We start from the raw sequence: 71,188 nt of genomic DNA, 5'->3' as shown, positions 1-71,188 counted from the left end.
CTCTTCATTGTAATCTTATAGTATTCTGTCTCCCCTTGTTTTATACTTCCCTCTATTTACATAAAAGAAAAGATATTTTTAAATATAAATGTACATTTAAGTACTTAACATAGCGAAAAACAGAACAATGAAAAAATGATTTTAGACAATAAGAACATGGTTCATTAAACAAAAATATATCTATGAACAGAATTTCAAATAATTTTGAATCAATACATGTATTTAGTATCACTTGATGAAACTCTACCATGTTTGACTGAAAGGTGACTAAAAAGTAGTTAACAGGCAACTGAATTCAAGTGGATTGCATAGATTATCTGTCACCTTTCCAGGCCCTTCAGTTAACATCTGTTGACTGAATGGCAAACTATTTACATGTACCGGTACACTGCATACTGAAAAGCTGTATGTGTACCGATAAGCAACAACTGGGTCTTGGGGATCTGATGTGGATCAAAGATGTGTTATAACACTTAGTGAAATATCAGGTGTTAAAATTTAAACTTAAATTTAAGATTATGATTATGGTCTGTCTGTCTATAACACCTGTTTTAAACAGTAAGACCTACCATTACCCTGTCCCCTGGACCTCGCCCTCACAGCACTTGACCTCTCCTTGGACAAGTTCCCAATCAGTGCTTTCTGGTCTGCCACATCCTCTGTCAATCTGTCTATCTCCTCTGTCAATCTGTCTATCACAGCCTGCTGCTCCTTGATCCTGGTCTGAGCTTCATCCAGCTCCATCTACAGAGAAAATGACAGACCTCAAAGCTATTTGTAACCACAGGGTCAATAAAGGAAGATAAAGGAATGGAAATGCAATACAGAAGATAGGCACTCTAACAAATAATCAAAAGTGCGTATCTTATGTACAAACTGTAGGATTAAAGTCCTATGCTTACCCTTAATGCTGCCTGTTCTTTACACTTTTGGACCTCAACTTTAGGAATGTCTTTCAACATTTGTTCAATGTTCACCTCCTGTTCTTTAAAATCCACCAAAAAATCACGAAACTTCTGCCATTTAACATCAGATGTATGTTTCTCTCTAGGGCCAACTTCTTGTGACCTATTTTTAATTTATAAAGGGTTCAACATAATTGTGTACAACATTAGAGACAAAAACTTAAATCCATATTTCAGTTTTTGGATTAGGTACACAAGATAAACTCTCACCTATAATCTGATAGTTTACATGTCACTATTTGTATAACATCACTGGATTTCATTATGTCTGCTATAGATGATGCTTTGGTGGACAAGCAACAACAACCATTTATTTCCAGTACCCTAAAATATATCATCTGATGCAATTCAGTTCCCTACCATCTTAAACAGTTTTCAGGCCATAAAAAAGGCAAAAACTATTCTGCCTTTAACCATTTATTAAACAGTTACTGATTACAAGAAAGATGGAGCTGATGATAAAAAACATTAAAATAAGAAAGGGATGACAGTTAACATGTTTATGATGATGATGATGATGACCTAGTTTGGATTACCCTCACCTGTCACTGACCCTGACACCTGCCTGTAGGTCGGGGCTCACATTACTGACCACCAACTGCCCATCCGGTCGTGGCTCTATGGTAATGCCAAAATGGCCGCCCTTTTTCTGTAGTGTGAAGCATGACACACAGGAGTTATAATTTCCTTCCAATGCTTCGAACCAGGTACAAGCTGCTGTTTTCTGCCAAATATTAAGTTATATTGTATTTGGACCAGAGAGAGAAATATTAAGATATATAAACCATAAAAATAAGATAAGCATGCATGCGTCATTTATAAATTGAACTTTTTCATACCACTAAAAAAAATGATATTCATGTACCTGTAATTAGGTGTAAAAATTCAAAACATAAAATTTTACAATTGGTGATATTCATTTAAGAAATAAACAACGTTATTTAGTGAACATGGCGTTATGAATAGCAATTGCTCTGTTGGCATATGCGCGCTAGCGCATCATGGAAAATATACCAGCAGAGCAGTTGCTATTCATAACGCCATATTCACTTTGCTCTGTTGGCATATTCCATGATGCACGCTAGCGCATCATGGAAAATATGCCAACAGAGCAGTTGCTATTCATAACGCCATGTTCACTAAATAATCGTTGTTTATTACTTATATTTGATTTTTAACAACTCGCAAATACCCTGTATTAGCCTAGACCTTGACATTTAGCTATTGCATCAAAAATAAACATTCAGACTGTAATGAATCTTTTTAATTCACATTTGTTAACAGAATCAATGATATGTTATAACACTAACTCCTTTAAAATGTTATTACATGTATAAGACATGTTTTAATTAAATACATCAATTTTATGGAGTTGGAGAAAAACACTTGATGTATCGTATATAGTGGTTTAAATCTATAACATTATGGAAAAGTATATGACGTCTCACCTTTATGACGTCATAGTGTACAGACAGAGCAATTGCCATTATAGAAAAATAATTGCAGTTCCTCCGTATGGACTTACAGTGGGAAAGAACAATGGATATGCAAATATAAAAATATATACACATTGAATATTTCTTTAAAAGTATGGTAAGTTCCAAAACTCTTATTTAAGATTTGCTACCACCTCATTACCTGGGCTAATGTTCTAAATAAGAATAGACTGAAATTTGAACATCAGAACACACTAAAGCTGAAACTGTCATACCTTTAATTTTTTCTTGTCATGAAATCCTTTTGGTAATTCTATATGTTGTCTGCTATTTAATGAAAGAAGAAACATTCTAATTTACAAACTAAATTTTACTAAATGAAAAATCATGCACTATAAAATATACCAAAGCTAACAAATATAAGAAAGTTTCAAATTTAGTGTAAGGTTTTAATAACCGTTCAGAATCTTTATTAAAAAAAATCAAATAGAGCAATCAAACTTTCCGATAATTATCATATGATAAACAAACCTGGGCTCAGATCCTTTGCTAGTTGCAGGCGCAATTTTTGGTTTCAAGGAACTTAAGACACTGGGTCCATCAGTCGGTGCAGACTGCTTCCTCTGTTTGGGTGTGGGTGAGGATGTATTGGAGGACTGCGATGAGGAAGAGGAAGAGGAATGCTGGGAAGGAATGAAGCAGACAGGTGAACTCTGTGACCTCTTGAAGGTGTGGTCGTGAGCTATCTGCTTGGCCAGTCGGAGTTTTTCCCTGTCTGTGGGGGATGAAATTCGTGTTGGGTCTTCATCATCTGCCTGCTCCAATCTCAACAGTTCGTAGATCTGTGACAAAAGTTCCTCTCGATCGGACACACAGATGTGTTCATAATTATCTATATCAGAAAAATACACATATTTTCTATTATGCATATCGAAAACAATATACTAGTATATGTATATATTCATAAGAACAAAAAGATTTACACACCTAAAAAGGATAGCTTTAGTTGAGCTAAGTCACTTCCTGTCACGTGATGTCCTGAAATCCCATAAAATACTGGTATATACATGTATAGCAGCCACGTAAAATAGAAAATATTAATCAAGATATAACAGATTTTTATATAAGCGTGATTCCACTAACTAATTTTTATGTCATACAATCATAATCTTACGTTGAAAAAGGAAAACAAATTTATTGAGCCTCTTTTGTTCCAGCCATTGAATGACATCAGAGGTGCTCCATGTCTTTAGCTACAGAAAATAAAAAATAAACAAATTATGAAAATGTTTAATTCAATTGATAAATATTTCACATATGAAAATCATTACTGGTATATAAATCACAGCAAAAACTTCTTCAACAATTGATTGACTATGCACATCTTCATAAATTTACAGATGTTGATTTCGAATAATTTACAGGTATGTTAGAGCCATTTTAACAAGACCTTAGACTTTTGGTATTTTCTTGCATCAAAACAAGATGAAAATTATGCTGGCCTCAAATGAAATACATGTATGTACAAATCAGGTAGCCAAAGCATTAGAGTCGGACAAATCTTGTTGATTTTAATGAGCCAAAACTGAATAATCAATGAAGACATAGACAAAAACTGAACAATCAATGAAGACATAGACAAAACTGAATAATCAATGAAGACATAGACAAAACTGAATAATCAATGAAGATATAGACAAAACTGAATAATCAATAGAACCATGCTGCATTTGCTGTTAAATAATACCACTACTCAAAGTCAAAGGTCTTGTTAAAATGGGGCTACCTCTTTTAAAAATAACAGCAGAAGAAAAGCAAGGAAGGTAGGACTACCTCACCTGTCGTAAAATTGACGGCTCTCTCTGCAGTGGCCGTGAGGAGGACATGGTACTTCTGCCTACAAATGACCAACATGCCATACAACAATTCATTTTCCTCCAACATTAAGGGATAATAAAAACCCATAGAATTCATTCATCTCAAAAATCAATAAAGATTCTTTTTTAAACTAATAAACAACTTCATTTCTCAAACACTGCAAAACAATTCAAAACAGGAAATCAGAAGGAAAAGAATTTTAAGAAGGAAATGTGTGTTAGTGTTAAACTGTTTGAGTAAGACAGGGAAGCATCAGTGGTAGGGACTATATTACTTTGGGAGTACCACATATTATACATATAATAGCTACTGTAAGTCTGAAATTAATATATGGTATGATGGTAACTATTTTAACTTTTAAATCTAAATGCCTCTTTACAGAAAAATTTAGTCTCTGAAATTACAGAGAGAATAAATTACATATAAGATTTCTGTACATGTATGTTTACTGTTGATTCACAGATAAATGTCTGCTGCTTGAATACATTATTATCACTTGAGTTCAGAATGTTACAGTTTACAATTATCACTATCATTCTGCACAACTTGGAGAAGCTCAAATTCAATAAATTAATTGACATTTATCATTATTCATTAAAAGGAGTAATGAATGAATTTTTAAAAAAAAAAAAAGGCCCATTTAAGGGAAGCTTTAGGACTAAACATTGACTCCCAGAATAATGATAATGAGTATGTGTCCTCATTTCGCAATAGCCACCAGTCACATCAGTGCTGAAGCAGATGACAATTATGTATAGATGACATTTACCAGGCCGCTTTAATGAAGTGATGGCCGGTTCTCTGTATCACTGCGATTATATTCATTACTTGGTCCTGTTATATATATGTGTCAATATTTTATGGTATCTTTGCAGGTAACATGTGAATCCTAACAAACATGCAAAACGACACAGTGCAGATCCAGAATATTTCATGGCAATGTTAAGTTTGTTTATAGGAAAAATAAAACACAGAAGGAAAGGAGACAATATGACACAGTTACACACAAGTAACAAATGTTCAAAAAAAGTAAAGAGACACAAACAAGTGTTGAATTCTTACCCAGATATAATTATCAAATCAATTAAAATCCACCTAAAACAAGAAAATATTTGTCAAAGAAACACATCTGTTGGAGCAATAGACACGGGATTACCACTGGGAAATTCTGACACCGTCTGTTTTATTTAACGTTATGCCTGGGGGTCAGGTTTACAGCTTGTGCTTGCTCTCTGTCGGTCGCTCTCTTAAAAACATTGGTCGTCGCATGTAAACATAACTGTCCTTGCACTTAAACATTTCCTATCTCTGTCTACATCCAATGGTGGGGAACTCAATATTTTATCCATCTAAGTTTGTGATAATTCTCGAAATATGCTTGAGCTGTGCTAATATTGATGCAGGAAAAAATTGGAGTCAGACTTATGAAAGAATGATAATTTTTATCATTAGTAATGCAAATGTAAATATTAACATCCACCTAATTAAAATATCATTGAATCCATCTACCAGGTAATTGAAAAGTTAACTTTAACGCATAATATAAAGCAAGACATTTTACACGATGTTTATTGAAAGGACAAAAATAAGAGAATATTTATCAATATCAAACAGGTATTGATACTTTTTATAAGTACATGTATTAGGCTCATGACAGGCAAGACTATGTTTTCAGCCATTTAGAACTAATTAACTGAAAATATATGTAGTTCATAATCTTGTATAAATTGAAATTTTTAGACTAGGTAAAGCCATCCTTTATAAAATGTTTGTTTAGAATTGCTGCATGGAGGTTTCTAGACCTAGGAGGGAGGGAGGGAATTTTTTTTGAACTTTTCAAACATGAAGTTAAATTAATTAAAAATTGGTAAAAAATAAAATTCTCAAAATAAAGAAAGTTCTTTATTGTTAGCTAATAAAATTTTATCAGTTGGGGATATTTCAATGAGGCGGGAAGCAATTTAAAACACTTAACAATAATTTTATTTTGGCCTAGTACATCTACTTGTTGTAAAGACTAAGGTCCTCTTTTAAGTAAATATTGACAGAATACAAATTAAACCATTAATGCAGCTATTTCTATTTTACATAATAATTGCCTTTGTTAGCTCGCTGTATAATCATTCAGTTTTGCTCCATGGGATATTCTATTGGTCAAAGTATTGATCTAGAGTCATTTACATACAACACACTTCAACTTGACTGATCCTCAGCAATGACTTTGAACACTTTACAAGGAAAATTTTGTATATTCAAAGTAAAAATGACAAACATAAACTCAAATATCTAATATACAACAAACCAATACCAATATATATCTACAATATCTACAGATCTAAATAGAGAAAGCTCCACCATGAATATATTACAGACCCAGTCCCCAATATACCGTAGCATTAGCTTTCATATCTTTCCTATTTATGTCAAAAATTACACTCCCTGTAGCTCCTCACATGATTTATATGTGAAAAGAGCAGATCTATATTTCGTGAATATCACTTTAAATGAGATTTCATATGATGGTTTTTTGTTTGTTTTCTTTTTGGTTTTGCTATATTCATTTTCCACATAGAATTCATATGAAGTACAATTGCCTGTGTAATTCCACTCTCTTTTTTATCTGTTCTAAATGTACACATCAATTTGTTAAGTCCACCAACTAAGTCTTACCTCTGTCCTGGCAGTCCATTTCTTGAGCTGTCCAGTTCCCAGAATTCAACAATTTGTGGGTGACTTCCTGCTCCCTCCTGAGCGCCTGTAGAGAGCTAGAGATCTGGTCACCCTGTTCACTGCTGACCTGCTGCAGGTGCTCCAAGTCCAACCTCAGTTTGTCCGATGATCTCTCAAGGTCATGTCTTCTCAAGGACATTTGCTAGCTCACATGAAACAATTTTGAATACTTTTGATACCAATGAAGAAATGTCCATATATGTAACTGTCGGAGCTTAAGTCGTAAGCATTACATGTTATTATCACTTTGTCCTATAAAAGAGGATGATAATTGTTGATGTTTTTGTATCAGTTCATTCAGTATGTGATAATTGATATATAAATTACAATGCCAGTATGGATATGTCAATGACATTAGATCTTAAGCTGCATGTAAATTTTCAAACGAGCACTTCATAACCTTTGTTTATAGCTCTGTTAAGATTTTAATTGCACATTTGACGTGATTATCTCCGAAGCAGGTGTTACCTTTAAGACCTTGAATGGCTCTTGTTTTGAAGTACTTTTCTCCATGTTGGGTCCTCACACATGCAGGTTCACAGAGAGTACTCTCTAATCTGTCTTCTTCTCCAGGCATTCATATCTACCCAAATATCTGTTATTAAGAAATTCCAGTAGAGCGGCACATGAAATGAACATGGGGACAAGTTCATTAAGCTGATAACCTGCTACCACTGTGTCCCCTACAAGAGTGTCTAAACTCTCCCTGTCCACATATCAGGGGGCTTTATCATGGTTTGTCCCTCACTTATCACTTACAGCGTGTACCCAGATGTCAACATCAAGATAACATTCACTTTCTAATGCTCTCAATCAACAATACATGTATGAAGTCAATGGAACAATGTACATGCAGTATGTGTACTGAATTTCTGCGATATGGCGATAAAAACTACGTCCCTAGCTTCCTCGAGCTTCTGCTGGTATATTAATACTGTCATTCAACAAATTATAGCCTTAAATTCATTCCTAGTATATTTTTATCTTTGCCTATATACAACAGTATATCAATGTATGTTAACCTCTGACAGTCACAGCTGGGGGTCAAGATGTGAACAAACTTGATTAGTACATCGAAAAAATCTGGATAATACTACAGTAGTCATATGAATTTCAGAGGACAATATATATATATATTCCAACACATCCTATTTTCTCTTCGAAATCAGTAGTGGTACTTTTTGCTTTCTTTAAAATTCTAAAAATTAATTTACAATCTTAATTTGTCTAAAAAATGCATTTTAAACCATAAGAATCCAAGCTGGTTCTTAGTCCACCACCTTCAGATCACTAAGGCAATACTTTACACAAGAGAGCTAACCGATTACAGATAATGAAAGTATATCAATGATGAAAATTTAAAATTATAATTCTGCAGTTTGTTTCTGAAGAAAGTACATCACAAAATTGAAAAACTCCATACCCCCGGCCTTCATCTCTTCCTTGGTATAAAACTGTATATTGTTTTAAGTTAGCTATAATATCGCTAATTTTTAAATTCAAGATACATTGTAATTGTTATGATTCTAACGGTAACCAAATCAAGTTTGATGAACATTACTCCATTGATATACCTTGAGATACTGCAGTCACCAGGGATTAACAGAGCAGCCATGCATGCTGAGTACTACAAGTATATAAATCAATGCCTGCCTCAAACTAGTATAAACAGAGAGCTCTGTGGTCAATACTGATATTATCCTTTGATGAAAGCCAGTCTAGAGACACACAGTATGTACTACACAATAAGAATCTGCATCAAATCATCAGTTAATTAAACTGTGAGATGATGCCCGACACACTCTGATGTTTGTTGACTATATATCTAAATGATGACAAAATATAAGGGAGAAATCATTGAGGTCAATGGTTAAATCAAAATCCGACATAAAAGACCTATAAAGAAATTGATTTTTTACGAAAGCCTCTTTTTGTAACAGGTTTTGAACAAATGACTCATTGATGTAATAGCCAATGGGTCTAATTTCCATCAATATATATCTAATTTCAAGGCCATCACTGCACTTCTAGTTATAGCAAATACATGTACTCTCTGAAATAATTTTTAGTTTTCTTCATTTCGATAACTAGCTAAATTACCGGTACTTAAAAAGATTTAATGACTATAAGTTATACTTCCCTTTCAAATTTGTAGCATATAGAGTCCAAGGGGCCCATGAAACTTTTAGAATGTTTACCTATTAGTTGAATACAGCTCTATGAAGGATCCACACATCGATGTATTTTAGTTACGATTTTACAATATTCTCTCTTTTTTTATTACAATGCAAGGAAAGGAAAGTACACATTTTGTTGGTGCATATATATTTTATCCAAAACGGAGGTACATTGGGACCAAGATTCATCAATTTCAAAATTTTATTCCCCAATTGTACGTTCATACAAGTTACTGTTAGTATATATACGTCTCTGAGAAAAATGTAAATATATTTTGAGTCCTATGAAATCCATTTTTAAGTTCCAATGTTTACGTATAATTCTAATTAGCCAGATGAGTATAAAAATTGGAATTGTTTGTTTTATTCAGTGTTCATTACTTTCTTTTTGTGAAAGGACCCATGATTACCAGACAAAAACCAGGAGATTGGAGGTCCTAACTCACTGATAGAATATCTATCATCTCCAGATTAGCAACTGATGAATATATTCATAATTACATGCTACTGATCACTTCAATCAATACTCGGTGTCTAGTTGTCTACTCTAGAAATCTCAGCGAGATTAGTCGAGACTCAAAATTTTGAGAGACTGCCGTCAAATTTTTTCAGTCTCGACCACAGGGCCTCGTCACGAAGTTTTTTAAACCTCTTTTATCTACCACCACTATACAATAAAATACACAAGAGTGTTTTATTGTATAGAGGTGTTAGATGTAAAAGGTTGAAAAAAAACTTCGCGACGAGACCCTGTGGTCTCGACAATCTCGTTGAGACACGCACGGATGAAGCATGAGTTTATCAATTAGATAATAAGATATTCAAAAAAAAAATAATTATGAGTTAACAAAAAGGAATGTTTATAAATGGCCTATAATCATCATATCATTACCTCAAATTCAGTGAATATTGAATATTGTCAACAAATTCGGATTCCTGTTGGTCACATACCACTATTTTTACCCCGTGCTCATTGACCACGCAAGTAGTTCCATTCTAAAAGTGTATGTATTATTTCAAAAATTCCTAGGGGTACTAAATTGTCGAATTTGGTTCCTTTTATGGCATGGATGGAAAGAAGAAGGTTTGAAAAAAAATACAGACAGGAAAAAATTTAGAAAAATTATCTTTACAGGCGCAATAGAAAGGGTGTAAAGAGGCCAATGTTTACACAAATTCCAAAGTGGAAGTGAATTTTTCATGGTAGGGGTTATTTTAGGGGCCATATCTCAGTCCCCTCTCGATTGATTTTCCTGTAGTTTGGATATGTTGTTGGACTAGTGTCATTCTATAGGTATGCTGAATTTGAACTCATTTGAGCCGGTGGAATTTTTTATATGATTTATTTTTGTATAAAGGAATAAGAGGGAAAAATAATTGTGGTCTGTGTCCTATCAGGTCAAAGGTCAAAATCCACGTTTATCAACTTAAGTCTAATTTTTCGTTATTTTTCAAAGAATTAGGATGAATAATGACATTTTGTGGGGTTCTTTTTCAATTTTGGCAAATAATATGAAAAAATAACGGTAAAAATTGTGTGGAATGGATTTGAACGGGGTGTGAACAGCATGGTGTCATCAAGGAGTCAAACAGGGGACGTAAGTACTTGCAAAATGTCTAAAAACACTTTCTAATGTTAACTTTACTTATCACCCAAATCATAAAAGAATTGGTCGATTTGTCATTAAGTTATAAAGCCTTAAATATACCCCCCTCTCTCTCTCTCTCTCTCTCTCTCTCATATTAATCATAGTACATGTAAAAGTATATATATATTGCCTTTAATATTATTTTGATTAAATTATAAGGAGGAAAGTAGGGCTTAAGTTACTTTATGATTCCTATGAATGATGACATATTTCACTGCCTAGCAGATTGCATGACAGGACATACAAGGTGGTAAAGGGGCACCTGCTGCCCCCCCCCCCCCCCCCCAGTTAACACCATTTTGACAGAGAAATAATGTAGAAAACAACAAATGGTAAGTTGATTTTATTCATTTATTCATATTTTTCTTACAATTTAACACTTGGAATCTGATGGTGAGTATAGGCATCACACCATTTTCCTCAGTACTTTAGAATATGTAAACCTTCATGTATAGATATTTATATGAGACATATACATTTTACTGGTTAGAAATAGTCATTTTAGCATCTAAATTATCGATGCTTTGCAAACTTTTATTTAAATTACTGCTTTAAAGTCTTATTATGTCAGTTTTTTCCCCTCTTTGTGTCCTAGAAATGTAACTACCAACAAATGTAGCATGTGTATGAGTTTGGTTGCTGGCATTGAACAGTGATTGCCCAAGATATATGAGTTCTGCTAGAAGCTTTACTATTTGTAATACTGTAGTAATATCTTTTTGGCACTCTCATCATTAATTTGAGTCTTGGTCATCATTGTTCATGGTAACATACCAGACATTTTCACCTCTAAATGCACAATGTATGTAGAAACCCTTGACTTTGAATGGTGAATCCTCGCTACAAAAGGTATGATCTCCTCAAGATTAATCACACCAGATAATGCTGAAAGAAGGTGATGGACTTGTAATTTCTAAAATAGTTTCTCGTTAATGTTTGTAAAAAATCCCTACTTTGGATTTTAATGTGTAGAGTTATCTCCCTTTGTTTTAAGAGTACAGTTTTCATGAACCAAGGCTCCTTATGAATTAGGGTACATTTAAGTAATTTATTCAGTGTATATGTAATGAATGGACAAATAGAATTCATTCTAAATTCTTCTAAATTGTTAGTTTTGTTTCAAAAGGCATTTTATGCCTATCCATATCAGCCCTGTGTACTCTGAGTTAATCTACTTTGGTCAGCAAGTGCCATTTCCTGAAAATGTGTGAATGGTTCTATGTGATTATCTGCTTAATGTAAACGGATTAGCCACTGTATATTTATCAAAATACCTGATTTCTATAGCAAACTTAATGCAGAATTTTTAAAATATTTTTTCAAGCTCATAGCATGTGATTAAATGTTTCATTTTTGGCATTTTCTGAAAAATTTAGCCATATTTGGGGTATTTTTTTCAAAAATTTCCAAAAAATAGTTCCAGGTGTAAAAGAATTAAATCATCATTAGCATCATCATGTAGACATGTTAGGTTAATGAATGTAATAGATTAATGAAACTTTTGATAAGTAATTAATGTTAAATGTAGCTCTTGAAATTTGAATATTGTGTGTAACGTGCTAGATTTTGCATGTTATTTCAGCCTTCCTGGACCATATTTCAAAGGCCTATAACTCTGATGCAGAATACACAATTCCCGCCAAATTTCACAGGGAGGTGTATTATGGGTATAAGTGTCTACCTACCAAGTTTCATCAAAATCAACGAAGAATTGTGTAATTATTAGGTCACATACCACTATTTTTACCCCGTGCTCATTGACCACGCAAGTAGTTCCATTCTAAAAGTGTATGTATTATTTCAAAAATTCCTAGGGGTACTAAATTGTCGAATTTGGTTCCTTTTATGGCATGGATGGAAAGAAGAAGGTTTGAAAAAAAATACAGACAGGAAAAAATTTAGAAAAATTATCTTTACAGGCGCAATAGAAAGGGTGTAAAGAGGCCAATGTTTACACAAATTCCAAAGTGGAAGTGAATTTTTCATGGTAGGGGTTATTTTAGGGGCCATATCTCAGTCCCCTCTCGATTGATTTTCCTGTAGTTTGGATATGTTGTTGGACTAGTGTCATTCTATAGGTATGCTGAATTTGAACTCATTTGAGCCGGTGGAATTTTTTATATGATTTATTTTTGTATAAAGGAATAAGAGGGAAAAATAATTGTGGTCTGTGTCCTGTTTTCACCATTACAAATTCTTAGTACTACGATCCCGATCTATTTAAACCACCCAACCCAACTCAAGTATTTTCACCATTTATCTTGGAGCTGATCCAGGTGAATGAGCTTCAATGATTGTTTTCCTTCAACTGTATTATAGATCTAGATCACATGAACTGGTGTTGCTGTTTACTAAGATTATTTGGTTTGTTTTGGGGGTTTTGTGGGGTTTTTTTTTTGGGGGGGGGGGGGGTTTATTTACTTTTCTCAATTTTCAAAATAATTGCAAAGACCATTTTAATCAGCTAAAACTTGGTTCAAATTTACTTTTCTACATTTTAAAAATAATTGCGTAGACCATAACAATGATCTGAAACTGTGTGCAATATTTCTCCCTCTTTTAAAATTGAAGCTGCAATAATGTACTCCTGACATCTTTCAAATATCTGAAAATATATGCAGAGATAAAAATGAAAGAACTTCATTGTTTAGTACTCGTATCAAAATGGGACATGGTATTAATAAACTTGAAAATCTTTATAAAAGCTGCCTTATCCACTACAAATTCACAAATAAGAACACCTATTTTCTACAGTGAAGTTTTGGTCTATGTGCGAGAATTATTTAAAATTATGTTAATGATGCAATAACATCATAAAAAAGTTCAACGCATATAAAGAGTCTAATACATGTGGTACTTTGAAATATCCACCTTTATGTATTTTAATTCAGACCTGCAAAGTCATGAACGTACTTCGTAGACTTACTAGTATTACTGTATAGCTAAAGTAAGATGCTAGCTTAACTTTCTTTTTGAGCGTCTGTCCTCCATCTATCTACTTGTGAGGCAAATCCTTCATTGAAACAATTTGAATCATCTTTCATTAATGCAGTTAATCTCTATTTCGGACTTTTTGTTATTAGCTTTGAATATAAAAAGAAGTGTTAATAATTAAAATAAAAATTTTTCTCTATATGAAATGATTTACAACTGCTGAACAATTTGCAATTGTGTAGTTTACTATAGAATGCAAACGTCAACCTAGAGGATAACAAATGTAGTGTGCAGATGTCATGCTGATGAGGAAAGTTTTGAACACATAAATCATTTTAAGTTTTAAAAGGTACAGAATAAAATTATAATTTTGATATTACATGTGATGATTTGTTTTTCATATATTCAAATGGGAAAGGGAGAGGTTACCATTCTCTCTGTCCCCCCCAACACTTTGTATGAAAGTATGAATCAGAATGAACGTTAAAAAGTTACCTATTTTTACAAATAACAGCATTCACTTCCTAAGAAGAATTTTTTCTGTTGAAGAAAATGTGAAACTTTAAGATTATAATGTCTGTAAGTTATTTTTGTTTGGTTTCACTGGACTTTCTCACAAATTACAAACAAACAAATCAGTGTTACATTTATATTTGATATTACATCTGTATAAAACAACATTGTGATAATACCCTTGTTAAAAGTATAAAACAAGCAAGCTCTCCAATGTGCCTGCTCCACACCAATAAATAATACAAGCACATCAACGTCGCAAGTGAGCAGCAAATCCATACATACACATGTACATGTATGTCACCATTCCAAATGAGCTGACATCAGCAGGTTCACAAGTCGAGTCTAATGCACACATCACAAAGCATTCTACAGTTTGGTAAACAGTTGATGGACATGTATGTCTAACAGTCAGTCATTCTGTACAGAAATTTCAGCATCATTTCATTTTGAATGTTTCAATTGTTGACCCACATTTATTCAAAATTTAAAATCATACTGCATTTTAATTAAAAAAAAATATAAAATTTTACTGTTTACAATAAAACTAATGTATTTTACTACAATGTATTACAAGGAATGTATGATTTAAGGTGAATATCCACCTTTTCAATCCTATTTCTACACAACTACCGGACATGAAATGGGCTACATCATATACATGTCTAAAGAAAAATGTAATATAAGTACATGCTGATTTTGGCATAGAATTCAACCTGTGTATTACAAATTTTGTTCACCATCGTATTTCATTTTCAGCACTTTCTTTGTTTTTCTCGCTGAATTAAACACCATATAATGTGTTGAAGTGATACACGTTCCGTGATAATAAGGTAAGGACGACATTGTTATCATTACGATAATTGAAGGCTTGACCTGAAATGTTCACATCTGACAACATTTTGGTATGATACACATATCACCATATTTAGTGACCAAAACTTGAACAAAATGTATGTTTTACTAATACATTAAAACAGAAAATGCCAGCAATAATCAAAGGAGTACGGTATTCTGGTAATTTCTACTGTATATAACAGCATTTTTCTGAAGATTCAGTAACAACTACTGCTATACACGAATAACTGACAACTATTTTTTTTCTCATTTCAAATGAAATTAATATTAATCCAGGTGTGTCCAGTCAGATTCCATATTTTTTATTCATTTAATTTTCTGCAGGTAAGAATTGTACCCTAAAATTGCAATGGAAAGAAAGTTTATACAAAAATAAGAGATTTGGTTAAAACAGATTAAGAGATTATAACGCAAAGCCACACGTAAAGTCAGATGGAAAAACAAATTAAAACATGATCTGAACCTTGTACAAGTTATTAAAATCAATATCACATTCTTTATTAAAAAATGTTTTACAAAAATAAACACATCACACAACCTTTAATAATTTTCAAGCAACAATATCAAGTGCATTGGGGAGTAGGTCTAAATATACCCAATTCCAAGTGCATGGGAGTTACTTCCTTTTTTTTTTTTCATACACATCTGCATGAAATACGGGGAGAGTTTTTAGGTTCATTTTAAAATTTTTACACAAGAATTAAAACCTACCATTCAATAAAGAGCGGAATATATTTTGGTCCACTAGAAATTGTTTACTAAAATCAAAACTAAAAGGAAGCACTTTCAGTACAAATTTTTCACTCTTAAAAATACCTTCTTAAAATACATACATGATTGACACTCTAAAATGGACGATGCGATGATATGACACAAAAACACAGTTTTAGATGAACCTCATTACGAAACTGATGTGAATTGTTACTAGTATCATTTCAGTGGACAAAGCTACTGGGACTAGTTCAGATGATAATTTATTGCAGATCCTTTGGACACATTATCATTTCAGCCTAACAATCACATACACATAACTTCCACCTTCCTTCTCCCACTTACTGTACACAAATGTAAAATCATTGATAAAAGAGTTATCACATTTTCAAACAGAAACTTCAAAGTTCGTGTCATAAACCACCTTCTTCTTGCCCTCCCGGTGCCTGCCCTTCTGTTTGTGGGGGTGGTGGGACCCCTGTTGTGGGACTGGGGGCTTCTTGCCTTGTACAGCCACATTCCTTGCCCCCTGCTGATTTTGTTCCACTAAATGACTCATTTCTAGAGCCTTAACAAAAGACATAGGTCTCTTAGCAGTCCTTGGATCTTCCTCATAGAATCCTCCCTGATTGTTTGGTAATGTCTGACTTCTCCCCAGTGGGGAGGTGTCGAACGATCTGGAGTTGTATCCAGATGACACAGAGGTGTTCATTAAGGGTCTCCTATCGACACTGTCCACAGACCCCTCGGCACTGGGAGTTCTCTCCCTTCTGTGTCCATTTTGCTGACCAAAGTACTGTGGTTTATTGTACCCCGGAGAGTCGCGAGAACTGTACTGAGGTTGTGAAGGTCTGGTCTCTTGACGAGACTGGTAATTGTTACTTCTATCTATACCTGGGCTGTTCAGAATATTTCGGGCAGGAGGAGTATATTTTGATGGAGATCCCATGATGGATTCCTCTGGAAGAGCCATGGGTGCCTTTGAATCCTGTTGCCTTGCTCGTCTGCCTCTTTGAGGTGACTGTTCAATTCGAGGCTGATGAACTATAGGGGGACCTCGAGATGGTTGGTAATTACTGGACAACGATGAAACAGGCTTTGACTGTGAAGTGTCAAAAAGATTTGTATAAGAATCAGACTTCCGATAATCATGGATTTCTGAGCCTGCCGATTGGCTACTTCCCTGGCTATGTAGGTCGTCTTGGTGATCCGACAAAAGTGGAGTGCGGGGGGCCTACACAACGAATAAAAGGGGAGACAATTTCAGTAACGATACTGATGGTAAGACATCACAACATATGGCAATATCAGCTGATTAGGACTGGTGGTCGATTATGAGTATATGTTAGGTTGAGGAGGTAAACCATGCGATATAACACGTGTTACCTATGTGCTGACTACAGGATTGTGGTTATGCCCTGCAAGAGAGCCAGAAAAAAGACACTGAGAGGTTAGTGTCCAAACATGGGGAATTCTCAAAGAACAAGTACATTTATTATTGATTGATAAAGCTTTCTTTGAAAATTCCACACTATTTAGTATAGATTCACGACAAAGTACTTTTAAGCTTGATTTCATTCTGAGGCTTCATTTGAAAGTTTTATTATTAATCATATGAATAAACATTTTTTTAGCTTTTACAGCACTTTGTCTTGAAAAGTGAAAGAATGATCCCATTCACTGTGAAATATTAAGTGAAATATAATAGTTCTATGATTACTGTCATATATTGTACTGGCAAGCATATATAGCAATGTAGAAATATCTGAGATTTGGTTAAGATAATATTGTTCATTTATTACTTGTATAAAAGAAAACATTAAGATCAAATCAAAAACACATTACATATTAAGGGATAGCAGAACTCAAACTCAAATATCACTACAAAACACATGCATACATTATTTCAAATGCAAAAGGCTTGAGGCAACAGATAAGCATCATTTATGTTATCATGTAATTAGATTTACTTAAAAAAGACATATTCATTACTTTTTACGTAATAACATGTATGGCAAAATGCAATGGTTAAAAACATTTTAAATTGTGTTATTTTTTCGGTCATTCAAAAATGATGCCTTACAGCATAGTGTAGAATCATTAATATTCACAGTGGCTAATTTTTTGTAGATTTTGTTGGTATTCCTTTATCTATAAATCTATATTCTCAATGAATTAAGAAACAAAATTGCAATTACATCCCAAAGAATATGTAACCCCTAAAAAAACATCCAAAACTAAACCAAAGAAATGATTCCACACTTTATCAGTTTTAAGTCTTATAATTTCAATAAAAAAAATCAATAAATGTAGCTGTATGTTGCAAATAAAAAAACCCCCAGCATAAACACACAAAAAAGCACAACACATCCCTGTTGATTATGGAAGCTTGGTCGCATTTATCCTAATATCCAATCACTATAATACAGTTCTAATTGTATAATGTTGGGATCAACATATAGAAGCACCTAAATCCGCAATATTACAAGAAATTCAGCAAATTTTCTGCACTTTAGAAAATAAAATTTCTAGCAGACACTGTACACACTTCTATTATGTATGCTAAAAAGCAGTGTTATTCACAAAGCAAACAGTGACCTTGTCATTAGTTAAGCATTTATTTTTTGGCAAATTCCTTTTTTCTATTACTGGGTTCTACTCTACAAGCTGTGAGTGCCTTGGTCAGTAAACCCCTCAATCTGATGATTGCCACATTAACATGAGTCAGTCTATCATCACTTGTGGGCTATTCCATATACATTGTATGTCATGATGAGAATGGAACTAAGGAAAGAGGATAAATAGCTATGCTTGACACAAAATTACACACTAGAAAAAGGGTGTAACAGTAGAAAGTCTTGATTCATCAGTATGGTCTGGTGAAGGGGGTGCAGCTGTGTTTGATGGAATAGCCCACCTGCGCTAGGATTAGGACCAAAAAATCTTGCCAAGTGGTAGTCTAAAGGTTATATGCTACCGTGAAAAAGGGGAGTAACTGTGCACTTCCACAAGAATTGACAAAGGAAAACCAAGACCAACCGGTAGTGTAAAGCGTACATTTGTACTTAGTACTATTGTACAGTTTCCAGTTATAAATGTATATGTTGGCATAATATTTTTATGAATATGAAAGAGCTACAGATGATATATATGCATACAGTTTTTTTCAATGACATGTCTTTTCTTGGATATATAGGTTAGTAGTATTTGGATGAACAATTAGATGTTTACAACTTCCTGTTATAAATTTTATGAATTTATATTTACTGTATGTTTAATACCCTCTGTAAGTTTTTATGAAACATGTTAAACAAACATGCTCAGATAGAAAATGATGATTCCATTACCATTAATTTAGACCACCAATCCATATAACCAACAAGTAAAGAAAATCTTTACTATTGAATTCATAGCAATAAACACAAAAACAACAAACTGGAAAACAAAAGAATCAAGATAACTTAATATACAAATATAGTAATGTAAATACATGTAACAAGAGAATACAAATCAAATTTGCTTTGATGGCAAATCATTTATATTTTTGTTTTACTCAACATTTCTCAAGAAGTGAATATTAATATCAATATAAGCAATTTTAATTTTTTTTTTAATTTAGTTAATATCAAGAAATGTCAAATATTAATTTTCTTCCACCTAGTAATTTTAATGAAAATTTACATGTCTTAAGTATTAGTTCATTTAATATAATTTCCTTCAATCAAAACAAAATTGTCTCTCTCAACAAAAATTCATTGAAAAAAAAATATTTGCTGAGTTTAAAAAAAGAGAGAGATTTATCACAGTTTTATACTGATTCTTTAACAGAGGCAGAAAGAAAAAAAAGATTTAAAAAGGAAAAACAGCACACATAACAGACATGGGTTCAAACCTGGTACAATATCTTACATTTTGGTTCACAACTGCAGTATTTCTTTTCACTCCATTGGTGCTTGCATCAGAATACAGCTTGATTTCTTTGTTAGCAGATGAGTACTTGACTTTCAATGCATCTAATGATAGTGTTCTATGTTTAGGCACATAAGAGGATAATCTAAAATAGACAAAAGTCAGCTCTTACATGAATAGTCATAGTACATTACTTCATTCTCACACAATAATTTTTTTATATATATTTTTAAAACAAATACATGTACTGCTAAGGTGAACCGCAACAATCTAAATATGCAGTTGATTGCCAAAAGTTATAGTCCTGTTCTTCACACACTTATGATGCCATTTTTCATATTGCTTTAGTTTATACTTGTGCTGAGCTTATTTTCAAGCACTTACTTGGGCCAGACAGGACCACACAGGGCATATTTACAGTTCAAGCAGCATCCTTTGGTGAAGGGATTGTGTCCTCCTTTGAACCTGCCAGTGACCTACGAGAAACATGAATGTACTTACATGTATATAAAACAATATGGTACAAGTTTCATAATTCATAAAAAGATATTGTCACTTTTTCCTCTGTCTGTTGCTTATGGAGAGAATGCAAAGTAAGGAAAAAACTTAGAGAAAATTACCTGTTCATTGGTTGTTCTCCCCCTTGACACCAACACGATGTGAAAGCCAGTAAGCCCTGACACAGGGAATACTAGTAACCCAATAATTATCATGTCTATTAATCTATGTCAACAGTCAAGGATCCAACAAGTAAGCATCTCATTATCGTGATTAGTTTCATTATCTTTTTAATATTAAAATTCAGATAAAAGTTACAAACAAGTTGTTAAAAGCAGGATATATATATACCAGTACTTTATACTTTTGAAACTTTTCAACTTTATGGATTTCTTGAATATATGTAACAGGTGGTGAAAAACAAGACTCAACAGCGACTCGATCTCAGGGCCTCTGGCACACTGTAACAACAGTCAAACCACTGAGCTACTTAGACCCCACATACTGATTGACATTAACCACCTATTAATCCAGTGACATCATATATGATCAACTGGTAAAAAAAAGGATACGCTACAATATTTCCAACAGTTTTTAGATCTTCTTTGTGCCTTAGGACATACACCAAGCAAAAGGAGAAGACACTGATCATATGAATGCACAATGAACACAAGAAAAGGAAGAAAAATCTGTAGTTCCTCCGGCCTATACAGTTATTCACCCATGGGCAGTGATGGTCAAATGTCTGAAAAATAAACCATTTCATTGAATACAATAAACAAACTTGAAGTACAGCGCGGTAATTTTATATTTTGGATTAACCTTTTAAAAGACAGAGATCCAAATTTTTAGTACCGTAATCAACCTTGTCAAACCTTTAAAACTTAAAAGATAGATAAAAAAAACAGTTCCCTCTGCATGTTCATCAAAGATCTTACCTCAATACATTTATTACAAACACTACAATGGGAGCATCTGGGTGGCCGATAAAATTGGCAAGTGGTACACCACTTCATTCTGACTGCAATTCCATTTATTTCTACTGGCTTGTACAATGGTGCTCGAAAATCATCATCTTTTACCTCATCTTCATGTGCTAGAAATGAGGATAGTGTAGTATTCAATTGTATTAGGTATCAGAGTTAAAGATTACTGGTAAATAACTGAAACTGTCACAAGTATTGATAATTAATTACACAAGTCTATATACCATTTAAACAAAAAAAAATTGTTAAAGCAATATGAGCTGCAATTTTCATGTCGAAATTTTTTCTTTAAAGAAAATGTTATTTTCTACTAAAATGACAAAAAATATCATGGTTTTTAAATTTCTGTTTGCCATATTTTTTAGGGAAAAGCTTAATTTGAGCAAAACTGAATTATTGTCGTCCTGTACAAAAATTGATCTGCTATATATTCCTTAGAAGAGAAATCTGTCTTCTTGCAAAAAATAATGTTTTTTCAAGTCTTATTTATCATAAAAGTTTAACCTATATGCAGACTTATCATACAAGCAGGTTTTTACTGCAAAATAAAGTTCTAAATAATACACCTCATATTGCTTTAAGGTACCTATTTAAAATTGATAAGGTAATAAAATTTTGATATAAAATGATAAAAATATGCAACTCTGGAAGAAATTACCTCTGGGATAATATCCTGGGTCCATAAAAGTTGCAAGCCCAAAGTTGAGCAAGACAAATAGAGTAAGAATGCCCTCATATATTGGAATCGCTAGCGTATACAGCAAAGAAAAGTCGATCAAGGCAGGGCACCTGTAATAATAAGTAAAACTAATACAGTATAAACATTGACATAAATCAAAATCAAAGTTTTTTGGGGATTCCAGTAAAATTACAGGTACTGAGAAATATTTGCCCGTTTTATTTTGCCCCTTTCGCCCTTTATACACAATTGTGTCTGGGCGAATTCAAAATGGAAACTGTTTGCAGAATGGTGAAAATTATGCAGAGCAAAAAAAACCCTGTATACAGTATTCATAATTTCTTGTTACTTTTAAAATACATGTACTTAGTTTACACAACTTGGATATTACAAAGTCATGGATATGGCAATTTATTTTTAGTCTTATAAAATTCAGAATACCGGTAATAACCAGACATACCCTATGGCAATTTCTACTAAATAGACTTTTATTTTTGTTCAAATATAAATCCTTCATTGAATATATAATCTGACAATTTTAGATGTGAGTTTTATATTTGATACTTTTAAAAGCATCTCCAGGGGGTTAATTAAAGGTAAGAAAAACCTCTTTAGATCACATTCAGCAATTTGCTCTACTTCCCGATACAAAATTGTTATACAGATATAACGAATTACAAATATGGTTAAGTAAATCTACAGGTCCTTTGAACTTTGCTACAAACCACTTTAACTAATCATTAAATGTAAAATTATCTAAATCTTGTTTTAGGATAATAGTATTTGTTTTTATGGGCCTCTGTAGAAAAATTTTATTTGAATAAATTGAGGATTTTGCATATTTCAATTATGCACTTTGGGTATGCATTTAACTATTTTTAATTATTCATTAACCAGTAACTTTCATTTATTTTATATTCAAAGTCAAACAAATAAGTCTTAAACTATTTTAGAATGTGGTCATTGAATTTCTAAGGATATTCTACAGGCCATTTGTCCACTTTCATTGCTTACAATTGACCAAATTACCATTTTAGACAGTAAAATGGACAAATTAATAGCAGCAGTCCTACAACAAGATTGATCATAACCTTTCTGACCTCCTTTGTTAATTCTTGACAATCGTAGAATGAAATCATTTTAAAATTGTGAGTAGCCTGATGAAATTGCAATTTTTTTGGTACACACAATTATTTGCAGGTTGTATATTTAATACTCCTGCCTGGTTACACAATATTGTCCAGATTAAACAAACAGATGAGGGGCCAGAGATGGCTGATAATTGGGAAGAGGATATGATACGGGAAGTAAAATTATATTCTTATTTCGTTAAAAAAAAATTAATTAATATCAAATTTCAAAGTAACATAATTCATACTGGGTCAGACGTAAAGAACTTTGACAATCAAAATTAACATAGTATACATCATTTTGTTTCAAACGATGTGGATTTCTATACAAAAACCTACAACGAGGATCTATTTAAAGAATCGCTAAAGTTTAGCAACGAATTTCATACAAAGTATGTATGACCAAGATCACGAATTTTAATACCCCGGAAAATTATTTGAAAACGTACACAAAAACAAAGAAAAGTGACGTCGTTCCTAGGGTCAAACCCCACGCACAGATTGCAGGAATTAATCTGCTTGACATTGTATTTCACGGCGAACTCTACTTCTCATTATTGTTGGACTTCATAGCTTGGGTAAGTCCTTCGGCATGAATAACAGTTTGGTATCCTCCATTGACCGAACAACACACAAAACTTAACACTTCGACGTTGACCATAGTTCATATAATCGATTATATTCGACAACAAACTTTTAAATTAAATAATAGATTTGTTAATCTATATTCAAAGCGTTAGCCAAAACACGTTTCATGGCAAGTATGTATTGAATCACTGTTATTTTACTGTGCGTATGAATATTATGTGATCAAATATGAATGGCATTTGCTAAAACCAGGAAAATACTGTCGAAGAAGTATAGGCCATAGGCCCTTTTTTACTAAAGCGCATAGAATAAATTTGTGTTATTTTTCCAGATTTTTCAAGATTTCTCTTTTTGTCTTTATGTTCGATTTTTTTTTTATTCTAACTATGATTATGTTTTGATAAATACATTGTGCTATTGTAATAGCCCTGTTAAACAATTTAGATCCGCCACTAAATGAGAGAAAATTTTACACGTTGGGCAAAAAGGTACTAATTCTCTACAAACATATTTACAAGGCACTCATTATCAAAAAGAGAAAGGGGCAGGGGTGCCTGACCGCCCACCTTTATCGCAGCAAACATTATCCTAATTTTACGTATAGAAAATAGAAATATTATGGAGTCCCCCCCCCCCCCCCCCCACGCTTTTAGGTTTCGTAAAAAAATTGAAAAGAAATTAAGGAAATTTACAGTGAAAGGAAAGTTATAGGTATACGCAACCCTTCTCCCACGGACAGAGACATAAATTATTTATGTCTCTGCCACGGATTAGGATTTTCCTGATTTTTTAATTTGACTTTTTATCTTCAGTTTATTGCTCGTCAAGGTTGTTTTTGGGTGAACCCCCCCCCCCCCCCCCAACACACACTTTAAAAAACCGATGCCATGTGCCTGTCCACTGGATGCTTTTTGGTAGTTATCTTTTTGAAGAAAAAAATAATAGATGGGGAGACTAACTCTTAATTCTAATTAACGAGTAAAAAAGTTCGAAAAAAGGAAACACTATATTCTACCATTTCTAATCCGTGCGAGAAGGGGTGGTGGTAAAATATATTAAAAAGGAGTACCTTCCGCCAAAAGATAATGCGTGCCTGTTATGTACAGTTTTAGATAATGAGATTTAAACATGCAGCTGTAAAACGAACATAAAACCACTAAGAGTCTTTAAGTTTAAACACATTTTAAGGGATTGAAAAAAAGTTCTTACAACTTACGAATTCCTCTCCATAGTCTTTTGAATGACATAATTTATGAAACTTTGAAATACTGAAAATAACTTACCTTAACCTCTTAACCAGTTATAGAATGAAGCAAACCAGGTACGCACCCTGAACAAACGCACGGGAAAGTATTCTTATATGATGAACGCGCACCGCATAAAATAAGAATTGCAATCATTAATTAATTTAAAGCAATAAAAATTAGGCAGCTCAATGGTCACATTTTACCATACTAATAGTTAGGCCTTTTGTTGTCTTTTATTAACTATAAATTATCAACTCTTTAGAAAGCTGAATTTTGCAGTACAATATTTTTCTTCAAAGTTAAAAGTTATTATTAACAAGATGCAATTTATAAGTGCATGCGGACAGGCATACATGTGTTACATATTCTTAAAAAGAGGACAAACCGTACTGAGCCCCCCCCCCCCCCCCTCCCACCCCCACTACTTTTTTTTGGCAAAGTTAGACATGACTATACTCATACCCCCTTCTTCTTTTTTTTTGCTTGTCAAGATTTATGAGAAGGTCTAACCCCCCCCCCTTCCTTTCAATTTCCGACGCCACTGTAGAAATGTTCATTCCAACTTTTTTTTCGGACTATGCGAAAACAAGATCTATAGTATGGAAAGTTTCGATGCCGAAAGTTTCGGTGCCCGAAACATAGACACGTGCCAGTAATGGAAGGGTGGATTCGAATGGTTTTATAGATGATAGACAGATTGATTCACTGAGTATATATATGCATATATAATTATAGTCCTGTTTCTTTAACCAAGTGCGCAAGCTAGGTTAAACAAAAGAAAAAGATATTCTACTAGAGCGTAAACTTCTGTCTATCACACTTGTACAGTTGTAAATTGTGCCTCTTATTTAATATTAAGCCTCGTTGCTCACGCAGTGTTGAGAAACATGACGCAAGGTGGCATAAATCGAAAAAGAATGACAGCGTCCTCTTAAAAAAAGCAGTGGGATCAATCCGATCATGATGGTTTATGATATATAACAACAACAAAGTGTCTGCTGATTATCAGTTGCAGTTAATCAGTTAATCCAAGAACAGCGCCGATGTGGATTTTTTGCCTATTTCGGGAAATAGCAATATCTTTGAAACTTCCTGTAGACGAACCGTATTTCAAGTGAAACTCAAACAAAGGTGCCTACACGCAAAGTACCGTCGTGATTTATCAAAATGGAATCGCTAGAGGAAGATTACATTGTGTTTAAGTGAAAAACGACCTTATATTATTTTGGAGATTGTTATTGACTTATTCTGCGCTACAACAAGTGGCAAGGGAGACAACACCGAACAGCTGATGGGAAATCATCATACCAATCACGATGAAACCAGACAGAAATCCAGTCCAGAATCTCACGGCGGTGGCGTCTCCACTAGATCATCTGTATTTGGATCTAGTGCAAAGCTCAACTCAGCTTGTCTCATCAAACTCTTTCAGGTTATTGTCATTACACATCCCTCATAGAGTTCAATTCATTAAAAATTACTTAGTAATGTACATGGTATTTCAAAATTAAGTTTTTTAGACAGTAAGCAAACCAATTTAAATACCATGGGTTATAAATGTATCTTCCCTATTTCACCAATCTTCTCCAAGATCCATATTTATATTTTCAATCAGAGACATGATGAACTATACAATTGTGTTGTCTCTTTCGTTTATTAATGTATAGTATGACTGTCAGTTTTATACCAGTGTTTGAAAAAACCGTCCGCCCAACTGCCCGAGATACATAACTTTTGGAACAAATTTGTTTGCACGAGCGCCCGACTGGACGTGGATATTTTTTGAGCCAAGTGTATATAATATCGGAATTGGAGTTTTGAGGATTTTTCACTGATTCTTGTCACACTATCACTTTCCTTGTATGGTCTTTAAACAACAGTCAAAACAAGCGTTTAATTCACATAGACTATATGCTTGACATGTGAGATAGAGTCGCTAGTCATGCTAAGGAATAATGTAGGGAAATCTCAGCGAGATTCGTTGAGACTGAACATTTTTTTTATGTCTCTTCTGAATCTCAGACCAGTGCGGCACACAGTGATTCAGTAAAATTTGCCTCAACTTCGGCCGGTTGTTACGATAGAAATACACTGAATGAAGTAAACTTTTTACTTTGAACATCATTTTAATTCCTTATCAATATATAATGTCCGTTCCCTATCGGTAAATGTTTCAATTTCAGAAAATATGAACTTGTTTATATTTAATTCATTTCAACAATCTGAAGAGACGTCCGTCAAAATTTTTCAGTCTTGACAAATCTCGCTGAAATTAGTGAACGATAACTTTACAACCAAAAACAACAAGTTTTTGATGAAACAAAATCAAAAAACAGATTTTTGAATGTTTTACATGCAAATTAAACAAATGTCAAATATTTTCTTCGGGCTGGTTGAATTTTTACAGGGCTGACAATTCATACTAGCTGTCAGTCCTGAGTGTCTAGCTAGTTTTCTGACGAGTTTAAAACACTGTTTATACTTTATTGTTTGTAAAAGAAATGAAACAGTTTCTTTATACATGTGACTGAAAGTGCAGGAAAAAGAAGCAATTATAGAAAAACAATAATTTCTACTAGTATATTCTAAACTGCATGTAAAGAATTTCTGTGTTATTCATCTTCCTTTATTTGTAAGAATTGCAAACAGATCATTCCTTGAAAAATTAATAACTTGGTTTCAATATCAACAAACTTAAAAAAAAACACCCTAAAACCCATAGCCCCACTCCTTCATAATGGTCCCTCAATACCCTAACCTCTTGATATATTTTTCTATTTAATAAATGATTATGACAACCTAGTTGGTTTTTGTTAAATTTCCTGCATTACGTAATATTTCATACTACATGTAGTAAACACCCATAAATGATACAATACGATTAATATTTTCTATGCCAAACAACATTCAAATCTGCACATGCATTATTCGTAGCATCTTGAACACATTACAAGATATTTACTGTTTGATTTAATTTCGATCACCATGAAATGTCATAGTTTTGCATTTTTATTGTCCTAGGAAATCAACAGTACTTTGTCCTTGATTTTTAATATGCACAGCAAATACATGTATTGAAATCTGCATGATGATAAAATTCTGCCCTTGCAAATCAAGAGTTCCGCTTAACTATTGCTTTATTTCCATTAAATACCAGGTAAATGATGACTGGGTGATGAACAATTTTGTCATTTATTGAGAATTTACAAATAATATACAAAATTGATAAATGTACATGTATAGAAAACTTGAAACAATCATAAAGACAATAAAATATGAGACCTAAAAAGGGTGAATTGTTTGTTTTGTTCTTTAATTTATATACTTAGAGTATTTTAATCAGATGATACTCAAGACTCAGTGTACACATTTGTGTGTGATAGGGTGTTATTTCCTTCCTTTGTTGATGTTTTAAGTTGATGATAAAATTATTCTTTATTAACTCCAACTATATTCAACAGCTGTCAAATAGTGTACAATGTAAGAGTGCAGCATAGTTGTGGCCATTTTTAGACATCTTGTCAGAGAAGGAAAGCTCTCCTTAAAGATATACTGGCATGCAGTAAACCATTATCGATAAAACTTTAAATTTAGAATTCAAAACTTTTCGTCACAACATAATAGTTTATGGGGAAAAAGTCATATCTTAAAATTTAAGGTTGATCTGATCAGTGAGGGTTGATGTGTTGACCGCACACCCTCCTTAAATCCACATGTACTTGCTACACGGATCTCTCTCCCAGTGTCCATCTGTGCTAAGTATCCCAACCTTGTTTTCATCTCTTCACCACTCTTCACTGCTCCTTAACTTTGGTACTCTTCAGAAAACAGACAGTGACAACTATTTATGCCTTTCTCTGAAAAATTATTCATTTCTGTAGAGACACAACAATTTTATTGAAACTGTTTATTTTCGTGAATCCATTTACAACCTTGAACTTTCTTTTTTTTGAAATTGTAATTTATATGTAATGTGGTTAGCAACAATAAATTTAATGAGGCCTTGGGGCATAGTTTATAAAATGAAAAAAAAAAGTTTACTTTAGTTCTAATTGGAAGTGCTAGAAGGCTTGCGCACAGAATATTTTTTTTTGCACAGAATTTTTTTTTTCACAGCTGTTTCATTTGAAATAATGAGTTATTATTTCTTCCAGAAACTGGAATTGACAGCAGATGAACAAAACCGGCACCCTGGGGAACTCAGTCGAGCCACTTTTGAGGTGAGTCTCTGGGGACTAGGGAAGATCTTAGCTTGGTGAAGTAATAAACACTCTGGCTCCTGTCTTTGTCTTTCTCCCCTCATCTTCTGAAACAAAAGCAATAATCATAAAATTTGCAAACTAACTGAATTATATAAGAGGAAATGTATTGCTTTAGAACAGTGAGGGGATAAAAGTCAAATTTTGAAGTTCTTGTTAGTTTTGAATGCTTAAGATTCCCATTGTATTACAGCATTATTGTTCAGAAATTCTTCTGATTTAAAAGGAAAAGAAAACAAAGAGAAAAATTATTTTGATATTAATAGAATCATTCATTATTACGAGTGTGGGATAGTGAAATTCCACCGAGGGGACAAGATTCACGGTCTAGGACGAGGCTTTGCCGAGTCCTAGACCGTGAATCTTGTCCCCTCGGTGGAATTTCACTATCCCACACGAGTATATAATGAATGATTATTTTTCTCGCATTATATTACCTTAAAAAATGATGTTTGACAACTTTCTGTTATGACGTTCAAAAGATTACTTTCAGTTTATTCCTCCGCGTGCTTCAAATAGTGCAAGTCAAAATGAGAGCATACAACAGTTTTTTAATTAAAAATATGATAAATTGTAATTAATTAAGCAACACAATTACTTAATGGATAATCTCAATGCACCATTTTGCATTTCCCTACAGCAGACAACGTTTGTTTATGTTTTAAAACGGCGTAGTAATACACAGTGTAAGACAGAAATATCTCACACTGCTGTCTCACACCGGACAAACCGATCTCACACCGGTGATAATGCGAGAAAATATTTTCCCCTGAAATCTGTCCTCAGGTAATGCAGCTGGTAATGAGAATTTTGTAGAGCAATGACTTGCTCACAGAACAATGTCCTTTCCTTAAATATTGTCAGACACAATTGTCAAACATAATTGTCGTGTAAATATTGACTAGTTACACAAAATAAGCTGCAGAGATAAGGAATATATTGTCTTTAAAATTGTGCGTCAAAAGATCTGATGCAACAGAACGTAAAACATGAGGACAACCCTGGCCTGGAACTTTGACATGATTAATGACATTATATGGCACTTGATATGGTTCTTAAATCATTAATTCAACACATTCTTGACCTATTTAGTCTTTGTAGAATGCATTTTTTTTTTTGCTTGATGTATTTTTCAATCATCATTCAAGCAATTTTTTTTCTATGTATTTTTCCATCACCATGGAAGCAGTTTTTTTCTTGATTGTATTTTTCCATCATTAGTCATGATCTAAAGTTTTTAAAAAAAATATTGGTGCAGTTGATCTTATTCTTATTTGAATGGGCATTTTTTCTCTGGGATGATTTAGTCAATATAGAAGAACTTGTATATAGAAGTTAAAAAATTCCATGAGCTATTTAATACATGTACTTAAATTTGCTGTAAATGCAATTTATTAATATGTCTATGTAGTATTTGTACATACCAAATCCTTAAAATCATTTATGAAAAGTAACAAAAAATTACCATAATGAAGAGTGTCACATTGTCTTATGAAATTATATGAAGTAGTCAATTATTTTGTCATCCTTAGGAAATATCCCAGGTCCCTTTTGATACATTTTGAAATTTAATGTACTGTAATGTACATACAGATTCATCTATTTGTTGGGAGTGCAATACCAGTACCTTGTGTAATTGTATAACGTTTATTATTTATAATCTTTTTACTTCTTTCTTTCTGAACTCTGTATAAATTCATGCAGTCTGGGCCAATTATTGGATAAAACTTATTTTGAGAAATTAAGAAAAACTATTGTTCATAAAATTTTAACATTGGATTGTGGCAGTTGTTTGAAGTACATGTATCACCACACATTATGTTTGGCATTTGTGTGTTGTGGGAGAGAGATGACCAAGCAGTGAAATTATCAAAATCACAACCCCTCCCCCCCCACCCCCACCCCCCCCCCCCCCATAAAAAAAAAAAAATTAAATTACCCAGGTAAATCTTGAAAATTGTTTTGGTATCTAGAGGATATATTTACATTATATACACCAGTATTTGAATGTGAATGCTTGCATGTGTTGTAGAATGCCTTCCATGGCCCTCTCCACACATTTGGGAAGCTACTGTACACACAGATGGTCAGACAGACAGCTAGTGGGGACCGGGAAAGAATCACCAAAGAACAGTTCACCAAGGCTGGCAAGGAGCTTCTGAAACTGTACGATGAATCCTCCCAACAGGAGTACTACTTCAAACTGTTTGCCAGCGGAAAGGACCATCTCACAAAAGAGGGTAGGTCTCTCATAAGATCTTTCTGTGTTTTCTTTTTATTAAGATCAAATATTACAGGGCATATTATGTTACCTGTGAGAAAGAGGGCAAGTTGCTGTGCTAATGTCAACTGTCCATAGGTCAACCTTTTTATTTTCCATGTCATAAAATGTAGAATACATGTAGCATTACAGCATTACAATGCATAACCTCTGTTGAGGGTCATGTTACAGACCAAAGGTCACATGGTAAAACTACTGATATACATGCATTTGTTTCAGATATATTTTAAGGAAGAGGTCATACATGTATTTCACTAACTTTATCCATTTTAAAAAGCATGTGCAAAAATAAAACTGCTGAGATATAAAATTGAACGACACTTTAAAGCATAGCATGCTTTATGGTCTTTTCTCAGATGCTCTGCAGATGGTCAAGGTGTCCTATGCTCTCACTCTGTCAGCCACCATGATTCCTTACTCCAAGGGCAGCAACGATGATGCTTTGTTTGAGGGCATTGTTCAAGGCATGGTACGACCTCATGTTAGTCTACCTTGTATTGCAGTTGATACAAAAGCTTGTTCACATTTCTCTTGTTCTTTGAAGCAATTTGAATTTGTACATCTGAAAAGTGAAGAAAACTGTCTTTTGTATGCCACTGATTTAGCACAAGATCTATGTAATTCATGCATTTTTTCTTACCATGCTTGTTCTTTACATTAGTTTGGTATAAATGAGAGAGTGACATTCCAAGATTTTACCTCATGGTCTAAAAAGAACAGCCCTCACTTGTTCTGTGGGGTTCACAACTGGGTATACCAGATTCTCACTGGCTCGAAGATGCCTTCAGAACTGGTAAGTATTCATGTAATATAAAAGGAGAGAAAAGGGATAAGCATGGTGAGAGAAGTCAAAGTCCCTCTCAATAAATAAGTCATTTGTATGCTGAAAAAGAAAGGTTATGACTAATTGCAGTGTACCCAAATAAAAGGTACTAATTAGGTGATTAGCCAGTATGTATGACTCAGCACTTTGAGGGATCATGCTGTAAGCAGTACTTGTCAGAAGCTGTCAGAAGCTCAGCACTGTTACAGGAGTTTTTTCAATCACTTGATAATCATGATGTAATCTGGCAGGACTTGGCTAGAGAGACTATCCCAGCTCTTCTGTAATAACAAGGGGCTCCCCTGGGAGGGAGGTGTCATTGCAGCCTATCTGATGTCATCAAACACGTTCTGGCAAATTGTTATTTGTTTATAATAAAAGGCCATGGATTGATTTATGAGAAATGATACTTTTTTCAGTAAATGGGTTTGCTCATCCTTAAGCTTTGTTTGATGGGTTGTTTACATTGCCTTATCTCAATAGAATTTATTATTTTATTAGTACCGGTACATAAGTATAATGGGTTTGTTATTATTTTTTGCAGAGACTTATTCATACTGATTCTCCACATATTTTAATTTAGTCACAAGTCTTGATCCATATTCTTTTATTCTTCTCACACATTTCACCTATTATTGATTATTTTAAAGCAGTTCAAATGCTAATTACTTTACCAATACAATAGGAAGTGATACCTTTGGAAATACATGTATGTCATTTCACTGTAAAACAGACAACATGTTTGCAGGAAAAATTTCATAATTGTAAAAATTTTAGACGTAATAACATGTAATAAATTTAATTTTCACTTTCTTTACACATACTAACAAGTGTCCCCATAATTTGAAACTTGTGATTAACATTTTCATCCTAAGATAAAATACCAAACACAAAAAACACAAAAAAAATTGTCACATTATAGATGATATTGAAGATGATGACAAGGTGATCAAACCAATGTACTGCAATTATCGGTACTAATGTACTGTACAGAAAGTAAATGAAATATTGTTTTGAGATAATAGATGAAGATTGCTACACAAATGATATTCTACTGACATATACGATTACCATAATATCACACATACAGTAAATCACGGTTATAGCGAAAACGCTTATAATGAATTGACACTTACAGCAAAGTGATTTTACTTTCTGTGGATTTATTACTTGTTGTATACATGACAGATATAATGAATTACACTTATGACGAAGCAAAATTGCCCATCCCTATACGTTATAAGTGTGTTTTTCTGTATTTTGAAATCCCAGTAAACTAAGCGAGCACTGAACCACTGACTGTACAATTACAGGAAGCTGCTAAGGTTCCCCAGTTGGAGAGATTTGTGGAGGACAAGTATACTATGAGTATGGGGATGTTGTGGATGCTGACTACAGTCATACCTCAGTCCTATACCCACAACCCCGAGGAGAAAAAGGAGAAACAGAAAAGCAGTGAGAAGAACCCCCTGCTGAACTCCTACCACCTCATAATGAAGCTGGTGGGTGTACAATCAAATCTATAGTCTATATTAGTCTCCCTGCTGAACTCCTACCACCTCATAATGAAGCTGGTGGGTGTACAATCAAATCTATAGTCTATATTAGTCTCCTTGCTGAACTCCTACCACCTCATAATGAAGCTGGTGGGTGTAAAATCAAATCTGTAGTCTATATTAGTCTAAACAAATGGTACATATGTATTGCAACACAAAAACGAAAAAAAAAATGGATCAATAGACAGGTCTGATTAAATAATAAGTAACGATGAATGAACTAAGAAATGTGGAAGGGTGAGGTTAAGTTAAAGAGGGAGCATAAACATTAAGAACTATACAAGATAAAGTGTAAGAGTTTTAGTATTGTTAGACCAAACAGCTGTGAAGGCTTTGTTTGAATATCAATCCATTCCCATTTCCATTCATATCATCTCAAAAAGTTCCCATTTATCAAATAAATTAGGTAACCAAATCTCTTCACATATTGAATAGTAAATATAAATATTGAAGTATCTTCTTCAACTAAAAAAATTTCAGTTTCCTTCCCCAACACTTTCATTGTACATGTATTTATTTGCACAAACTAAGAATGATTTATTATGTAAAACTTTTATGTTATTACCCAGTAGAGTAGTTACCAGTACATATATATTGAATTCCACAGTTACACATAATTCAATGCAACATCTTTTTAGTCTTTCTTGCAATGATTGAGAAATTGGGGATTTGTGTTGCATGCCCATATTTATATGACAGTCTGTCTGAGTACCAAGAGTGATGTGTAGTGATGTGATTATGCAAAGCATCAATGTCTGGCTGCATTCTCCACGTACATGATTACTGAATACTGATTATCTCATGGTGACTGACATTTTGATAAAGAGAGCTGATGATCTTTGAATATAAACAAAATATGCAACTGTTATCTTTTAACTTTCAAAACCTGTTGATTTGTACATGAAGGAGAAGACTTTTACTGACGGAAAATTGCATGTCCCATGGAGCTATAAAACAATAAGTTCTTTTGTGGGTTGTTCGAGATATCCCCTCTATACCTTTGTCTTTCATGAATAATTCATAACAAAACACATTGATTTTTTTTTCCCGGTAGTCTCGTATCATTAATATCTGATGTTTGTTACCATATCTGGGACTTCAAACAGGGCCACGTTTAGGTAAAATAGATAAATTCATAATCGTGTGATGAGTTAATCTAATGAATCTGAAATATTGATTTGCAAAGAAATTCACAGAAGTGTGTATGCTTGTACTGGGGATATACATGTAGATGAGTGAAAGTCATCTTCTTGTGTCAGATCTACTAATATGTTTGTGGTCTATAAAGTACATGCACATGTACAAGGTATATGGCAGGGACATATATGTCTGTATTCTTTCCTTCCATCTGTCTGTCTATGCTTTACATGCTTGTTTTTCTTTTTTGTGTACAGGGACTAGAGTTTCTTGATTATATTAGATGCACAACTATGACACTCTGTTAATTACCATTAAAATAAACTCTTTAGGAAGTGGAAAAATTGTTAAATGAAAGAATCATTTTCTTTTTATATGATTGGTTTTTAGAAATTCAACCATTTATGGCAGTGTTGACTTTCATGAAGCACGCAGAGTGATTTTTTGTAAAAGTCAGATCAGAGAAAATTCGGATTTTCAGCCTTTTTTATTCAATTAATTGTAGTATTTGCAACACAACTCTATTAATTTTGTTCTATAAGAACTTATGCATGTTCACAGTATAACTAGTTGAAAGAAATTGCCATTTAAAACTGAATTATACGTCTTTTTTAACAGCATGTAGGGTTTGTAGCTTCTATTTCAATAGAGGTCAGAGGAAATTCAGACGTTATTATCTTTTTTTCTAATTCACCAACATGCCAATTATTTATTATTAATTTTTTGCTATTTATCATTTCTTCAAAATTACATTAAAAAAATAAGAGTGTAATTATATGAAATAGTATTTTTTGCAATTTTTCAAGCTCTGGTCACGTCAAAAAATGTCACTTTTTTAGTGGTCAGAGGAAATTCAAACTAAAATAGCGGATTAAATAAAAGGAATTCTTATAATCCATTTTCAGATAAATAGAGTATTTTATTAACCTTTTTAATATTTTGGTGAGAAAAGTTTTCTAGTTAATTGTAAATATGTCTTTTATGACATTTTTAATTTGCATTAAAGGTTTTTTTTCTCGTTCTAATTTTTTGAACATGGGTAAGTTTGAAGGTCGTTGCCATGGAAACGAACTCACGAACATATGCTTAAAATGTCTTTTTTGACAAAAACAAATCGATTAGAGTCTGTTTAAACAATTTTTTCAATTATTCAATTAGTTTCATGTCAGGTTCACATATCCTTAAGCTCATTTAGAAGAAATTGAATTGCATACAAATATGAGAGAGAAGAGAGATAGGGAAGAGATGGAGAGAGAGAGAGCAATTCACCTGTACCATAACTTTATGACCTTGATCTTTTCCATGACTTTTACTTCAATATTCCTCATTTTGCCTGTACCTAAGTTTCAGAGAAACTGTTCAAGTCATTTTATTTACCGGTAATCAAATATCATACACTGATATATTAGAGGAATTTAACTTTGTCATAACTTTATCAGCGTGACTTACTCTACTGGCGTGCGACCAGTTCTCGCCGAGTACCATTTCTCGCCAGTACATTGTGACGTCATTTTATCAACACATAAAATTATATACGAAAAATGACGTCACAATGTACTGGCGAGAAATGGTACTCGGCGAGAACTGGTCGCACGCCAGTATGATCTGAACACCATAAATTTTATTTTCAACAAAAGAAATGAGGTACATTTTAAAAAGATATATACTTCATGTTTTGGTCTGGCCAATTTTGGATGTATCATCACTGACTTTTATTTTTTTTAAATCAAGTTCTTAAAGATTATTTATCATTGTCACTCCCTAATGTGAATACTGGTATAGCAAATATTTAGGTAAACAAGTATCTCATCTTTATACAACGTCTATAAATGTTTGACATTTTAAAAGTTGTCCATCTCTCTCTTCCAGGCTCAGCTGACCCGCTGCCAGAGCTGGACTTTACTGTACGACAGCCGGGAACATGGCCTCTCTCATAACAGGTCACACACCTTTATATCTGTAAAAAGACTCCATGTCTGTTGAAAGCTCTGCCTCCAAAATTAATGAAAAAAATATAAAATTACCTTAGCGAACCCCAGAAACGTACTGACATCTTTGTCTTTACAATTAAAGATACAATAATAAACATAACTAACCATTTTATTTGTTACAGATTTCATCACCATATTTCATCATATCATGGCCCCACTATTACTCTGATTTCCTTTGAGGGTAGGAACACATACTGTCTGGCACTGGACAAACCATGGAGGTAAAGACTTCACCATAGAGTACTGTGCTCAAGGGAGGAAACTCTTTATATTTTCAATACTGACATATGATTGTGTGATTACCTGCATCACACAGGGAAAAGTGCCTCATATTATTTTCATGTGATTTCCTTTTCATATGAAAATCATGCAGAAATCATATGAGATTCATGCTAGCCACTCTTGCCCATATGTATTAAGGTACTTCTCAGATTTTAGTGATTTGTAAAGATAGACTAATATTACTTGTAGAGAGGGCTCCAGCAGGTTTGGGGGAGAGGATTCAATGCTAATACAGATCTCACCTATCTTCAGAGTCATGCAAAGTAAGTCAGAAATGGTCTTTACACATGTACAATTATTAAGGCATACTAGTTATCAAATAACGAATAAATAAAACAGGCTTATTTCATTTAAAAAATGTACCTTATTCAGTAACATAAAGTATTGTTTATTTTTTATTTCCAGATAACTCAAATATTGACATATTGTTTATTAATGTAATAGGGGTTGATTGATGAATACATCACTAAAAGATGTTAGAAAATTGAAGGTACCAGGTAATCACATATGTTTCTAAATTAAGGTGGAGCCCCACTCGTAACATGGAATGAGTATTCGCGTGACCTTCGTAAGGGTATTTACTTGGGCAAGGAAGGAAGGTCTCTGGTGCTATTTATTCCCGCAGACTTTGACTCGGTGGAACACTTTGGAGTGAACTGTGCTCTTCACAAAATAGAAGTAACTTTAAGAAATACATTCATAACACATTACCACATTGCTATTAATTTGTTGAAGCCTAGTTATGGGTAGTTATGGAGACAATTTTGTTTGATAGATGTGGGGATGTGGCCCGTCCCATATCCTGGAAGAACAGGCCAAGCAGAAGAAATGGGAGAAAAAGGAAGCTGAGAAACAATCCGCAAAGAAGGTAAAAAAAAAATATAGGTGAAAGAGACTGAAAAGAGAAATGAGAATAGTGCTGTAGTATGATGTCAGTATGCATTTATGTAAAAAGTGTATTCGGAGAGATAGTAGGATATTAAATTTGGCGCATAGCCATTCATGTTTAAAAGAGCATAATGTCTGCTAATGTATATCATGTTTTTTATAAGTAACTGGGTATATTTTTTTTAATTATTCAATCATGAAAGTAAAATCAAAAAGTTATTTAAATTTGAATATCATGTGCATGTTATACATGTATTGCCTTCAATAATTGTATATGGGTATGTATACATTTCAGCTCCACCTTGATGTCGGAAAATGGGAAGAGAACCCAGACAAGCAGATTCTTCAGTGGGGTGGAATCAACGTTGAGCATCAGTACTCCCGAGACAGTGGTTTCTAAACAGCACCAGTTCAGGGGCCATTCTCAGCGGGAACCAGTTTATAGAAATTGCATTTCATTCCACGTTTAATAAGTGTATGCCAGAATCAAGCTGTGTGTGTGTAATTAAAAGACTGATAAATTGATTATACACCTGTACATAGCCATTTTACCGGTTTATACTGGTAGCTGTCAATTTAACCGTTATCTTTTGCAGTATAACTTAACAACCACACACAAAGTATAACTCTTGATAGCCTCTATCTTTTTAATTGAGATTCATAGTGTATAAACCGTCCTTCTGGATATGAATATATGCAGTAAAGATTTGTAACAAAATTTGTAACTTGTATTTTTAACACAAACATTTATATATTCTGGTACCATCTGTTTGCAGGTATACTGTGGTAAAATTACTTTGGAATGTACTGTTTCAATGCAAAATGAAATCAGTACATGATGATTAAGTTATGGTTTTCAGACAGAATCTCAAAAATTGACATTCCATATTCAGATTTTTAAATTCAATACTCTAAAAATAATTTTGTTGTTACTGCATGACAACTAAATCTGAATGGTTTTTTGTGTCATTCCCCTTTGATATAAGTTTAAGGGGAAGTATTATGTTATATTAGTACTTGTATAATGCTGTTATGTATTATTTTTGAATGGTTTGTATAGATTTTCCTGTACACGAGTGTATATGGCAAGTTTTATGCATGATTTTTTTTCTATATCCAAAATATTACATGTTTTGGGTTACCTGTAATGTGTACATTTAGGTCTTTATTCTGTTTTGAAAAGAAGGGAAAGTATAAAGTGGTGCTATCAGTCAACACAGTTGTGGGAGGTCAAGTTTCGGGCATTCAGTGATAGGTGAAGGTCTTGCCTTTCTGATTATTTTGTACGTGTAAAGAGCAGTTAAAGCTACATTTATAGGGCTGTTCTAGCCATCCATTTGTTTATATGGAGTATGGATGTTCTAATGACTGAGTGACAATCATGCTTGTGCTTCCTTATTTTGAATTTTTTTCTCATAATACTAGTACATGTATTTGGTTTACAGACCAGAAGTCTTTGGAAGTAAACAATCTTTCTGTCTCATTCAACAACAGTAACTTTAATGTAGCATATTTAGAATCAATGTAATATATACTTGTTAAAATAGAATAGAAACTCTTTGCTCTTTGTGCACTGAATGTCACACCGAAATGCATTGACACAAACTTGAAAGGAATTCATATATTGTCTAGTTAGTGAATATAGCTGTGTTTAAAAACAGATTTATTTTAAGAAGATTACTAGTATGTTTATTTGATAAAAATAAATTGAGTTACGTTAATTTCATAGACATGTCAGTTGATTTAGTTAGGTAAATTCATTTTTAAAAGTGCTATGAAATGTTGGATAACACCTTGAATGAATCCATTGATTTGTGATATTGTATGTATAGAAACATTTTTTTTTCTCTGATTGAGTCTGATTTAAGCATGTATCTTGGAATGTTCAGAGAGATCTTAGTTGTAGTTCCTCAATGTGATGTAGTCCCCATTGTTTATTTGTTAGCACCATGTGTTTATTCAAGAAAGCTAGACAGGTCTATGTAATTCCAGGGTAATTTTGTTGTCAAATGCTCTGACTGAACTTTTTATCCATTATATGAAGGGGATGAAATTTCAGGCATTTGTAAATTAATGACATTTGTAAAAGTTTTTTAAGTGAGAATCTCAATGTATTGAACTTCTTTTAGTTGTCTGTAGATCTATGTCATATATTAGGTAATTTTTTTTCAGTTCCTTAAATAAAACCAGTTTCATGGTTTTTGTTGAGATGATTAAGTTGATTTGTGTTTACAAGGAATGATAATTTTAAAAGTTAAAAGTAACAAAATGATTTAATAGATCAATAGATAGGTATGTCTGTAGTTGTATGTTTTGAAAATGCATGTATATCTTGTATTTGATACTAGCTTGTACATGTTAAATGATCAAAAGTTAATAATAAGTGAAAGAAAGAATTAAAGTCAATAATATGTTTGAGAAATCCAGAAGTAGCTAGTGATATGTATCTTCTTCTTCTTAGATCTGGAATTAATTTAATTTGAGTTAATTATAGGAAAATTAAATTCTGTACATGTTTTTCATGTGAAATGCAGTGAACTTCTGAGTTGTATTCTAAGTGAAATGTTAGTTGAGAATATTACTTTTTTCCTATCAGATGGTTATTATTTCATCACCATGTTAAAAAAATCCTCTTTTTTCAGTGTTAGGTGATAATATTATCTAATTTAGATAGTTCAATGGAAAGTACATGTACAGTAGCTAGATTATGTTGATTAGATATTGAAATACTACTTTTCAGAAAAAATATGTAAAATGGGAGAGAAAGCAAAAATTCAAGAATGTGATCTTACTCTGGGTAATGATTTACTGTATATGCCAATGATTATAAATTATGGTGCTTGAATGTATATTGTTAGCATCATTATCATAATTATTTTTGTATCCATCATTAAGAAAATGATGATCCAATAATTCCCAATAAAACCTTGAAATACTATGGTGTCTTTATTGTCAGAAAGCTAATTAAAGGTCAATATCCTGTAAATTAAAGGAGGCTACAGGTTTATGAAATTTAAGATAAAAATTATCAGTGATGCTTTATAACAATAGGTTTGTTTGATCAATGATGTGGTGTACCGAGGCTTAAATTTTCTGATAAACACAGAGAAGAAAAAAGTTTTAAAAAAATTGGAGTTTTGTCTATTTTTGATTTAATATGAAATATACCCAGAAAATATTTAACCTGCAGTCTCTCCAAAAATGGAATTGAACAAGTTCTTGACCTCCTATTGATGTCTAATTGAATACTTGCCTGTCAGATTCATTATCGGGGTTACTTTTCCCATAACTTACTGGTAATATAAAAATTAAAATATCAGGAAATTGTTTTATTTTTACAAAATATCTCAAAAGCTGTAAGTATGGGGAAAATATATATCAAATCAATTACATCATAATGGTTCTTAGCACCAAAAAGACACTCTGGAATCGTTTACTATAAACCTTGGTTTGTTTACACAATTATATATTATATATCAGATTATATTAATTATATCGAATTGTCTCTGGTAAGTGTATACAAATGAAGGAAATACATATATACTCTCTCTCTCTCTCTCTCTCTCTCTCTCTCTCTCTCTCTCTCTCTCTCTCTCTCTGAGATCCGCCCACCCCCAACGTTGCATCAGATAAGTCCATGACCCTTGGAAAAGCTGTAAACGTCATTCTATATTTAGTTAACCAATCACCGCAGATTATCTTGTGACGTACTTTTCTCGAAACCATCGACGAAGAGACACATCAGCACTTCCGGTTATTGCATTGATCGACAAACAACAACTACTATGACTTAGACAGATTTCTAACAACAAATCACCGGAGAGTGCTGACTTCAGCCTACCATGTTTTACGGAAAACGAACCAAAACAGCCTAATACGGAATACGAACCAAAATCAACCTAAAATGTCTCTGTTAACACCGAAAACGATCGTAATTACCACCGTCCCCGGGAAGACGCAGTCCAGACCCATCACTGTACAGGCCCCAATGGACGTGGACTATTATTCGGAGGATCAGGATGGAGGGCCAAGAAAGAGGCGTCGGCTAACGCACCTGTCTCCAGAGGAAAAAATGATGCGAAGGTAAATATTTGTACCAAAGTTTCTTAGAAAATTGGCATGCCAGCTTTTATGTTGTTGCCGAACATATGGGAACAATAAATTTGCAAAACTGTTAAGAAAATGTAATACAAGCACATACATAATTTATTGAATATTTTCCCCTTAGAAAATTGAAGAACCGTGTAGCAGCACAAACCGCACGTGACAGGAAGAAAGCCATGATGAGCGACCTCGAAATCCAAGTAGCAAAATTGATGGAAGAAAACAAACGTCTACAAAGAGAAAACAGTAACCTCAAACACAGATCTTCTGCCTTGTTGACGGAAAACTCATCGCTGAAGGAACGTCTTGGATCGGACGGTTCGCTGGTGAAGCTGGAGGAGGGGACCTCGGGATCTGCAGTATCCTCAGTCTCTCTGCCGCGGGGACACGCCCCTTCTCCATCTCTACCAGTGATGCCCTACGTTCTAACTCTGTGGTAAGCACTCAATAATCTTCAAATTTATCTCGAACAGTTATATCATACGCCAAATATAACAATTCTGTAATAAGCAATCAATAGAAAAACTCATTCACATTAGCTAAAATCATATAGTTGTGTCTGAATGACATGGTAGTTAATTGTTGAATCTGTCATTTTTCAGTCTTTACTTGGCAATGTACACAAAAGTGCAAGTTCCGCCGAGCAAGCTACAGACATTGATGTCAAACCTGTATGCCAGCTCCAAATTAAGCCAAGCGGAGATACCCAACCTGGAGCCGATTCTTCAGTGGTGGGGCCGTCACCAGCAGAATTGGAATCCATCAATGAACTGATTAAATTTGATCATGAGTATTATAAAATCGAACCCCTCACCCCAGAGCCCGGCTTGGAGGTCATCGTCGATTCAGGAGTAAATTCTTCCGTTGAAATTCAATCGGACACAATGTGCATTGTTCAAAACCTAAAAACCGAATTTCCTTCTCAAAAGGATTGTGTTCAGACAATTTCTGAGGACTCCCTTGTTTCTTCTATTGAAGACTTTGTGGACTTGGAAAAAGAAGTGTTGAATGTTTTGCCAGAGATAAACATTGATCTTCTGAATGAAATTGAAAGCCTCATTGAAGATGACCTCCAATCTCAGGCCAATCCCGATTCCACAGATGAAGTTTCACAAAATGGACAGATCTTGCTGCCAGTTGAACAGAATAAGAAACTTCAGAGTGAACTGTTGCCACCAGTAGAAGAGAAAAGTTCTCTGAAGAGGAAACACTCCCAGACATGTACTTCTTCATCCGATCTCCTCTTCCTAGAAGACTGTTTAACCGGCAGTGACTCTGGGATTAGCAGTGACTATAGCGAGGCTGGCTCGCCCTACAGTGACATTTCTGGAGGGCTGTCAGATAATGTCTGGGAGGAATCTTTCTGTGAACTATTCCCTGACCTGATGTAAATGGTTACTGTGAAGTTCATTGTTCTGTACATACATACATGTACATTTATACTCTATATTCTCATAATTTATTCAGAAGGGATGCCTTTCTCTCATTTTAACATGTACATAATGTTCATTTTGTGAAATAAATCTTATGGAAAATGGGAATATTTAGTTTTTCTTCTGTTGGAAGGCAATTTTATTTTATCAATTTGGATAAGAACATGCAGATACATGTAAAAATAATGTGAAAATCTTGAGATTTAATTGGTAGCTAGTTCATGTGATTCGATCTGTCATGAAGTTGGAACAAAGGATAAAGAAGGAAGTAAGGCCTTCAGAGGATATCCAACATTTATATTTAGAATAAATTTCATATAGCGTAAGTCTGTATTCCTGCAAAGAATCCAAGGTCCTTACAAACATGTCTTTGTGCTTACTATCTTTTTATAACTTCATAGGAGATATTTGGCCAACAAGCCTTTTCTCTTCCTGTTTAAGCAGGGACAGGAAGTTCCCAAGCTTTATTGATTGTATGGTAGATCAAGATTAAATTCCCTTGCTGTGAAATGATCAATACCTTGATAATGCTAACCTTCTGTTGCCAAAGAACTGATAAATATATTTAACCTGGAATGGGACAGTTCATGCTTTGTACCCCTGTTACTAGGAAGTTTTTTGTATAATCTGTTCCAGCCCACCTTGAACAAAAATAATTTGGAAAACTATTGGATTCATCTCTCATAATTTCAATTTTATATCATAAATGTAGAGAATACATTAGTTTTTCCAAAATAGACATCAAATTAATATACGGTATATAACATTGAAACTCTTTTTACAGTGTAATATCATATTGGGCTTTAGGGAATTTAAATAATTTTTTATCAACTATTTGGTGAGAAAAATGAAAAAATCTCATCTATCATGTTTTAAGAAAAAATCATTTTAATTTCCAGCAAGAACACTTCATTTTGATCAAATTTATCATACAAGATCAGTAATGAAAATTGAGGCAACCATTATAGAATTGTTTGTTTGCATTCCTCAGACAAGTTATCCACTCAATACTTTTTTAGAACAAGTTGAACTTTACTTATTATTGGATTGAAATCATGCTCATGGTTGTTGGTCATCGGTATCTCGAACACTGACATCTCGAATACAATGGATATGTCGAAGTGATTTTTAAGTTCCAACCACCATTTTACCCTTGATGTCTTGAATACTTAGATATCTCAAAGTTTTTAATCAGTCCAATCTAGTTGTAGATAAGTTTAAAAGCATCTCATACTTTTCTTGTTTACCTGTTGGGATTCAACTTCCCAACCCTCTAATTCGTTACAGACTCAAAACTACAAAGTGTAATACTGAATCAAAATAATATAGCCAATGTGTATTTGTAACTATGGTTTATGTATCAAACATTGAATTTTAGTGTTTATATCACAGATAAAATAACGAGGTAATAGTTATTTTTATAACAGCTTAACAATATAATAAAGAGAATCAACATGCATGTAAATTTGATCCATAATTTGTAACAGCTTATTGTCTCATTAAAATATCAAGTCATCCTATGTAACAGGTTGAGGCTATCAAAATGAAATGAAATATGTCAACAGATGCACCACAATCAATGTATAATTTGGTTAAATTTCCCATCATCCTGAGTTATATATTTTATTTTATCTCTGGAATGGTTTGAAATCTGTGGTTCCGTCAAACACAACTGGGTCGAATTTGAACGTATCTGGGTGTCCCATGTGTGGAGTGTTGTCTTTGAAGTCGGACGTGCTCCATTGGAAGGGAGCGAACTGATCATATGTAGGTCCACTGATGGCCACAAACTGCATCGCCCTGAACATTGCGCTGTTTGTTAGCTAAAGATATAAGATTTAACACAAAGTTAATAGCCATGAAAGACTAAATTATACCATCATTTCCCATATAAAAAAATGGGAACTTACTGAAATTAGAATCAAGAAAGCTGTTTAATTATAGCATGCAACAAATACCGGTACAAGTACCGTACATATATATATATATATGAAGGAATCTATATCATATACTTGGTATATACTTACGTAGAATTATGTCACCTCCAACCAAAAATAATAGAAATTACTGTAAGTATTGCAGTAGACAAAAAGCTTTAACTTTACAGGTACATACCAGTATGTACACCTGATTGACATAATATTTATGATAGAAATTGCTATACTCTGAAGTGAAGAAAACACTATGGCATTATAAGTAGATGTACATGTACACTTGAATGAGTGAAATGGAGTACAAAGTAGTGACCTTCATATCAGTGCCCCCATGTGATCTGTGACCCAGGGCTCCAAACGGGTAAGTTCCATTGGCTGGGTTCAAGTCACAGCGAGCAGAAATAGAATTTTCTCCACTGTAGGGCGGAGTACAGTTGCACCGAGATAATGGGTCATGAGTAAAATCATTATACCTAAAATAAAGTGTAAAATCAATGTGCATTATTCATAAATACTGGTACATGATTGTTTTAATTTAGCCAAGTTAATCCTAAAAGAGAATTAATATGTTGAGAATCATCAACCAATATCAATCAGTGAGTATCATTTAATTCTAGAACTGAACATATCTGACCTCATCAAGCTCATCATAGATTTAAGGTCAGTGACCTTGGTGTTATCTCTCTTGAAGATTTTAGCTCGAGGACTTCCGTTGTAAGAGAACCAGTCTCCATATTTCCTGACCTCCTCATTTCTTCCACTTTTGTTGAAAATTACAGGGAAATACCTACAAACAAATGAACGTTCTAACACATAATAAAATCTGTTTCCCTTTGGAAGATAAACAACTTAAAAGATGTACGATTAATTTGCAGGATGTGAAAGCTTGAACTTTATGGAATATTATGCGTAAGAGATAAACAAACTTACGGGATGTTATAGCTGGGCCAGTATGATTGTTTCAGGATCAAATCAGTCTTATCATCAGCAGCCATCATTCCTCTTGAAAAATAAAACAATTAGATGAATTTCTTGATATATTGAGGAATAATTAAAGCTACGTTAATCATGGTGTTTATAAATATATTAAAACCCTTGAAATTAACTTTAATTAAATTGGACATTGAGGTTTGAAATCAGAACAATTTCAAATGGCATTTTTTGTCAATTAGTTCTTCCAATGATAAAATTTTAATTTTTACTGGATTGCATTTTTTACAAGGATAAGGTAAGAGTGTGCAACTTACGGAATTTGCTCCACAATATGAAGGAGCTTGGTCATGTTGGCTGATCCCGGCAGAAACTGCTTATAGTCGACTACCATCCACTGGTTGTTGTAACTGTAAATAAAAAGTGACTCAGAAAAATATGATATTTCCCTAACTTTACATGTATATGTCAGACCTGTGACATACACAGAATGTATATGTGGTACATATACATTGAAAAATCTACTGTATACTGTAAATCAACTATAATTTCATTTACTGCTGGTTAAGGAATCAGAAAGGAACAATCTATTTCCATGAACAAGTTGTCCTTTATTTATTTTAAAACAATGAACACTGGAACTTGATGAAAATATCTGCAAATGTCAGGTAGTCCAGAATCTATTGCTTGCAATACTTGGTTTACTGTATCTATACATGTGGATACTTTTATTAGTCTGTATACTACTAAAGTTTTCTATCTTACGTGCCACTGTTGTATGGTATAAACAGCTGTGCCCATGAGGTTCCATCTCGAGCCAGGTAGTTACTGACCATGCTCCTGATTCCCTCCATCACAGAGTTTGTGGGCGTTACAGAGGACCAGAGGGCGGGGTTAGTGTTACCAATGGTTGTCTCCAAGGAAACCTGGTCATAGCAAACACAATTAAAAGGGGTTTGACGAAAGTTAAGGAAAATGTTCTTGACTTGATAAAAAAAAAAATCACACTTTCTAAAGGAATTCAATCTTTAGTTTTTACATAGGGTATATACACAAATGAATCGTGGAGTTTTAGAATTATGTGTACCGTAAACAACGGTTTATTTACAAATTGCAACATTATGTATTGTGCATTGTTTTTGCTATATAAAATGATACAACTTTAATCATTAACTGAAATGGTTGGAAGTCAGTATCTACTTTTCTGATTGTCTGTTAGATAGTAGTAGGCCATTCAGAAAACTATCTTATCAAGGTTGAGCATGTTTTTACATGAACATTCAAGGCCTTATCATTGTCGGAAACCAACGGTTGATTAAGCATCGTTCCTCTCACCACACACATTGATGGAGAGAGGAACGACGCATTATCAACCTCTGGTTTCCGATGATGAGGCCACATTTATTTAAAAGAATACAAGGTCTTTTACTATAAGACCTACCAGTCCTGAGCTGATTAGGTAGTAGTCATCTGATGACATCAGAGTCCCTGGGTAAGATGAAAAGGTCATTGTGTGCCCGGGAATGGTACCTGTATGGAAATATTGGTTGCTAAAATAATTTAAAGTTTACCAGCCATCCGTAGTTGACAACAATAAGGCTTTTATCATAAATAACTCACCTCCTTTCTTCATTTGAAATGGGAAGTTGTATTTCTTCAATACTCTAATCATACTCTGGTACGTATTCCATGTATCATGGCTGACATACAAATCTTTGTTTCCAGGCAACAGTTTAATGAGGGCAGAACATGACCCTGAGCCTCGAACTCGCTTAGCATCTTTCTTTCCCAGCGCCTCTTCCAAATCTTCTACATCTCCACTCACCTGTAAAAAGCTGCAATTTAAAAAAAATCAGTTGAATCAAATAAACCTTCCAACCTGTGTCAAAAAATTTGTGTCAAAAACCAAGTAAACTGCAAGAGAACTCAGCTGTACATACTACATTCCAAACGGATCTAGCTTCCCTGAAGCTCCATGAATTTCTCCAGCTTGCTGAGACTTATAACCGGCCTCAAGTCCTTCAACCTGCACCATGAATGCCCTCACCTGACGTAGCAATGTCAACATGTCAGTATTATAATAACATCATTTAAGGAACAGTGACCTTATGATAAGAAGGACAACTCTGAATACAAATTATACAGTATTCTTTAATAAAATGTGTTGTGTTAAAGTCTGTTTACTGATATTATATCAATAAATGAATATACTTAATCAGACAAAGAACCTGTATACAGACATCCTTATCTCAAGTTCCCTACCAATACCTTTTCTTTTTGTAGTAAAAGTCTGATAAAAGCTATTTGAAACTGTGCTTTATTTGTGATACACATTAATGTGAAGATGCCCACATTGGTTTCATAAAAGCTCCATGTACGGTAGCAATTACAACTTAATATTTTATATATATTTTGTTTGTAAGCAATCATTGGAAATAAATACCATTCCCCAGTAGTCTCCCTCTCTGTCTTTCTGTGCACTGACCCAGTCCATATTCTTCTGCAAGAAGTCTCTCAAGTCTGTGCAGTATTTGTTGTAGGGCTTCTCGCAGTAGCCCTTAACTGTATTTTGCCAGGTGAGGTCAATGAGCTCTCTGGTCAGGTACCCCTCCACGATACCTGCAGCATACGCTTGTACCTCATTGGGAAACTTCTGGACAGTCGATACATTCAGATAGGACCAGCTAAAGAATTGATATTAAGTATTACTAAGATGCATGCAATAGAGGCAAGTCAGTATGTCACAGACAATGTTTAAAATGATAGAAAAATTGCAATCATGCGATGCTTTTGGGACAAATTGTTTTATTTTTGGGTATATCTCCGGAACATTCATGCAATAAACATGTAATTTAACTCTAAATTATTCAGTATAATAAACTTTTCCAAAGTTCGTGAACTTATGTAAGTCTTTAAATTGTTTTCCTTTGGGGTATATATCCAGAACATTCATGCAATAAACGTGTAATTTAATTCTATATTATTCAGTATAATAAACTTTTCCAAAGTTCGTGAACTAGTCTTTAAATCAATATCATCCACCAATAGCCATATGGTACCTTACCCAGTTGAATTGATTTCATTTCTGAATGCCCCCCTTGCCACGTAATCCTGAACGACCCCTTTGTGCAATGAGAACTTGTTGGAGCTTTGGTCCCATGTCACACTAGCAGTCTGCTGGGAACGAACCGTTCCGAGGCCGATTCCCAAGAAACCACAAATCAACAGACACAGACCTGTCATATTTACTCGATCTGAAAATCTAAAGTCAAAACACACAAAACAAGTAACATGGTTTTATAAATACCTAGATTTACTTTTTGGTATAACATGAAGTAAATATATTTCATTTATCTATCCATTTACTAAATTAAACAGATCAATACCTGTCACAGGTCTATTGTTTTTCCTGAACACGGAAATTTGTCATGTGCACCATCACCTGATTAACAAAGCGAAAGTAGAAGTAAGTCGTACGGAAAATAATTCGGGCTTTTATTTAAACGTAACATTCCAAGATAAATTATTCTTTAAAACAAATAAGTTATTAAGTTTTACACGTCCTATAAAATGTGATTGTATAGTTAGGTCCCCCACTCTGCAGATAGTGATTATAAGTCTGACTGTCTGACATCAATGGTTCAGAGCTCATTTCTATATGCCCTTGGTCCAATTTGGCTGTACATGTACTTCACCCATAAAGTGTTTCTGATGAAGAATGTGCATTGGCCTTGAGTTATGCTTTAAGTCCAAGATTAAGGTCACGGCAGATCTTCTCGTATGTGTAAAATCCTTGCCAGACAATGTACTGGTATTCCTTCACCTTGGCCCAATCAGGCTTATATCATATCCACGGAGTGCCTTTGTATAACCATCAACCCCCGTTATGTCCCAGTAATATTCATAGAGGCAAAACAATTTAATCCATCTCGTCACTTAAGAGAACAAAATAAAACAAAATCAACTTCTTTTTTTATATAGCATAACATGATGTTTATTGTTAATGATACAACAACCCTGACTTTGATAAGATATGTATGAAAATACATAAAACAAATAATCTATAGTCTCTAATCATCAAATTTACATGATAAAATAGAAAGATTGCACAGGAAAATAAAAATAAATACTTTTTACATGATTTATTGAAGACAGACTATTTTACTGTTATGTTTGAGAGTTCAGAGGTGTAATTTCCACTCAATCAATGATTCATTCTACATGGGAAGTAAACTTCAAACTTCCATCATTGCAATATTTAAAATCATTTTAAGGTCAGTATAACAGTAAAAGTAGTGGATGAATATACTGCAAGTGTTTTAGAAATCATAAAGCTGGATTAACCTCAGCTATGGCACAGAAACAAGACTTGGATGACGGTAGGTAACCTTGGTATCCATTACCTGTATATGAATATTAGTTCTATTGATGTCTCTATCATCTGTGTATAAAAGTTGTTGTCAAGAATTGGTGTAATAATACATGAACAAACGTGCGAATGAAAGCATAAAATGGACTCCTAAAGGTCAGATTTAACACTGTAAGAGCTAGATGTGAAGTAGTCGGATCCAGTACTGGTCTGGAGGAGCAGTTGATGGAAGTTAGATATTGAACACACAGTTCAGAGTTTAACATGAATTCCTACTATTCAGAGTTGACACTGTACGAGCTAGACGTGAAGTAGTTGGATCCAGCACTGGGTATACTGCTTATGGATGTATGAAATGGATTCCTAAAGTTCAGAGTTGACACTGTACGAGCTAGACGTGGAATAGCTGGAGCCAGCACTGGAGGTACTACTAATTGAGGTCATCGAGTCGTGACGCTGTGAAGCTTTCAGGATCCCTCTCCGTGGACTCGCAAATTTCTGTCTCTCTGATTTACTACAAAAGTAAGTACTGTTGTATTGAAATGAGCTGAACAAAGAAATATGCTGTAAAATGTGCAAAAGATGGTTCACTACTGTCAATCAAATTTTGTATATTCAGAAGCGACAAGTGTATACACATTTTCCATTATCAAAATAAGTATTACTGTGGAATATTTGTTCTTGGGGGACCAATGTTTGTTGTTTTCTTGGGTAACCCTTGCCCTTGAATTTACATCCCCACGAATGTATATACAAGTATTTTTTTAGTTTTTATAAAAATCATCCTGAACTTGCTACCAACAAAATTACGCCCCCATGAAACAGAAAATTTTTGGCTACCGACGAACATTGACCCCCATGAATAAAAGTGATTCCACTGTATATAATATACATGTTTATTATCTTGTTGTGATACTGTTTTATATTGAAATCAGGATCCTTACCTGGCCACATTTTCCTTGTCACTGATACCATCGTTTCCTTGGAGACACACCATCAGTGTACTGTTGCCCATGTTTGTAGCTATGTATACCCCGCCCGTCTTCATGGAGTTTCCCAGCAAACGGGGGCAGTAGAGGTCAAGACAAGTCTGCTTACCCCTGGAAAACAACAACAAAAAACATCACTATAAATAAAACACTTAAAGACAATAGCTACATAACTTATTAATAAGAAATAATCAAAACAGAGCTACTGGTACATCAATTTCTGCCTTACGAATATTTGATGCAATCACTTAGAGCTTTTATAAAGCATTAACGTATACCCGGTATAAATTTTCCCCTCTTCTTTTAAACTTTCAACAGGACATTCAAATGATTTGAGGGAAGTATAATAAATATCACAGCAGGCTTGGGGCGAATTACATTGTAAAGTAATGCATTACATTACCATTACTTCATGAATTTGGGCATTAAATTACCATTACCATTACTTGATTTTCTTGAAGTAATGCATTACATTACCATTACATGAGTAAAGTAATGCATTACCATTACCATTACTTTGTTTTAAAGAAGTAAAGCTAATAAAGAGTTTTTGCAAATGTTTCAAATATAAACACTCTTTAACATATCTACAGGTTCATGTTCAGTATCAGGTTCAAATTCAATGACTATATATACAAGAGTCATTCTTTATTTGCTCAATATATAATAATCTTGTGGCATTATGAACAACATATTACATAAGTAAAAAGACATTTATAGACAGTTGGCATGATACAATGTCAGATATGATATAGAGACACTGAATTTGTGCAAAATAGAAAACAATTTATGGAATAATGTTGCAGTTATTAAAAAGCTAAATAGAAATATTTCCCCAGATAACACAAATCTTTATAATTTTGGACACTTAATTTTATTAATTTATAGACAGAGGGTTTTTCACAGTTATATTTTTTAATATATTTTAATCGAATTCCTTTATGCTGAGGACACTTTAAGACAAAAGATTGCTATTGCACTTTATGATCAAAGTTTCAAAGGTTTCATCTTTTAACTGCATCCTATTAGTTTGAAAATCTTCCCAGCTATACTAAATAAACGTTCTACAGTGCAGTGGAAGCTGGGACTGAAAGATTGTTTAACAATCTTTATCTTAGGATATATTAAGTGAAAAAATAGAAAAAAATACATGAATCTTGTATTTTCTATCAGTCAAAACTAATGTACTTAATGTACATGTACAACAGAGAGAGAGAGAGATTATTTTCAAATGGGTTATAATATTGGAAGTGATTTTGATTTGCAGTGGACAGTGCATTCATTTTGCCCTTAAAGGTGCATGTCTGTCCCCTATTCTATTGGGACATGGCATAGGGAAGGGGATATAGGTGTTTAGCACTTCTTATAACAATAGATTGTTTTGATACTTAGGTTATCCTGGGGGCATAGTGTGTTGTTGACACATCTTTATTGAAGTGCAAACTAATTGGAGTAAATTGTTTAAATTATTTAAAACTCTTAAAAACAACACTCATAAAAATGTTATGAAAGTACTGTGTTGTTATATCTAGTAATATAAACAAAATAAAAATGAAATTTTATTTTTAATTTTTATTTTTACTATAACATTTTTATTTCAAGAATTATTTCTTTCTTCTTTATAATAAAGTTAATCAAATTCAATTTCAGCTATTCATTTATTCATCACATTTTTTAAAGTGAACATGCATAAATAAGCATAGTAATGCAAAGTAATGCCATGTAATGCCAGCATTACACTAGATTTTTGAAAGTAATTCATTACATTACCATTACTTGTAATGCTAATTTTGTGGCATTACACATTACCAGCATTACTTTGAAAACATGTAATGCATTGCAATGCATTACCATTACATTTAGCATTACCCCAAGCCTGTATCACAGTAATTACCTTGTTTGCATCTTGTTGGCAGGAATTGTGATGGCTTGAATACTGTTGAAGTACACCACATAGAGGAATGGTTCACTGTAGGCTACAGAACAAAAATAAAGCAGTTGTGTACACATATCTACCAGAAACTAATTCAAATTTGCAAGGACTTATCAAATGATGAAGAAATTTCTGAAAATGCATGTGCATGCAGGGTTGTCTCTAAGACCCGGGAGGCGGGGAAATTCCCCGCCTAAAGTGACGTAATTACCCGGCTATTTTTTTCATTTCAAACATAATCTAGCTATAAGCTAGACCTCCAGATCCCCTTATACTTTTTTATTTCTCCCTTCTACATCAATTTTTAGAGACAACCCTGGCATGTATCAGTTTTATAATAAATCAGAAATACCAAGTATAAAGAGCTTTCAACCACTTGCTTACCGAAGGCTAGAGGGAGGCAACTCCATTTCATGTCTTTTGGTCGGCTTCTCTTTCCATTGCAGTCAACAAAGAAACCATACTCTGCAAAAAAGATATGCATGCACTGTAAAAAAAAAAATATACAGCATGTGGCATGTGCTGTAAATTATACAATCATAATGGTACGAAACCAATTTATTTATAAAGCAATACCCTGAGTTATCTTGTTTCCTTACCATGAAAACAGAGGAGAAATTCCATTGGCAGACCCTCTGGTGTGACATTGACAACTGCCAGTGGAAAGCTGTTATGGATAGCTGCTCCAAAGGCAGCAAAGGCAAGGGAGTTATCTCTCTTATCAACAAACTCTACAAAATATAGAAGTATTGCACAAAGTGAAGTCTTATAAGCATGCTTTAGTTTTAAATAAAATTATGAGAGAGAGAGAGAGAGAGAGAGAGAGAGAGAGAGAGAGAGAGAGAGAGAGAGAGAGAGAGAATCAGTTGGTCTTACCTATGAGAGAGGGGTGCTCCAGATTAAACTTGTAGAACTTCTCAGTACCTACAATAGCAAAGTCCTCAGCCAGGCAGATACAGCTGCATGGCTCCTGGGTCTTGAGCTCCTAAACAAAAATAACACTATTTAGGACACACAAACATGTAAAAGATTCCATTAATATTTTTAAAGATATTAAAATATCTGATCACTGGCGTACATGCCATAACCTCAATCATGTACATGTATGTGTACAGTAGTTCAGGAATAAAACAGAATATTCACATGTAAGACAAACAATGTAACATTATCCTTTGTTCTCTTACTTTCATTCATAGCCATATTAGACTCAAGGCTGAAGCAAGTTAAAGTAAGTAAACCTGTAAATAATTACACATGTACATGATGTCAAAGTAAAAAGGACAGAGAAAAAAGTGTTTAAAATTCCCTAAATTAATACTGCAGGTTATAGCATTACTGAAATATAAAATTTGAACATGTGTGCTCTCTGATAATTCCAGTTAAAGAATAGCAGATACAAGCAATCAGATTGTTCAATATACAGATATATACACATATGCCTTCAGTGAAAGAACATATACTGACCTTTCTAATGCAGAATTCTTTGAGTTCTGTGTTGTATTTCATCACGGTGATTCTGTCATCAAATCCAGCCACAAGATAGAGGCTCTCGTACACCCGCTTGACCTCTAACACTGTACACCCAACCAGGGACGGAATCTTGTCATTAGGAACGTGTTCCGTCTCATCACTGGTGGCCTGATTCAAACGGGCCTTAATGGCCTCTCTGTGAATATACACCACATGGCGGTCTTGTCCTGAAATAATTAATCGCATTTTTAAAAATCATAGACACAATTTTCGGCTAGCAAATATAAGATAACAAATACTGCATCCTATCCCAAGTGATGTACCTTTTTTTTTTTGGTTTGTGACCAAATGTCTACATTAATATGCCATGTTTAGTTATAAAAATTTTGAAAACATAAATACAATGAAAAAGATGTTAAAGCTACATTCTTGCCATTTATAATTTGTTACTTGCCATCAAGAGAAATACTGACTGCAATCACTACCTACCTAGTCCTTGTTGCACCTGTAGGCACATAGGGCAAGGACTGCAATCACTAGACATGTTTTATCTAATAAAAGAGCATCTTGCTAGATTTAGATAAAAGAAAGAATATATGAATGTGCACTGACCTGTGATACAGATGACCCAGCCCAGGCCCGAGGCGTAGACCATGTGATGGATGTTCTTCAGGCCCGCCAGCTTGGTGACCAGTGTGTGCTGACCCTTACTGATGTTGACAGCAAACAGACCCTCATCCGCTCCCAGCAGCAGCATCTGTAGAAATAACAAGTCAGGTCTAACGCTGCACAAAAATGAAGCTAACTTGAAACTAAATACACAATGTTTAGGAATTAGGACAGGATAGGTCTAATGGATGCCTGAACAAGAAAATACTGTTAAGTTACATGTACATTGATAGATAACATGGTGTGGTGTTTAATAACAAAGACCTGACTTACGTGGTTTGAGACAATCAGAGTACAGTTCAGTTCCAGCCGCCTGTCTCCCTTGAGCTCAAGGACACGGAATTCTTGCAATTTCTGTTGAATAAAATAATCCATGAAAAAATAAACCTTATTTATTTCATAATCAAATCCATGAATAACTTCAAGAGATAAGAACTGATGGTAGCTTACAGTTCGCTTGAATGTGGCATCCACTCTCTGGAGACTTTTGATTGCTGCTTCAAGGGAGGCCACCCACTTCTGTTTGTCAGGGAATGTGACAGCCATCAAGTATAATTCTCTGTGAAGTAAAAAAGGATAACACTAAAATTCATGAAACTTACACAGAAACATTTCATCTCACACTTTAATTTCTGTTCTATAGATAATGAACTTGTAAATTAATGCCTTGTTTAGTTTTCGACAAGGTAAAACATTCTTGAAACACACCTTCTGGGCCAGCAGGTGGTGAGGGGCTCATGCTCCAGTTTCAGGACGTACGGTAGGTCAGTGCTGGCGGTGTTAGGGAGCTCAGCACTGCTGATGGCGCTATGGACGGTCACATCTGTCTCCGCAGGGTTTAGGTCAAACGTGTCGATAGGGTTGGCGTCCGACTCCTCCCGATACAACAACAGGATGTTGTTCTCTAGACTGCCCCAGCGCTTCTCCCAGCCAGGTTTCCCTGTCCTAGTTAAAAGAAATGCCAAGGATATGAATAATGTAAACTATATTTATTCCACAACTAAATTTTGCCAACAATATACTGTATATATAATCTATTCATTCAAAATTTCAACACGCTCTCTACGTTCTCCACATACCTTGGTACTTTGAGCCATCCCTTTATCTTGATTTGATTGGTGTCCTCCAGTGTAAAGTTTTTGCTGTTGCGCTCAATCTTGCCCATTATGGAGGTAAAGTAGTGGATGTAGTCCGTAGGAAGGCCGCAGGTAGAGGGCGCTTCAGACGAACATTTGATGTGACAGGTCATTAGACAGGCTGCATGGGAACAAAGAGTACAGCAATTAATCACTGCTAATTAGAGAGTCATGTCAGCATACTAGTGTTCTATATTCAGACATCAAATTAATGCATTGCCATGTAAATTCAAACAATTCTTTATTCTCTTTCATGGTTCTTTTAGCATATATACATACTACAAAAACTTCTTTCAAATACGGAAATACAGTGTCATTCAGATTGTATCAACAGAAAATGGTAGACATGGCCTACCTTGGCATTTTGAGGCTCTTTTGACGAATGGAACACTTCCAAGACACACTCCACATTTCGTAGCTCGAGTGTTGAGCCCCGTGACAAACCGATGGGGAATGTTGTGGTGCATCCTAAGGGGTGGGATCTCTTGAGTCTCTATGTTGTACCGCTGGGCTCGTGGGGTAAGAATTGCACTCGGAACACTTTTCATTGGAGTCCGACATGCCACAGCTGCTTTCTCATGAGGAGTCAGTGTACTTTCCACCTTCTCTTTCAATGGACCTTTTAACTGCAACACTAAAATCACAAAAAATTCAAATCACAGGAAGTTTACATGTGTCTACAAGTACATGTATGTCTTAACATCACACGAAACACTTTCAACTATGTAAAAACAAAAGGAAGTCAAGTACAGAGATTCACAATTGCTAATTCAATTGACTGTTATGCAGTTTTTTGAAACTAAAAATATAATACTTTGTGTAGTTTTCAAATGAATCCCTCAAATAAATCACAGTGAACTGAGGATAACAGCCTAATCTTAGATCACAACAGAATCTTACACTCCTGAGCTTGGCTGTAGTTTTCCTGCCTTATCCTTTCCAACTGCTCTGTCAGCTTCACATTCCTCTTCCTCTCCAGCTCCAAGGAATTCTGCAAGTCTTCCATGGCAGGGAAATGCACCTTACCAAAGTTAAATGACTTTCTGCCTTTTTTGGCCGACTAAAATTTACAAGAATATACCATGTACATATCATGAATGTTTCCTCAAAATATCTACCCATGATTATCCTATCATATTTAAACAATATTTTATTATGTAAAAAAAATATTACATAATAGGATTGGGCAGTAGGCAATCTGCCTATGTGAGCCCTCTCCTTGTAAACTGGGTTTATTTTGTTAAACAATGGAAAAAATAAGAATTGAAAATTAGAATGTAAGACAATGAAAATATAAATCAGTAAAACTTTAACATGCACCAAGCAGTGTTGAAAATAAACTTTTTATTAATTTGTGCATGTGGATCTTTGAAAAAAAGGTCAATATTTTGCATGTCTCTGAAAAAGCATTTCTAAATGGCCACAAACATGTAAATAATATGCACATGTACATGTAATAATTTGAGAAAGAATGAAAAGATGTTAAAAATGTCATTTATTCCCAGGCTGGTGGCTGTTGATTATGACTTTAAAAGCACAGATTTTGTCAATCTGCTACAAGAGCATCATCAGATTGCTTCAAAACAGCAATGAATAAAATGACATGCTACTGTTAGAAAGATTGATGTTGGTGAATTAACAAACTAAAATCTACAAGATTCTAATTTCTAAAATCACAAAGGCATGCTAAAAAGAAGATATAATTAAAAGCAAGACAAAAGTAATGCTGTGAATAAAGTTTGAAAAATATAAAAAGAAAAAAAAAGGTGCAAAGTTTGTAATGTGTCAGCAACTAGAGCGCAAGCAACATGAGAGACCCTTGCTGGGCAACCAGGGTTGGCAAGTTGTGAGGGTAAGTCTACCTTCTTCTTTTTGTTGCTATTGTTGTCCTCATACAGAGCTTGGAGATAATCTATCAGCTTCATCTGCTGACCAATCGTGCTCTCAAACTTGTACTTCTCCAGGAAGTGTAACCCCTTCAAAATGACAAGGAAGATAACCAATCCACAGAGCAATCCTTGCATACTAACAAATACGTCAAGCCTTCACCACTGACCGAGGCAGGGAAGGTAACAATCTTCATCTCAACCCATGGTCAATCTAGAGCTTGTTATATAGTTTTTCTTATTTTACGATGATAAAAGCAAAGCAAAACCTTTACACCAAAGCAGCATGTAGATAATTGTGAATTAACCATATATTGCATTGAGCTGCATTGCAAAGTTGCAAATATACAATTCAAATACTGTATGAAAAGTTTTAACACCATATCATGGAAGCATTTTTTTTTTCACTTTTCTTTTTCTGTTCTGATACTGTTACATTATAACATTGAACATCATTCATTGAAATGTTTCCTATGTTGTGTATCTATGAAATGCAACTGATACAACTACAGCTCAACTATTCTGGGATTAACATAAAGCTACAAGAGTGATGTAAAGTTTGTGCACTCCACTTACTTGTAGGGCCTCCGCAAAGTTCTCTAGGTCCACCTTCTCTCCGAAGATCATCTCGAACTTGTCCATGGCCTCCCCCAGGCTCTGCTTCAACTTCAGGTTCTTGGATCTCAGCTCTTGGATCTCCGTGATCTTGCTAGATATCTGTGGACCACACAGTTAAAAACATTAAAAACTAACATAGACCCTTACAAATATAAAATAACTAGAAATCTACAAACGACGAATCAGTTCATGGTATATCAAATTCTGTTTTTATTTTTGGTCCTTTGAAAATTTTTTGCAAGTAAAACCATTCAAGAAATTGAAAACTCAAATGAGAATACAATGAAGATCATCTACAGACAGAGTCATTTGGAGACCTGGTTTTCCTTACCTCTTCTTTCAGTCTATTCTTCTCTCCACTGTCAGCATCCATGTTCTTCATTTGTGACTTAAGCATCATTTGACATTTTGATACTTTACTCTCAAGTTCTGTCACCTGCAATGTAACGTTATAATTCTTCATAACAAAATCATCTTTTATCTTTACTTCTAGCTCAAACAACATGTGCAACTTAAACGTACACACGGTATTTTAAAAATGATACATGTATAAATACACAGATTTTAATTGTGATGTGCCTTAAATTGAAAATCAGTGACATGTTTTAACATGATATAACTTTGAAGACATACAAAATCCCTTTTCCTATATCTTATAATTGAGCCATTAAGGTACACTCCTACCTGAGCCTTCCACCTGTCGGCCTCCTTCCGAGACTCCCACTCCCTCGTCTTAAGAGTTTCCATTTCAGACTTCAGTATCATCTTCTCAGCCTGATATTCTTTCTTCACTTGATTCAATTTCTCACTGGCATTTTGTCTGTAAAAAAATGAAGTTATTCAATTACTTTTTCTTATGTTCCTTTGATAATATTTCACTGAACTTCTTGTGCTTGTGATTAATGTTATACATCCTTACTTTGCTTGTTGTAGCTCCAGCATCTTCTGACCTGTCCCTTCAATTTCTAACTCTCTTTCATCGACTGCAGACTCAAACTTTTTCCTATTTGAAATAGAAAGATGTTGATTATGCAGCTATTCCTTCTAAATGAAACAATCTTATACATGTTTGTGAAGAACTAAGTTACTGTGATTGCAATCTGATATTGTAAGTGAACATCTTTTATTTGATTAAAGTCAGTCAATTTGATAATGTAGTAAGAGTAGACCCATTTATCAGGGGGACAATTTTATACATGCTTGTTACACTGTACTGGTGTCAACTCTTGAGCCAGTCGTGATTTTATACAGAAATAACAAATATTAGCTCAGGCATTTTAATGTGAGGGAAAACTGTCGCATATTATGAGATATAACAAAACACTGCAGTGTTTACTTGATTTCCTCCCAGTCAGCCTGCTGTTTTTCGTACTCCTCGATCAGTGTCTCGTAATCCTTAATCTGGTCCTCCAAGTCAGTCACCACTCCCTTCATCACCTCAGCTTTCTGTATCACAACAATCAGACACTCATTATCAAGACAGCATTTATACTGCTAACTTGTAAATTACCAGTATTGTACTCAGAGACAAGTCTTTTAATCTAACATGCATTTTTTTTTTTAAATTGTGAGCAAGCGTGCATTCTTTAAATTTTATACAAAACTATTGATGAAAAATATTGTATTGTGTGCACTGTACCTTCTTTTCAAGTTCACACTGTTGTTGGTTGTGCAGCAGTTTCTCCTCAATGTTCTGTTTCTCCAAAACTGCAGTCCCTTTCTCTTTTAACAGGTTACCCACCCGCTCCTCTGTTTCCTACAATAATCCAACACAAAATCAGATCCAAAGATCTTGAACTGACTTAATTTCTACATTATCCCTATTAAACAAACTGTTGTTTATACCATGAGCTTCAATTGGAGGTTTTGTTTTTCCCTCAGCACGGTGTCCATATCATGCTCCAGATGGAGCGAACCCTGGGCTTTGTGAAGCTTCATCTGGAGCTCCCGGATCTCCTGGTTAAACTTGTCCCTCATGCTCTGTTCCTGGCGCTGCATGGCCGACACTAGGGAGCGTGCCTCGCTCAGTGCTAGGTTAGACTCCTGCAGCTCTCGCTTCAGCTCCGACATATTGTCATTTGTCTGCTCCTTCTCCTTAAAAAGTCAAACGAAAGTTCAGAAATTCAATGATATCTAAACAAAGTGTATTAACTTCTACTTGTCACAACACTTTTTTTGATACCATCATGTTTTCAATTAGAACAGAACTTATTCCATAGATTGTCATACAAGCTTACTTTGTACAGTTTCTCCTCCAAGTGTTGAACGTCCTTCTTGTTGTAGGAGGCTTTTTGCTGGTTCTCTGATAGCTCCCGTTGCAGCTCTTGTATTTTGACCTCTGATGACCTTCTGGCTAATTTCAGTGTGTCCAGCTCCTGTTTTATGCTAGTCATCTTTTCCAACTTTTTCTTACTTTCTGTTATTTGGCTCTCTAAATCTTTGATCTACAGATAAAAGGACAAATTGACAAAATAAGATCAGTGGCTATAATACTGTTTATATACATCATGGTTTTTACAATTACAGACTCCTCTAAAGTCCTCTTTACACATATACATGTAACACACCTTGATTTCAAGCTCTTCTGTCTTCTTTTTCTGTATCTCTGCTTTACTTTGTAACAACTTGTTTTCCTGCCTCAAGTCCTCGGCATCCTCGATCTTGTTCCAGCGTTTGGCTGACAGTATCTTCTGCTCCTCCAACTCCTGTTCCACACTCTGTAGCTTGACATTCACTGCTTCACACTCCCGCTTCAGCTTCCCCTCGCTCACCTGTTTCTCACTCTCTAGATCTGCCAGCTGGGACTTCAGGCTCTCTTTCTCATCCTTAAGCCTAGAGTTTTCCTCCTTGAGTCCTGTGAAGTCTTTGACATTCTTTTCCACCTTCTCTAGCTCCCGCTTGTTATTGTTCAGGGATTCCTCGAGTTTTTCTTTCTCCTGTTTGAGTTCACGGATTTCTCTCAGAGAGTCAAACTTTTCACTGGTCAATTTCTCCACCTTTTCCTGTAGCTGGGTAACCTTCTGCGTGTTAGTTTCTAAAGTATTTCTAAGGTCTTTTACCTCATTGTCTCTAGATGGAGTCAATTTCAGCTGCTCTATTTCAGCATTAAAGGCAGCAAGCTTTGTTTTTAGCTCTTCATTCTCTTTTCTCTCTGCTTTCATATTTTCCTCTTGCAACCTATCCCTACAATATACAGTAAAAAAAATCTTTTTACATCAAAAAAAGCTCTAAAGAAAGACATTGTCAACGCAAGCATACAACTGTAATACATGTATGTCAAAACCTATAACAAGTTGTGTCGGGATAGACTTTTTTCGTACCTAATTTCCTGGGCGTCTCTGGCTTTGAGGCGCACCTCTATCTCTCGATCCCTACTGGCATTCAACTGTCTCTCCGTTCTCTCCAGTTTGGAAGTCAAGCGGTTGATTTTCTGTATAATTTGATCATTCACCTATTATTGAACACAGCAAGAAGGAAGGGATGAAAGCCTACACCCATGCACAAGAGTGTACTACAAGCAGTAATATAGGAAAGGAAAAGGCTAAAGCTGTAACTAAACAGGGTTAGCTCACAGGTCACAACAATCAAAGATAAAATAGTGAGTAGAAATAAAGAACTCTGTGAAGAGAAATCATAAAGTGTAAAGAACTACAGCTAGCATACACTTGTACTACATATCTATGAAATAAAAGAGAGGAAATTATAACAACACAACAATAAAAAAAGAACATCTTTAATTCAAGCAAAGGAGATAGAAAGAGTTAAAAGTTAAATGAAAGAATTTGCAATATGAAATATTAAAAATTCAAAACTGTATAAACAAATCTTGTAATAAAAAAAGCATAAAGAAATATTTACTTATATCAGTTTATAAATACATTTAATACTTAATCAATCCTACACAACCATACCCTTTCGTTGTCCATTTGTTTACATTTGTGATCATCTAGCTCAGTCTGCACAGACAGTTTGTCCTTCATCAGTTTCCTCTTATCATCCCTCAGCATCTCCACTTCAATCTCAAGCTCCTGCATGAATACATGTATGTAATGAGACAGAAATGTCACAGAATGCATACTCATTATTATCCAATTTTTTTTTCTTTTTTGGCTCAAATAAATTTTGAAAATCTTTTACTTTATCATATAATATTTATGTAGAAAGATCAATGTACTTCATTCATTTAAGAGAGAACATTCAAAGTCTTATGAACCAAATACACATCATCTAGAGAAAATTTATGTAGCACTGACTACGAGATAGAAACTATGGATGGACACCTCCTCTAGAGTAAGATCTCTGAGGAACTGAACATGACAGAGTTGGCTCCATTAACTGACCTTGACATGTTTTTCCAGTGAGATCTCTCTAGAGTCTTTTTTCTGTCCCTCTAAATAAGCACTGACATGTTCTTGTAAATCCTGTAAAAAAAAATTTGGGGTTAAAATCTTGAATATACACAATAAAATCCATGTTAACTTTATTTTAAGTATTAAACACGATAATACAGTATTTCGATTTGATCAGTATCCGTGCACAGTCTTTTCTCTATCTGTATCCACACAGAGTCGTGCTATCCCAACCATGACCTTACCCTGATTTTCTGTTTCTGTTTGCTAATCTCCTCCTGATGAAGCTTGATCTGCTCCAGTAAGTTTTCCTTGGCCTTGACAGAAAGACGGGATTGATGCTTCAAGGTCGCGACCTCTCCACTTAAACTCTGTATAAAAACTCAAATATAAGTCATTTACATATTTTAGAGATTTCTGTTAGCTGTACAACAATCCTACTGCCTGCTGATTCAGCAGACATCTACACCAATGCTTTCATAGTCTGATTTTAAAAGAGGGAAATGCTAAGTGATTTTCATTGAATATCACTTAAATTACTACATGTAGAATCTTTCAGATTTTCTATTTAATAGTCATTGTAAATAATACTAGGAATGGTTGCTTCAAAATTGAAAATTGAAAATTTTGTAAAAATCTGTACATTTCATTTAAAATACTTGTGTTAGAAATTCAAACTTTAAGTGCTTTAAAGAAAATTGTCCCAAAATCACAAGCAATATCACATGGCATTTTCAGTATTCTAAGTTAGAATACTGGAAACACCATCTGATATTGCGACAATGACATCACATTATGTTTGTAACATATACCAACGACATCATGTGAAGCATATCACATGTGGCAATGCTGTGATTTTGTGAGAACTCTGACTGATTGACTGGCTAAGTGACTGACTGACTGGCTAACTGACTGACTGACTGGCTAACTGACTGACTGACCTCGATCATTTCTTTGTACTGGTCCTCCTCCTCTTGCCAGGCCTGGGAGTCGGCTTCATACTTCTCTAGTAAATCCTCCAGCTCCTACAACACAAAAAATACAGAGGGAATCTTTGAAACAGAGACTTTAAACTCAACAACTGTACACATAAGGCACTGTATAAAAAGGGTCAGTAAAACATGCAAACACAAGGGTATTAACATGGTGGATATTTGTAAGTCAACATACCTGTATTTTCTTGAGTTTGCTTTCAATCTCCTTCTTCCCTGGTGATTTACTGGTCGTGAGCATGACCTTGATATCCTGTAAAGTAATTGCAGGAAACTCTGGTAACACAAAATCTATCTACTTGTTAAGCCAAGGAAATAAGTTACAATTCCATTTCAAATTTGATCCTCCACACTTGAAAATCAGTACACTCAAACAAAATCAATTGTTAACTTTTATAGCAACTGACAAATCTTCTACCACTGGTAGTTAAGTGACAGCCTACCAGTTTTTCCTTAGAAGGAGCTGATTGTAGTTTGTTGAGGAGCACCTGCTCTCTCTCCATGAAGTCTTTCTCCTGTTGTTCATAAGCCTCCAACATATCCTCTAGTTCCTACAATTTTGAAATAAATTCATACATAAAGAAAAGGTTCAAATATGAGGTTTAATTTAAAAAACTCAGACTCAATAATGCCTGAAATGGTAACTGTAAATTTTTATTTACATTGTAGAAGTATGTGTTCATTCAGAGAAGAATCGACAACATTTTCATATTTATAGACATGTAAGTACTAATGTAAGCAGGGTCCATTGAGATCATATTGGACATACTTGGATTCTTTTATCTTTCTCCTGAATTTCTGTGGTTTTCTCCGAGATCTGCTCTCTCCAAGCATTAGACTGAGATTCCAGCAAGGCCAAGTCTCTCTTCTGATCACCTCGGGATTTCCTTCTGGCCTGATTAATCATTAAGTTACAACATATAATTTAGATTTACAAGTATGTGTTTACTGTTTCAAGCTTGATGTATCTTTGTTCTATAAATATCATACTTTTTAATTGATCAGAAAATGCCCATACCTTTGCCAGGCGATTTTGGAGTTCTGCTAGTTGTTTCTGATTGGCCGAGGCCTGTTCTTTGAGGGTATCAATCTGCTTGTCTCGCTGTGACACTTTACGCAGGAGGTTCTCTTTTTCTCGTTCAAGTTCTGCAGCCACCTCTTGCAATTCTTCAACTTGACACCTACATGTACATTACAGCATATTTACAAAAAATGAATTGATCCAAATCTACCAGAAAATGCAAAGCAATCTTAATTTTAGTATGTATTATGTAATTTTAATGTAAAATCATATTTATTGTAAATTCATAGGTCTGATGCACAACAGTAATAAAGAGACTACTCTTTACCTTAGTATTTCCTCTTCAATTGCCTGGGCCTCTTTCCTCATCTCTAGGATTTCATTGAAGTTCTTCATGGCATGAAGCTCCAGCTGTTCATTCTCTGCTGAGGTTTTATCAAGCTGAGCAGCTAAAACCTACAGTTAAAAAAAATCACACAAGCTAAAATACAAAAACAACACACACTTCATTATATATGTTCGATTATAAATCAGTGTTTTTTTCACTTTTTAGAAACATTTATTGATAGAAGTGAAAAATTGTAAAATCCTGATTTTTCAACTGTTCCTCTGTATTTCCATTTTTTTTTTTAAACAGTCCCATAAATGACCTACTACTTCAAAAATTTGTGTGTAAACAGCAAGCCCCCTCCTCACCAAACTGAGCCTCCCATTTCTCAGTCACTGATTCCCTCCCTGTTACAATAATCACCTGTCTCTGGGTCAGTACATCCTGAAGCTCCCTCTCCATGCTGTCTCTCTCCGCTGCCATTCTGCGCACCTCCTCATCCTTCTCCTGGGCCTTCAGCTGGAGTCTCTCCATCTCTGACCGGAACGAACACTCCGACTCCTCCAGCTGATGGTTCTTGCTCTGAAGCTCGTTAATTTTCACCGTTAATTTCACCTCAACATTGCGACACTCTACCGATTCTTCAGACGATGTGTCACTTTCTGGTGATAATTCAGAATCCTTGTCCTCTTCACTTAAAAAAACCCAAATACATGTATTTATAAATGTTGTACATCTTTTTTTCACTCAAGCAATTACTTCGACTCCTCTATTCTCTTCTTTTAAAACTTCTTTAAAATTGGCAAACTAAGATGCAGTAAAGAAAAGACTATTTCAATATACAACATTACCTGTTTTGTGGCCTAGTGTAAGTGAACCCAACAAAGGGCAAGTCTTTTCCAGAGAACTCTTTGCTTGTGTTAAAGTCATCAAAACACGGTTGATACCGTTTTTTCTCAAACTCTTCAAAATTAGAAGTGTCATCCAAACTAGAAAGGTGGGGCACAAAAGGGGGCTTCACTGAAAGTTAGAAGTAAATTGTGCAAATGAACACCCATGCATTTCTTTTGACAATCAATCCACACATTCAACATAAATCATTGTCACAAATTCTTTATTCACATCACTTACAGGTAATAGCTCACTTGTAAACCTAGCTTCAAATTTATAACATATACTATAGAGAAAATGTTGAATACATACACTTCACTTTAACAAGTAACTGACCTTGTTTTAAATTCTCTATATCAAGATCAGAAAAGAAGGAGTGAGCGACAATCCCATCATATGTCAGTCTTGATGATTTATCTGTCAACAGACCCTTCACCAGACTAATGGACGACTCAGACACACGCTGAGATTCTGGGAAACTTAAACATTTCTGAAAAAAATTCTTATGAATATTAGTATGGCCAACATGGTAACTATGTGCATTTAAAGTTTAACGACAACCATGCACACTGAATAATGCAATGAAACAGTGTTTATTATACATGTAAATAACCTTAAAATTCATAATCTTGGAGTAGGTATTGATAAGTGATCCGTTCTCATCAGTAAAGGGGGTTTTCCCATACAGCATTTCATACATGCAGATTCCCAGGGACCACCAGTCTACCTCCACTCCATAATTACTGACTATCTGCTTATTGTTAATGGAGGTGAGAAGCTCTGGAGACACATAATCTGGGGTTCCTACAGGCATTCTAAAAGACACCTATAAAAAAAAACATGAATGTGATGTACATATTAAAATAACTTGTGACAGACACATTTATCTTTCAATCAATTTACAATCCATTTGAGTAGTGAGGCACTTACCAGCATGTCCGGTGATAGTTTGGCTGCAGAACCAAAGTCTGCCAGCTTTATGTGACCTTTAATGTCGATTAGAATATTTTCTGGCTTTATGTCTCTACAAACAAGAGTTGTAATGAATATACATGTAAATGATCCAAATTTATAGAAGATTTTTGTCCTTTAACTTCAATATAAAACAGAACTTCACAGTATTGGAATTTTTAGCATGGTCAGCTTTAGCCTTAGTGTCCTTTATTCCACTCACCTGTGTACATAGCCCATACAATGCAGAGCACGGATGGCTTGTGTCATCTCGGCAATATAAAACTTGGCCATGGACTCTTCAAAGATGTCATCATATCTAAAATTCAAAGTCAATAAAAGATTAACAAGTCAAGGGCTTAGGCTCTGTCCAATGATTCATTTTTGTTTAATTTTGATTTGTACCTGGATAGGAGTGAGAGGAGGTCACCTCCCGCATGGAACTCCATCACTAGGTACAGATTGAGAGAGTCCTGGAAGGCGTAGTGGAGTTTGGTGATCCACGGACTGTTAGACAGAGCCATGATGTCTCGCTCCTCCTCAAAGAAGGTGATCTGAGAAAAATGCAATAAATGAATAAAGCATATAAACTTTATATTATAAAGAAAGATTCATTGACTCTTTATAAGAAAATGAAAAATATAGAGAAAATTCATAAAACAAACAAATGATTTGTTTTTTCATTTATGTTGATACAAATACTGTTAGTATTGTAGTAACATATTGTAGTTAATGATTTTTAGTAAAAAGAAACTGGTAAAAAATAATTCATTCAAAAAAGAATTTTGGTTTTTTTTATTGGCATTTGGCAGTTTATCTAACACCATAATCTACAGTACACTCTGAGTGTCAAAGCATGGTGATGTTGAACGTATAATTAACCTTTGGACAGCATAAAATTAAAGCAAACAGTCCTGGAAAAAATTTCTCAGCAAGAATATTCCATTTATGGTTTTAACATCAAAATATTTTTTTAAACATGTATTTCAATACAAAGCCATTAATTGACATACCTCATGTTGTGCTAGTGTTTCATGCTTGTGAAGTGTTTTCAATGCATACACTGTTCCTGATGCCTTTTCTCTCACTACTTGCACTTCACCAAAATGTCCTCGCCCAATGACATCTTTAACCTCAAAATCAGCCATACTGATTCTTAACTTTTTTACTTCAGCAATTGTTGAGGCATCTAGAAAAAAAAAACAAGAAAATAATTTAAGGGATTTTGTTATCTTTTAAAAGGGACACATGCACATTGTTATCCATAAAAACAGTACTTACAGATCAACATTTCAATGACAGTGTCTACATGTAGCCTACTATTTTGTTAAATTCTAACCTGCCTCACCTCTACAAGCGGTACCTGCAGAGACTGAAATAAAAAAAAAATGACCTCTATCTTCTTTTATCTTTTAGTTAGTTAACTATGTTTAAGATGGCTTTTTTTAATCCTGTAAAGTTAAATCCAAATTGTACCTTATCAGAGTAAATGTATCACATGATACTCTAGAATTTAAAGCAAAGTGTTGTGTTTAAGAGATAGGAGAGTAAAAATCTAAATTTTTACATTTGAAACATTACATGAAAGAGTCGCAGATTAGGGGAATGAGAACAACTAGGCTCAAACTCAAATATTCTGTTAAAAAAAGAAGTTTTACTCCACCAACTGATGTGAATTTTTAATCCATTAGCTAGTTCTAGTAGGAGCTAGGAGTGTGGAGGCTATTACACACTTTCTCTAAAATAAACTTAATGAAATACAAAAATTTGATTAAATGAACAACAATTTTAAAACTGTTCAAAACTTCAATTTGAATAAAACATTGTGGTCAAGACATGGACAATAAAATTAACATTTAGAACATGGACATCATTTTTTAAAACAAAGAAATTCAAGTGTTAACATGGTATAGCAATATATAAAACACAATAATTGTGCATTCTTACATTTCCTGACAAAAGCTGCTACATGTTTGTTCTTTGTGATGAGGTACTCGTGACTGCACTCTTCATATAACACAAACAAGGCATCTAGAAGTCCATCTCTAGTAGTCAACGATGTTAAAAGATCATCCGTGAGCACTGATCCGGCCACCAAATCGTTTAAAACTTCGATTCGCTTCTCGATACTTTCCAGCTTGCTTGCCATTTTTCTCACCTTTGCTATAAATGCAAAAAAAACTAACAGTATGATATATTTCAATTTTCAGTTAAAATATCAAATAAATGATTGAATAATGGTTCATAAAACGTGGTATTATACCTTATAATAATCCCTGGACTATAAAACTATATTGATTTCTTTCTCGCATTCAAAATATGCGCCATGATTTAAAATACAAAGCGCCCTCTATGATAACATAAAAGAAAAGAGATTACCGAACCCGAGCTTAATGGCATAGCAAACACTTAGTGCAGCGTTTTACAACTTGATGCTCATTAGGTTTTAATCAACACAACCAAAGACTTAAGGAGAAAGTAATATATCTTTAAGTTACATTTTTTTCCACGGCAAATTGAAGTTATTGAACTAGATAAGATGTCTTCCACTTACTACACCGTGAGCTATTTAGCGTAATTAGACAATCGAGCAATTTAATTGGTGATAATGACGTAACTTTAATTGGAGTAAGCGTCATAAGTTGTTGCATGGAGGCGTGAATCCACATATTCAGGCACCATGCCGTGTTGACAATAGTGAGAAAACAGTTCTTTTCAATTTACATACGGTGTGCTTTTAATTAATGTCAGAGCGACTATAGATTCAATAGTAGCCTGAGTGCATATACATGTAATAAGTACAATTGAAATTAAAAACAAGTTTATTTTGTAAGGGACAAATTTAAATAAAAGTGAACGGGGACGAGATGCACAATCTTTTGAAAAAGCACAGGTTTTACTCCACTTTAATGTAAAACAAAAATCAATTATAATTAAATTGTTAAACTAGCCAAAAGGCTTTAATTCAAAATTATGTTTAAAGTTTATTTATTCCTCAAGCCAAATGGCTCATCAAATACAAAAAAATACATGATATATAAACAAGAAAAGATAGAATAGGAATGTGTCAATACACGTAC

The 71,188-nt window shown here is 34.2% G+C and overlaps 6 protein-coding genes across 22 annotated transcripts in view; 2 read left to right on the top strand and 4 right to left on the bottom strand.

Moving 5' to 3' along the window:
- Positions 1-10,127, bottom strand: part of LOC105344688 (uncharacterized) — a 12,536-nt gene extending 2,409 nt beyond the window's left edge. For 2 of the 12 annotated variants that reach the window (XM_066078341.1, XM_066078348.1), the window contains exons 1-13: positions 10,079-10,127; positions 7,478-7,604; positions 6,950-7,151; positions 4,240-4,298; positions 3,576-3,654; positions 3,389-3,439; positions 2,933-3,293; positions 2,677-2,728; positions 1,508-1,689; positions 1,176-1,289; positions 903-1,068; positions 570-744; positions 1-52 (exon numbers count right to left, since the gene is read on the bottom strand). The exon at positions 1-52 is cut by the window's left edge and continues 25 nt beyond it. In XM_066078341.1, the coding sequence (XP_065934413.1) occupies positions 1-52; positions 570-744; positions 903-1,068; positions 1,176-1,289; positions 1,508-1,689; positions 2,677-2,728; positions 2,933-3,293; positions 3,389-3,439; positions 3,576-3,654; positions 4,240-4,298; positions 6,950-7,151; positions 7,478-7,522 (1,538 nt within the window). In that variant the 5' untranslated portion in view covers positions 7,523-7,604; positions 10,079-10,127. Of the gene's footprint in view, positions 53-569; positions 745-902; positions 1,069-1,175; positions 1,290-1,507; positions 1,690-2,676; positions 2,729-2,932; positions 3,294-3,388; positions 3,440-3,575; positions 3,655-4,239; positions 4,299-5,341; positions 5,668-6,949; positions 7,262-7,477; positions 8,432-8,583; positions 8,637-10,078 lie in introns of those variants that run through there. The other 10 variants (XM_066078347.1, XM_066078350.1, XM_066078345.1 and 7 more) reach the window with 9 other exon arrangements.
- A 4,277-nt stretch (positions 10,128-14,404) lies between these two features.
- Positions 14,405-23,818, bottom strand: LOC105344687 (palmitoyltransferase ZDHHC5-A). Of its 2 annotated transcripts, none has more exons than XM_011452520.4 (8): positions 23,503-23,818; positions 21,903-22,033; positions 21,197-21,354; positions 20,831-21,003; positions 20,381-20,483; positions 20,145-20,236; positions 19,761-19,905; positions 14,405-16,953 (listed from the first exon to the last, which is right to left on the bottom strand). In XM_011452520.4, the coding sequence occupies exons 1-8, from the start codon at positions 23,577-23,579 to the stop codon at positions 16,240-16,242; spliced, it is 1,593 nt and encodes a 530-aa protein (XP_011450822.2). In that variant the 5' UTR covers positions 23,580-23,818; the 3' UTR covers positions 14,405-16,239. The 2 variants fall into 2 exon arrangements, with proteins under 2 accessions (XP_011450822.2, XP_011450821.2); XM_011452519.4 differs by having other exon boundaries at positions 14,405-17,085; positions 23,503-23,817.
- A 2,099-nt stretch (positions 23,819-25,917) lies between these two features.
- On the top strand, positions 25,918-41,043 carry LOC105344686 (uncharacterized). Its single transcript, XM_066078340.1, has 12 exons — positions 25,918-26,320; positions 29,043-29,108; positions 31,180-31,387; positions 31,785-31,897; positions 32,090-32,221; positions 33,565-33,753; positions 36,814-36,884; positions 37,058-37,156; positions 37,407-37,480; positions 37,741-37,895; positions 37,993-38,085; positions 38,401-41,043. The coding sequence occupies exons 1-12, from the start codon at positions 26,180-26,182 to the stop codon at positions 38,503-38,505; spliced, it is 1,446 nt and encodes a 481-aa protein (XP_065934412.1). The 5' UTR covers positions 25,918-26,179; the 3' UTR covers positions 38,506-41,043.
- A 793-nt stretch (positions 41,044-41,836) lies between these two features.
- LOC105332313 (X-box-binding protein 1) lies at positions 41,837-43,750 on the top strand. Its single transcript, XM_011434867.4, has 3 exons — positions 41,837-42,188; positions 42,334-42,645; positions 42,812-43,750. Exons 1-3 carry the CDS (start codon positions 42,010-42,012, stop codon positions 42,981-42,983), a joined length of 663 nt encoding a protein of 220 aa, XP_011433169.2. The 5' UTR covers positions 41,837-42,009; the 3' UTR covers positions 42,984-43,750.
- Positions 43,751-45,009: 1,259 nt separating this feature from the next.
- On the bottom strand, positions 45,010-50,045 carry LOC105332312 (putative phospholipase B-like 2). Of its 3 annotated transcripts, none has more exons than XM_011434863.4 (12): positions 49,893-50,045; positions 49,571-49,760; positions 48,950-49,190; positions 48,447-48,553; positions 48,127-48,341; positions 47,948-48,036; positions 47,272-47,432; positions 46,824-46,916; positions 46,507-46,578; positions 46,211-46,363; positions 45,890-46,049; positions 45,010-45,465 (listed from the first exon to the last, which is right to left on the bottom strand). In XM_011434863.4, the coding sequence occupies exons 2-12, from the start codon at positions 49,747-49,749 to the stop codon at positions 45,271-45,273; spliced, it is 1,665 nt and encodes a 554-aa protein (XP_011433165.3). In that variant the 5' UTR covers positions 49,750-49,760; positions 49,893-50,045; the 3' UTR covers positions 45,010-45,270. The 3 variants fall into 3 exon arrangements, with proteins under 3 accessions (XP_011433165.3, XP_011433166.3, XP_065934411.1); XM_011434864.4 differs by having other exon boundaries at positions 49,571-49,768; positions 49,893-50,008; XM_066078339.1 differs by having other exon boundaries at positions 49,571-49,768; positions 49,873-49,894.
- Positions 50,046-50,810: 765 nt separating this feature from the next.
- On the bottom strand, positions 50,811-70,455 carry LOC105329548 (citron rho-interacting kinase). Of its 3 annotated transcripts, none has more exons than XM_066078336.1 (44): positions 70,372-70,455; positions 70,056-70,271; positions 69,122-69,297; positions 68,514-68,662; positions 68,332-68,427; positions 68,088-68,181; positions 67,771-67,983; positions 67,494-67,647; positions 67,118-67,286; positions 66,690-66,960; positions 66,267-66,394; positions 65,936-66,098; positions 65,687-65,812; positions 65,361-65,468; positions 65,096-65,170; positions 64,867-64,950; positions 64,171-64,296; positions 63,917-63,997; positions 63,488-63,604; positions 62,897-63,027; positions 62,144-62,759; positions 61,814-62,020; positions 61,422-61,670; positions 61,216-61,332; positions 60,913-61,022; positions 60,496-60,579; positions 60,261-60,396; positions 59,908-60,012; positions 59,535-59,675; positions 58,935-59,048; positions 57,973-58,132; positions 57,428-57,706; positions 57,016-57,193; positions 56,645-56,881; positions 56,387-56,495; positions 56,210-56,290; positions 55,880-56,024; positions 55,262-55,494; positions 54,674-54,782; positions 54,397-54,528; positions 54,182-54,262; positions 53,759-53,840; positions 51,820-51,975; positions 50,811-51,389 (listed from the first exon to the last, which is right to left on the bottom strand). In XM_066078336.1, the coding sequence occupies exons 2-44, from the start codon at positions 70,255-70,257 to the stop codon at positions 51,239-51,241; spliced, it is 6,675 nt and encodes a 2,224-aa protein (XP_065934408.1). In that variant the 5' UTR covers positions 70,258-70,271; positions 70,372-70,455; the 3' UTR covers positions 50,811-51,238. The 3 variants fall into 3 exon arrangements, with proteins under 3 accessions (XP_065934408.1, XP_065934409.1, XP_065934410.1); XM_066078337.1 differs by having other exon boundaries at positions 62,897-63,006; XM_066078338.1 differs by lacking the exon at positions 58,935-59,048.
- Between the last annotated feature and the right edge of the window lie 733 nt (positions 70,456-71,188).

This window comes from Magallana gigas, chromosome 3 (genome assembly GCF_963853765.1).
Source record: "Magallana gigas chromosome 3, xbMagGiga1.1, whole genome shotgun sequence".
NCBI lineage: Eukaryota > Metazoa > Mollusca > Bivalvia > Ostreida > Ostreidae > Magallana > Magallana gigas.
The sequence above is the reverse complement of the archived record's forward strand: the minus strand, read 5'-3'. Positions and strand labels throughout refer to the sequence as shown.

Coding starts and splice junctions, on each gene's coding strand:
- LOC105344687 (XM_011452519.4), bottom strand. CDS start 23,579: ATGTCAAGCAGATTAATTCCTGCAATCTGTGCGTGGGGTTTGACCCTA. Junction 22,034..23,502: donor TCACTTTTCTTTGTTTTTGT/GTACGTTTTCAA, acceptor TTATTATTACAG/GTGCCCTGCCTTGATCGACT. Junction 19,906..20,144: donor TGTGGTCCTGTCTGGCCCAA/GTAAGTGCTTGA, acceptor TGTCTATTTTAG/ATTATCCTCTTATGTGCCTA.
- LOC105344686 (XM_066078340.1), top strand. CDS start 26,180: ATGGGAAATCATCATACCAATCACGATGAAACCAGACAGAAATCCAGT. Junction 31,898..32,089: donor AGGGCATTGTTCAAGGCATG/GTACGACCTCAT, acceptor TCTTTACATTAG/TTTGGTATAAATGAGAGAGT. Junction 37,896..37,992: donor GTGCTCTTCACAAAATAGAA/GTAACTTTAAGA, acceptor TTTGTTTGATAG/ATGTGGGGATGTGGCCCGTC.
- LOC105332313 (XM_011434867.4), top strand. CDS start 42,010: ATGTCTCTGTTAACACCGAAAACGATCGTAATTACCACCGTCCCCGGG. Junction 42,189..42,333: donor GAGGAAAAAATGATGCGAAG/GTAAATATTTGT, acceptor TTTTCCCCTTAG/AAAATTGAAGAACCGTGTAG. Junction 42,646..42,811: donor CCCTACGTTCTAACTCTGTG/GTAAGCACTCAA, acceptor GTCATTTTTCAG/TCTTTACTTGGCAATGTACA.
- LOC105332312 (XM_011434863.4), bottom strand. CDS start 49,749: ATGACAGGTCTGTGTCTGTTGATTTGTGGTTTCTTGGGAATCGGCCTC. Junction 48,037..48,126: donor ATTTCAAATGAAGAAAGGAG/GTGAGTTATTTA, acceptor ATTTCCATACAG/GTACCATTCCCGGGCACACA. Junction 46,917..47,271: donor ATACCATACAACAGTGGCAC/GTAAGATAGAAA, acceptor TTTTATTTACAG/TTACAACAACCAGTGGATGG.
- LOC105329548 (XM_066078336.1), bottom strand. CDS start 70,257: ATGGCAAGCAAGCTGGAAAGTATCGAGAAGCGAATCGAAGTTTTAAAC. Junction 67,648..67,770: donor CCAAGATTATGAATTTTAAG/GTTATTTACATG, acceptor AATTTTTTTCAG/AAATGTTTAAGTTTCCCAGA. Junction 60,397..60,495: donor CTGGAGCTACAACAAGCAAA/GTAAGGATGTAT, acceptor ATTTTTTTACAG/ACAAAATGCCAGTGAGAAAT.